The 72,089-nt window shown below is 41.3% G+C and overlaps 1 protein-coding gene across 1 annotated transcript; it reads right to left on the reverse strand.

Annotated features, from left to right (window-relative positions):
- Positions 1-14,225: 14,225 nt before the first annotated feature.
- gpr4 (G protein-coupled receptor 4) lies at positions 14,226-60,113 on the reverse strand. The gene is made up of 2 exons (XM_028824779.2): positions 59,922-60,113; positions 14,226-15,987 (listed from the first exon to the last, which is right to left on the reverse strand). The coding sequence occupies exon 2, from the start codon at positions 15,687-15,689 to the stop codon at positions 14,604-14,606; it is 1,086 nt and encodes a 361-aa protein (XP_028680612.1). The 5' UTR covers positions 15,690-15,987; positions 59,922-60,113; the 3' UTR covers positions 14,226-14,603.
- Positions 60,114-72,089: the final 11,976 nt, after the last annotated feature.

Here is a 72,089-nt window from a genome sequence, read left to right on the forward strand (position 1 = left end):
ATTTTGAGAGTGTTAAGTTCACTTGTTTTCAACTTATGGGGGTCCTTACTGGAAGAGGGTTAGAAGATTTGTGACAAAATGTTCACAATTTTCTGCAAAAATGGTGTGAATTAATTTTTCGATGACAATAAAGTGTTACCGTTCCACGAAGTGCAATGTGCTACTCTATTAATGAAGGAGAAAGGAAAATGAATGATGCTTTGAATGTCAAGGAAGTAAACGTCATCATTTTACACGTCAGACTCATTTATGATTTGCAAAAAATAATAAAAATGTAGACTGCAGATAATTTTCTGTAAGCAAAATGCCATAAATTGAAATGAAGCTGCAGGGTGAAGGAGTTTAAAAAAACATTAAAGAGAGAAATGCAATTGACTCTCTAAAATGTATTCTCATCCACATAAACCAGAGTAGAAATGTGTAACTTGAAATTAAGATTGATATATGCATATTTCCTTTCTAACAAATAAGTGGTTGGTGATAAAGTGGGCGGGTTAACCTCTGTCATTGGAGAAATGATTGACAGCTACCACGCCCCCTTTCACAACACCCAACTATTTGTGTCGGAGGTAAGGAGGGAGGAGAAGGATTTTGGTGGAGATCGGTGGAAGTCGTTTTGTCAGATGGTGAAATACAACCGGCATGCTGTTGGAGGTTGGAGGATGGATGCTGTTATTAAAGACACAGGATGGACAAGGTGGAATTTTACCACCTGGAACAGGGAATGTTATTTGGAGGATGGATTCCGTTTTGGCAGAGGTAAGAGGGAGGATGGAGTTTAGCTAGAAAAAGATGGGGTTTTGTTGGAGGGAGGAGGATGTCGTAAAATGTACACCATAGAAGTTGGTAGCTTCCATGCTTGTCCACCACAATATGCAGAATACAAACAACAAACAAACTTCAGTTGCCTTCAACAGTCTGTCAACACAGAGTTCCTGCTGGTGAGCTCCATCATTACTGATCTCCTCATTTGAGACTCCATGGGATCTGTTCAGTAGGGGTGATGTATGCCCTACCTCAGGGGTCACACCAGAGTCACATGCAATGTTATCCTAAAAATTCCCAAACCAGGGATTTCCAACTCCAATCTTGGAGGGCCACAGTGGCTGCAGGCTTTCATTCTAACTATTTTCTTAATTAGTGACCCGTTTCCACTGCTAATTAAATTCTTTTGCCTTATTTGTATTTGACTTGCTATTTAAGACGCAGACCTCTTAATTGTGACCCAACACATGACCAGATAGCCCGTGTCCATCATACAATATCTGAAAATAATGTAATGTACAGTAATGTTGATCTGCTCAGCTCCATAAATGATTTTGATGGTTCCCTTAGAAGAAAGCCAGTCACCTGTTTTAGAAATGTCTTCTGTGCACGAGAGCACTAGCAAGCCATGGAGGTAAATAACAGATTTAATTAACAACAAGAATCGTCTTCTAATTAAAAAATTGGTTGGAGAGAAATAGGTTGGAGATAGCTGATGATCTGTGGCCTAATTCACATCTCCTTTTTGTTTGGCTGCTATTTAAGAAAAAAATAATCAGAGGACAGTCTTTAAAAAGATGGCAATTAAAATGAAGGGAACAGAAATCAATTAACAGAAGGAACTGGTACCTGATGAAGAAAGCACCAGATAGGAAAACCAGCAGCCACTGTGACCCTCCAGGATCGGAGATGGACACCCCTGCCCTAGACCATCAAGCTATCATGTCCTCTGGAGACCCCAGGGTGTATTGCAACACTGGCTTTAGTGTATGGGTAGGACATCCATAAGAACCCCATGGACCGCCACATTGTGGTACTGTCAGCAGTGCCTCAGTGTTGCCAAATAAATGTGTTGTAACTTAGAGGAATAAGAAGGCATTTTGAACGACTACACTTTGAATAGATTAGGACACATATTTAAAAGCTGCCTCTTGCTCCAGAAGCCATCCATAGGAATATATTAATGATTTTATTAGTTACCATCCATCTTTCAGGTTTACAGGTGACGTCTTCACCACAACTCTATCCCTTTTAGATATCAGTCTTTCTTTCTGTTTCCCAGGACTTAAAACCTCTATCTTTTACAAACCATTTGACTCATACAGTTACCTTCTCTTCAGCTCTTTCCATCCTTGGCATATACCAGAAGTTCTCTGCCTTCCTCACAGTTCCATACATTCCACCATCTCTACAGTTATAATGTAATGAAGCCCTCAGAGTGTGGAGTTTTTTCATTGATAGAGGAAACCCTTCTGATATTGTGGACAAGGCCCTCATTCAAACCAGGAGTAGACGGCCTAACATCCACTCTAAGGGGATCCGCAATAATAAAACTCACATTTTGCTGGTCCTCACATTCCATCCTGACACTCTTAATTTCTCCTACAGGTCCTCAAACAAAGATTCTCAGTCTTTCAAATGGATCCTTCCACTCGGACCATTTTTCCTAACCCTCTCTGCAAACATCTTATCCACAGTTCACTTATCGGCGCCGTGTTCCTCACCAGGCACTTAGAGCTGTATGAGGAGCAGTTGCGTCACTTGCAAATATGCCACCAACAATACCCTTGTATCTGGTAAACTCAGTATTAAACAATGCCAGTCTAAAAATCTTATTTGCTTCATTTCTTGTATGAAGCGTCTACCCATCTGCGTGGATGAAACAGGGAGAAGACTAGCTCATCATCTCAGAGAGCATGTTCAAGCCTTACAAATCCTACTGTAGAACACTTTGCATCCTGTAATCATAGCCATGCTGGTCTCTCTGTTTGTGTTCTTTCTCAGGGCTTCAAAGACATTTTTCAAAGAAAAACAGAAGCTAAGGTCATTCTCAGCCTTTCTCCAGGTCTTAATGGATGACTGTCTTTTTAATCTCACCCTTCCTCTTCTCAAATGGCCGCTTTTTCTCATCTACTCTCACCTTTGTCCCCTTCTATGTATGTTACCTGCTCTCTGCTTTTCAGTTGCACACTGAAGGCTGTACAGCTGGGATGTCGCATCTTTAATCTCCTTTCTTTTTTATCATGTAGACATAACCTTTTTTTCCTCAAGGGCTAAAGAGTTCTATGGTATATACCACTAAAATAAAAATAGTCTTTCTCTGGAAATAACCATTTCTGGGATTTTACCCAAGAAAGGAGGTCAGCTCTCAGCATTTGTGTGGATTTCCATACCAAAGAATATCTAAATTTAAACAAACGCTTAATTTAAGTGGTAATCTATTCACAAATGGCTTCATAATGATTGTACGATAGCCCTTAAATGAAGTGGCTACTTTTAAAACAAAGATCCAGTAGTTAGAGTTGACTTGTTCTCCGCATGGTTTACTGATGTCCCACATTCTCTCAAATTAGAATACCACAAACTAGAGTGAAGATGGAAAACAAGAAAATTACAGGTTTACCAGGCTCCGTGGGATTACGACTAACACAAAAGCACTTTAGAACGTTCATTCTGCTTATTATTTAGAATTTACAGATGAAAACAAAACTCGCTCTCCTTTTTTCAAAACAATAGCTAGCTTAAACTGTAAATATTCCAGCCTGTAATTCCTTTATACATTATCAGCTAAGGGTGACTCAAAGATACACTGTTCGAGGTCCAAATCCTGTGCCAGGCCTTTGCCAGGGTGAATTTTTCCCTCTGTTTCTGTGCTGGATTTCCTTCAGGCTCTCCTGTTTTGCTCCTGCATCCCCAACTTGTGTTGCTAATTTCTAAATTGCCTCTAAGAAAGGTGTGCTCATGAGAGGGTCCTGTGGTGGACTGGCCTCCTTCCCAGAGTCAATTCCTGCCTTGCCAGAGATGCCCCCACCCCCAGATGACCCTAAATTGGATTAAGCAGGCTTGATAATATGTGGGTGTATTAATAAAAAGAATACCTTGGATTGATCTGACAGTAACTGAGACTGAAGAAGAATGGACACTTGACCAAAGGACTTGCATCCCACAGTAATGTAAGAGTATCATTATCAACTGGGAACATCCATCCATCCATTATCCAACCCACTGAATCCGAACACAGGGTCACGGGGGTCTGCTGGAGCCAATTCCAGCCAACACAGGGCAGGAACCAATCCCAGGCAGGGTGCCAACCCACTGCAGGACACACACAAACACACCCACGGGCCAATTTAGAATCGCCAATCCACCTAACCTGCATGTCTTTGGACTGTGGGAGGAAACCCACGCAGACACGGGGAGAACATGCAAACTCCACGCAGGGAGGACCCGGGAAGCGAACCCGGGTCCCCAGGTCTCCAGACTGCGAGGCAGCAGCACTATCCACTGTGCCACCGTGCCGCCCACTCAACTGGGAACAGTTTTTTTAAAATCATGTTTTTTAATAATTTTAAATAAATTACAGAAGTATATTTTTAAACTGGAATTAACACAGCAAGTCTCAACAATCTGCTACTTTGATCTGCTTCTAGCCCAAATGGCACAAAATCTCAATTTTGTGTGCTCAAGAAGATGGTGACTATAGCCATGAAATTAAATGACGCTTGCTTCCCGGAAGGACATCTGGAGCATATTTAGTCAAGACGCTAAAGAGCAGACACACCCCACTGTCTACAAAGGTCTGTACTGTTTAAGCCATGGTGCTTCCAGCACTGAGACAGTTGAACCATTTCTAAAGCTCAATGCAAAAGAATCAGCGCTTTTGAACGCTGATGCAGGAGAAGACTGCTGAGGATTCCTTGGACAGCAAAAAGTTGCAACAAATCAGTACTTGAAGAAATACAACCAGAAGGTTTGAGAAGAAAAGAACAAATATTAAAGAAAGAACAAAGATCACATATTTTGGCCACATAATGAGGAGACAGGATTCTTTGGAGAAGAACCTCATGTTGGGAAAAATTGAAGGCAAAAGGAGAAGAGGACAACAGAGGATATGAGGGATTGATGGCATTACTGAGACTATGCATATAACATTAGAGGAACTCTGGGAAGCCGTTCATTAGAAAATTAGAACATTCAAACAATCAAGACGAGAACAGGCCAACAAAGCTCGCCAGTCTTATCCACTTAATTCTTCTAAAAAATCTCAGAAAAATGCTTGCTTGGACTGTCCACTGTTTTACTGTCTGTATTTTTTATTCACCTTTACTATATCTGATGCACTTCACCTCCTCCTTGACTGTTCTTTTACTACTAAAATACTGAAAGAATCTCTTAGGGTCGTCTTTCACCTTATCTGCTATGTTCCCCTCCAACTGTCTTTTAGCCCCCCATATATCCTTTTAATGGTTCTCCTATGCTCTACAAGTAATTTTACAGTTATTAGTCTTATATGCCTTATACAACTGTTTTTTTTCTTTTGCAGCTTCTTTTTTAACTCTTTACTAACCCACTGTGGAGCTTTTTAAAATGTCCTATTAATTCCAAATGTAGGTATGTACCTGTCTTGGATAACATGTAAAATGTTTTTAAACCTGTCCACTGCTCCTCGACTGTCTCCACACTTAAAAGCTTATCATAGTGTATCCTACTTAGACATTGTCGAATCTGCACAAAATTTGCACTACCAAAGTTCAACTTAACAGTTTTAGTCTTTGAATCCACACTCTTAAAAAACACTGAGAATTGTATACTATTATGATCACTTGACCCTAGTGGTTCAATCACCTCTACACCCTCAATTCTATCCTGATTATTACAAAATACTAAATCCAGACAGGCTTCACCCCGTGTTGTTGCTTTAACCTACTGTGTTAAGAAACAGTCACTGATTACTTCTAAAAACTCCTTCTCTTGTGCTCCGCCATTTGCAAGGTTATCTCAGTTAATATTCGGATAGTTAAAGCCCCCCATGACAATAATATACCCCTGTAAACTTGCCTTTTTGATATTCCTAAAAAGATGTGTGTTGAAATTACTGTCTGCATTGGGTGGTCTATAACACACTCCTAAAATAAGACCTCTTTCCCTAATGCTTTCCAGACGAAGCTAGATGTCCTCACTAAGATGGGGCTCATCGTCCAACTGAAGAGGACTTGCATTTCAATTCTGTTTGACATCAACAGCACGCCCACCTCCTTTTCTGTTCTGTCTATCCTTCCTAATAAATGCGTATCCCTGTATGTTTCACTTATCTCCATCTTTGTTATTTAGCCAGGTTTTCCTTATTGCTATAATATCATAATTATGCTCTGCTACATACAACTCCAACTCACTTACTTTATTTTTGATACTTCTAGCATTAACACAAGCTATTTTTAATGTGTTACTCCTTCTACATTTAAATATTGGCTTAGAATTTACATTACTACATATTTTTATTTCTACACCATTGTTTGTTCCTCCATGCATAGATCTAAACCTGGCCTGTCCTAAACTCCCTGCCCCCAATCACTAGTTTAAATTATCCTCGACCAGCCTACTCATACGGCTCCCAAATACATTGGTGCCCCTGTGGTTCAGGTCACAGGTCAGGTCACAAGGAGATGGACTTGACTGAACAGTTAAACAATAGCAAGAATTCCATTGCTTTACAGCAATCCCTCGCTACTTCGCGGTTCACTTTTCACGGATTCACGACTTCGTGGATTTTATATGTAAGCATATCTAAATATATAACGCGGGTTTTTCGCTGCTTCGCGGGTTTCTGCGGACAATGGGTCTTTTTACTTCTGGTATTTGCTTCCTCGGTTGGTTTGCCCAATTGATTTCATACAAGAGATGCTATTGGCGGATGGCTGAGAAGCTACCCAATCAGAGCACGCAGTTAATTTTCTGTGTGCTGCTGATTGGCTCAGCGACGGAGTGCTGCATTAACCAGGAAGTCTCATCTCACTCATTCAGCATTAACGTGCTCTTGCTACTGCATTCAGGGGATTATCACCTTCATCGTCATCATTTTTACTGCGCAGCATATTCATCACCATCATCACGTCATATATAGCTACGTGTACTTCGCTATACAGTAAGTGTAAACTTATCTACCGATTTCATATTGCTTAGCAGTTGTTCCTGTTATTAATAGAGTAAAGGGTGGGTTGTAAACAATACAGGGAGGGTTTAAAAACGTCCAAATACACATTAAATAATTAAATAAATATGGTGTCCCTACTTTGTGGAAATTCAGTTATCGCGGTCGGCCTTGGAACCTATCTCCCGCAATAAGTGAGGGATTACTGTAATAGAATTAGATTTTATTCCTCGGCAAGTTTCATTACTGACTTTTTCAACTGAGCATTACTGAAAATCAAATACTCACTACAGTGTTCTTAAGACCCACACTGGAAAAAGAACAACACTCTTACATCATGGCTCTTACTAAAATTGTACCAATATTCATTTGAAGACTACATTCCAAATTTTCAATCTGTCACAATGCAGCAACAGCTCTTGACAATGTCTAGCTATCCCTTAATGCTGGTAAGGCTCCACTTTAAGTGCTACCTTTAGTACAACTGACCACGTCATTCTCTTCCACAGTCTTATGCCAGACATTTAAGAGCTTTATGTTATACTAGAAAAACCACTTTAACTACAGGTATGTGCAAAATTCTAATGATTGCAGAGTGCCAGTCATGCTTCATGTCAGACACACTGCTCCACAGGGTTTGGTTTTGATACCAATGTCATTTTTTCGGAGTATGTTGCTATCTGAAGAGATAAAATGGAGTCATCCAGAACAGGGCAACTTGGAGCCAGAAACTTTGTCAATAACATTGTGGTCAAGATAATGTAAGAGTTGGCAGTCCCTCACAGAGCACACTCATGGACACACACTTCCTCATGCTAAGCCAAATTAGTCATTGGTTAGTGCAGAGAAAGCTGAATCAATAACCAAATAAAAAACAATTAGGGTCCAAATGGTGCCAGATTTTAATATTAACGGCCGTGTCCTTGTGTCATTTATACAGACATATTAATATTCAGTCTTAGGCTAAAAATGCTTATATAGCTGCAAAGTTTACACGATATTCATTCTATTACAGTATATTCTTGTAATGATTAATGTTTTGGACTCTTGTGAAGTAATTTTATCAATTTTATTATTGTTTGATCTTTATGGGGTGATGGAAGCTACCTCATGCTTTTGTCATTATCACAGCACCATTTTGTGCTTCATTGTGGGTGCTGGTTGCTGCCATTTCATAACAGCTACGGCTATTTTTGTGGTATCAGCGGTGTGACATCATCTGTCTCTCTTTGTCAGCCTCCAGCTTTTTCCATGCAGCATTTCTACTACGCGTTTTCTGCAAGCGACAGTACAGGACGTCATCCTCAAGCAACTATCTGTGATGTCTGGGTGCCCTGCAGTTGGCATAATCCTCCTAAATCTGGGTCATCAATAGTCATGAACTAAGGATGGACTAGTGCAATGAGCACACATCACAAGTAAAGGTTGGTGCAAAACAAGAGCTCAGTGCATTTTATTTCAAAGTTTGGTGCCATCTTCAATAAATAAATAAGCTGATAAAAACTGTTCCAGTGGAGGTTAAAATTCCAATGAATAAATAATACAAAAATGGTTAAAAACAACGTTTCAAACTCAATTCTCTACCAAAACTTGAACCTCAGTGCATCTGTCTACATCCACGTCCATGTTGTTCATCACCACTGTCTGCTCAGTAGCAGGAGACACACACCAGCAAGCCCTTTCAACTCTCACTAGCTCATGTTCCCACCGCCATTCCTTGGCATTCTTGGGGACCCCATGAGTCCTACTTCCTTGTCTCTGTGTGACCTCTAGGAGCAATTGGACATTCCTGTTCCCCCTACATGTTCGGCAGCAGCAACGCTACTCCCTGGAGTGCCACTGCTACACGCGAGAGTTCTTCTCCAACCACCATGCCTCTTTTCTACTGCACCTGCATAGCCTTGACCCTGACACTCTCTTGTTGCCATCGTCATCTACTACTTGACTTTACCTCCAACATTTCTTTCCGTTCTTTTTTTCTCCTCCCTGATATTCTCTCCCATGCACTCCTGTAGGCACTGGTGCTCCGCCTGACAACCAGAATAATGTCAAAGGAGAACAGCTGCGCTGACCACGAATGCACCCAACCACCTTGCCTCTCCACTGAACACACCACGGCCGCACAACAGGGCGCTCCCGCACCCGCCTCGTTATATACTAAAAAAATTTCAGACCCCTAATGTACTTCACCACACTATTTAAGAGCAATCACTCCATGTCCACGCTTCTGGATATTTTGCAATTTAAACATTAAACTAAACAAAGAAAGGATTTCAGGTAGTCAGGATTTTTGCTTAGTTTATTCCACTTTTAATTCTTGACGAACATATTTAGTTTTTGTAGTTCTGACCCTAAACTGTAACCTCACCATCTTTTAATTTTGTACTCTTGAAAGCATTTCTTCTCTGTCCCATGTTTTCGTCTTTTCCTTTGGAACATCTGTCATTCCTATTCAAGATTCATAGTTGACTGCTACTCAAAGCGCTACCACACACAAAGATCCCAAACCCATGATGTCTTTACTTTGAGGCAGTATCTCTACCATTGCTTCACCCTCTGATACAGGTCCATAGAGGGCTAGGTCCTTGTAAAGGATCAAAAATCAAAAATAATACCATATTCATAATCACAGACCATGAAATAGTCTAAAACAATATCCCACTCCCTTATGTTTGAAATTTGTAATTTTTAGCTTTCTGGGGTGGTTCTTAGAAAACTAGGACCACGAATAAAAAAATCATATATCAAACATCTATTTGAAAAAGTTTGGGAACCCCTCTCAGCCTGCATAATAATTTACTTTCAACCAAAAAGATAACAGTGGTATGTCTTTCATTTCCTAGGAACATCTGAGTACTGGGGTGTTTTCCGAACAAAGATTTTTAGTGAAGCGGTATTTAGTTGTATGAAATTAAATCAAATGTGAAAAACTGGCTGTGCATAAATTTGGGTCCCCTTGTCATTGTGCTGATTTGAATGCGTGTAACTGCTCAATACTGATTACGTGCAACACCGAATTAGTTAGATGAGCTTGTTAAGCCTTGAACTTCATAGACAGGTGTGTCCAATCATGAGATATAAAGGTATTTAAGGTGGTCAATTGCAAGTTGTGCTTCCCTTTGACTCTCCTCTGAAGAGTGACAGCATGGGATCCTCAAAGCAACTCTCAAAAGATCTGAAAACAAAGATTGTTCAGTCTCCTGGTTTAGGGGAAGGTTACAAAAAGCTATCTTGGAGGTTTAAACTGTCAGTTTCAACTGTAAGGAATGTAATCAGGAAATGGAAGGCCACAGGCACAGTTGCTGTTAAACCCAGCAGGTCTGGCAGGCCAAGAAAAATACAGGAGCGGCATATGAACAGGACTGTGAGAATGGTTACAGACAACCGACAGATCACCTCCAAAGACCTGCAAGAACATCTTGCTGCAGATGGAGTATCTGTACATCGTTCTACAATTCAGCGCAATTTGCACAAAGAACATCTGTATGGCAGGGTGATGAGAAAGAAGCCCTTTCTGCACTCACGCCACAAACAGAGTCGCTTGTTGTATGCAAATGCTCATTTAGACAAGCCAGATTCATTTTGGAAGAAAGTGCTTTGGACTGATGAGACAAAAATGTAGTTATTTGGTCATAACAAAAAGCGCTTTGCATGGTGGAAGAAGAACACCGCATTCCAAGAAAAACACCTGCTACCTACTGTCAAATTTGGTGGAGGTTCCATTATGCTGTGGGGCTGTGTGTCTAGTTCAGGGACTGGGGCCCTTGTTAAAGTTGAGCGTCAGATAAATTCAACCCAATATCAACAAATTCTTCAGGATAATGTTCAAGCATTAGTTACAAAGTTGAAGTTACGCAGGGGTTGGATATTCCATGACAATGACCCAAAACACAGTTCGAAATCTACAAAGGCATTCATGCAGAGGGAGAAATACAATGTTCTGGAATGGTCATCACCGTCCCCTGACTTGAATATCATCGAAAATCTATGGGATGATTTGAAGCAGCCATCAAATTTAACTGAACTGGAGAGATTGTGCATGGAAGAATGGTTCAAAATACCTCCATCCTTCTTTTTGGCCGTTCTCACCATTATGCCGTAAGGAACTTTTGGAACTGACCTCGCCTTTTGGCGGTTTCATTCCTTATTTCCGTTAACAGACGTTTTATTTCACGGCAGAGACGCACAAGGGCCCCCCCGGACCCCCTTTCTTCTTCCGCACAGCCGCTGTCCATGTACCTACCACGTGGCTGGCTCCCTACCTATATACATTAACGACATCCACGCTCATGTGCCCCCTCACTCGCTTCCTTCCTTTCCTCAGCTGTTCATCATGCTCACTGCTCCCTTCTTTTTTACTCCACCGCTTCAAGCCTGTTATTGTTCGCCTTGTTTCCCGTCTTCCTGCTGGTGACTCCTACCTTTTTGTTTACTCCACCGCTTCAAGGCTGACATTGTTGGGTTTCCATCCATCCATCCATTTTCCAACCCGCTGAATCAAAACACAGGGTCACGGGGGTCACACACAAACACACCAAGCACACACTAGGGCCAATTTAGAATCACCAATCCACCTAACCTGCATGTCTTTGGACTGTGGGAGGAAACCGGAGCCCCCGGAGGAAACCCATGCAGACACGGGGAGAACATGCAAACTCCACGCAGGGAGGACCCGGGAAGCGAACACGGGTCTCCTAACTGCGAGGCAGCAGCACTACCACTGCGCCACCGTGCCGCCCTTTGTTGGGTTTCCTTACTTCCTAAATAAGTCACAGGGCCAGACTCTAAAAAATGTCAGCATTGACTTGACACAAGATTGCTTCTCACATGGTCAACTCTACATTGCATGCTCAAGAGTAAGCTCAGCAGACAGCTTGGTCATTTTATAGCCGAGGGCAGAACTGCAAACGTCGTTTACAAAGAGATCCTTGCAACCTAAAAATGTGCATTTCTCATACACAACATTTACAATCATAAATTAAACTCTTTACAATCATCAAATTCACTCTCAATACTAAAATAAGCCTACGACAATTACATTGATAATCATGTTACGTTATTTTTAAAATGTTTCTTTTTCTTTTTCATAACTTCTTTAACACACTACTTCTCCACTGTGAAGCACAGGTATTTTGCTAGTTTAATAATATCTGTGATCAGCAACCTCAAAATAGCATAAAATGACACTCCACATGTCTATATTACCAACTCCCACTTTCTCAAAGTTTCGTGACTAACATTGAGCCCTCGTATCCCATTAGGGGGTGAACCCCTTGGGTCACTTGATGTGGCATGCACAACTTCATGCCTTTACTGATTACTGATCTCCATTTTGTTGAAGCTTTGTGAAAAGAATTGACTTTGACCCCCTCATATCCCGCCTGGGGGTGAAGGCTCTTAACCTGCAATTGCACCATCCTGGCTATGATACTAACCTGCATCCAGCCCTGCAAGCAGGTCCTCCAACTTGCAAAGGAAAATATGGGGATTGGTAGCAGGACTGGTAATCCAACCACTGTAAAAAACATCAGACTAGTGTGGTGCTGAGGTGTCAACTGGCCCTAATTTGGTATCCTGAAGTGGTTCGTTGTGTGGTGGGTACAGCAACCTGCTGTATCAGTGCATTTTCCCAACCTTTCTCTTTGGTTTAAAAATGAGGGGATTGCAGGGATACAGGGACAAAAATAGGGGCAAAACAATAAAAAAACTTTGATGTCTTGCATAATTAGACATCAAGACTAATCGAACAGTATACCATAAGTGGGAGTTTTCCCATAACGGTGAGTCAGGAGGTACTGGACAAAAAAAAAAAAACTAGAGTGATTTCAAAACATTCATAAACAATTTTTATGAATGCAATAAAATTAAGAACATACAATTTTTAAAATGTTACAGTACCATTCAACCCATCTAGCTCATTGGCAATCGTCAAGTTTTTCCAATACCTCAGCCTCAGTTTTCCACAGTCTTTTACATGAAGACATGCTGCCTGTTGTCTGTCTTGCACGCACTTCCCCTTCATTTCTACCGATTTCCTCATATTTGTGCTACGCTGCTTAAATATCATGATATTTTAATGATATTGTCTCCATTTTCTTGTGATCATTCGTTGATATCATGGTAGAGAAAAAACAAAATCAAATACTGGAACAATTCAGTCGTCACGTGATTGAACCAGTCCAGAATGAGACAACTTGATGGCAACATCCTTGTCTACTGTATGTGCAGATGCGGTCAAGAAACAATTGGATGTCACTTTTTTTATAATCAGGAGTGTTGAATGAAGGTTTAGAGATGTTATGCTGGATCGATAAAATACTTTTTTGACAGGAAATTTGGAATTCCAGGGGGGGTTTTGGTCTTGGGCGGCACGGTGGCGCAGTGGTAGCGCTGCTGCCTCGCAGTTTGGAGACCTAGAGACCTGGGTTCGCTTCCCGGGTCCTCCCTGCGTAGAGTTTGCATGTTCTCCCTGTGTCTGTGTGGGTTTCCTCCGGGGGCTCCGGTTTCCTCCCACAGTCCAAAGACATGCAGGTTAGGTGGATTGGCGATTCTAAATTGGCCCGTGGGTGTGTTTGTGTGTGTCCTGCGGTGGGTTGGCACCGTGCCCGGGATTGGTTCCTGCCTTGTGCCCTGTGTTGGCTGGGATTGGCTCCAGTGGACCCCCGTGACCCTGTGTTCGGATTCAGCGGGTTGGAAAATGGATGGATGGATGGTTTTGGTCTTCATATCATGGGAGGGCCATTATAGCCGTAGAATTAAGTCCACACAAATCCTCTATGGCGAGGAAACACTAAAGGAGTTTAATCTTTTCAAGCTAAGTACACACAAGCTAACGCCCCTTTAATACATGGAACCTGAGATATTATTGGAGTTTGCTTATACTGTAAAATTCTATCAAAATGACTCATTACTTTTCTAGGCTAACAGCATTCACAGATAAGAGGATCCTGCAGTTGTGTAAATGGTTCATGGCCACTAATGCATAGTTTTTAGAATTTTTTTTGCATAAACATGCTTTGAAGACCTAAACAAAGTTGTGGTCAAGGAGCTGAAGCATATCAGAGCCAAACATGACTTTCCACTATCTACAAGGTGAATCCGATCACTCTGAAATATGAAACAAAGGGGAGATGGCCAGTTGGGTGACCCTATCATTGGGGAAGCATGGCGCCTAAAGGTGTTTTCAGGCCAATGTAACAGTGGAGGGCAGGAGTAAGAAGTGGAAGAACAAGGCAGAGGACCACTGAGAGTTTGCCTGCGACATGAGATTAAAAAGACTATTACATTTGGGAAGGAAGCATGACTCTGCTGGTTATGTACTTTAGAATTTATTAGTTTTCCTCTAGTGTGCTTTCATAAATACAGTATATTAAAACTTACTGTACAAATGCTTCACATAATTAACAGAGACAAACAGGGAAGAGAAATTCCGGCCTTCTTCAAATCCAGTCTGTTTATAGATCCCAGGTACTGGTGCCACCTCAAAGTACAGCACAGCTGAGAGCCCACAGGGTGAGTGACTTCCCTTCGAATTCCTCTGCAGCTTCCCCTCAAATCGGCCTCTTGTGGTGGTGCAGTAGTACCCGTGCTCTGGCCAGCTCTTGGCAGCAACCTTTCTCGAGATGGGGAGGTCCTCTGCTGCTGGCCAGCTCTGTCTGCTTTTGTGCTAGCTCCTGTATGCACGTGCTCCTTACTTTTTAATACTGAGCATGTGTAGCTGCATGTTGTCATTCCTTAAAATTGTAAGCTCAGTGTTGTACGTGCTAAACTTGGTGAAGTTCAGTTTCCTGGCAGAAAGTGGTGTCTCCAAGGTGAGGGAGCCACTGGCAAGAGTCTCCTGGGCTCGGGTCTTGGTAAAGAAGCGGATCACAGTGGATAGCGCTTTTGTCACATCACTTCGTGCCCCCTCATTGACAAAACAGTACAGGATTGGGTCAGCCACACAGTTCAGGCTGGTGAGGGCCAGTGAGACATGATATGAGGTGAAGATATTTTCCTCATAGCTGCAGTCAAATGGCTTGCTCATGTAGACGGCACTGCGAGAAAGAAGGATGACATGGTACGGAGCAAAGCAGAAGAGCACTATGACTATGAGGCTGAGAGCCAGCCTCTTGATTTTGGCTTTCTCCTGCTTTTCAATGGAGACGTTGTCTTTGACAGCACGCAAAATGCCCTGATAGCAAAACAGCATAAGGACCCATGGGAAGATGAAGCCAACAAAGATGCGGTAGAGGTTCATCCAGGCCACCCACTTTTCCATAGGGTATTTCTCAAAGCAGAAAGTGTGGTTATAGCGGTCATTAAACAACTCATCATGGAACAGGGGGGCTGAATTGGCCCCAATCTCAATGGTCCACACCACTAGGCTCACTATTATGGCGGTCTTCACACGCCGAACCTTGGCAAACTTCAAAGGGTGTGCAACTGCCAAATAGCGGTCCATGGAAATGCAGCACAAGAAAGCAATGCTGATGTAGATGTTGGTGTAGAAGATGAACCCAAAGAATTTGCATGATTCCTTGCCATAATTCCATTTGTCGTGGTGCAAGAAATAGCCTATCCAAAGGGGCAAAGTGGCAATGTAGAGAAGGTCGGCGACAGACAGGTTCATCAGATAGATTCCCAGCTCATTCTTCAGCTTCACCTGCAAGTAGGCAGCCCACAGAGCCAGACAGTTTGCTGGCAAACCAAAGATGATGACAATGATATACAATGTGGGCTGGAAAAGGTGGTCAATCTTGGAGTCTACTTCACAGCTCATTTCAGGGGTGGACATGGTATACTCACTCTCATATTTTCTCAGCTCGGGACACCAGTCCCACTTGGGCAGTACTGATCTGAAAGACAGTCATAACAGCAGGAGCGACAGGAATTTTCTGTGGTGCAGTTTTAGAAGGTTTTTGCAGTGCACAAAGAAATACATAGTCCCTTAATGGCCACTGCCCAGAGACAGCTGCCGTATTCAGCACAGGCAAACTGAGCTTTGTCTTGGCTGTCATAAGGAACCAGAGATTGTCTTTATCTTCATTGTGGCTTTGCCAGACTTGCAGGCTTCATTTTGCTATGCATCCCTCCTGGAATCAGAGAAAAAGAAACATGATCTCAGTCACAATGCTAGAAAAAGGTACATCTCATCTATGCTGACTATCTTCTATGCAAAAACTGTCCTTCTTGTTGTGCAGAAAATTTTAAAGTGCTACTAGGAGAAAACACAACAAATGAAAGCATCTCTGTTAAGGAAGGGAAAGCTCAAAGGCACGTTCTCAGGAAATTTACTTTTGTCCATTTCAATGGCAAATTGACATTAGGAAATTGACTGCATTACTTATTTATTCACTTGATGGAGTAAAGGGACTCGGTTCCACATAATTATTAACTCTGTGCGTGTTTGTGATTAAAAGAGAGAGGGAGAGAGCGAGTGAGTGAGCATACACCGGTGGGTGCCTCTTGAATGAAGCCGTATTTTTGTGCAAGGAAGTGTGAGCGGGCACAGAGTTCACCTTGCTACACTTTGTGTTGGCAGGACTATACCTGAGGCACAGAGTGAGCGAGTCTACATCAGCATCTAGTTATCTGTCTAATTTATTATGTTTATTAATATAAGGGTTGGACAGCACGGTGGCGCAGTGGGTAGCACTGCTGCCTTGCAGTTCAGAGACCCGGGTTCGCTTCCTGGGTCCTCCCTGCATGGAGTTTGCATGTTCTCCCCGTGTCTGCGTGGGTTTCCTCCAGGTACTCCAGTTTCCTCCCATGTTCCAAAGACATGCAGGTTAGGTGCATTGGCGATCCTAAATTGTCCCTAGTGTGTTGCTTGGTTTGTGTGTGTGTGTGTGTGTGTGCCCTGCGGTGGGCTGGTGCCCTGCCCGGGGTTTGTTTCCTGCCTTGCACTCTTTGTTGGCTGGGATTGGATCCAGCAGACCCCCGTGACCCTGTAGTTAGGATATAGTGGGTTGGATAATGGATGGATGGATATACGGGTTTGCTCTGCCATAAATGTCACTAGACTGCCTTGGGAAAATGGAAAGGTGTTATCAACTGTTGTGATGTGAAATTTTGCATACAAGTTGATAAATATTTTGTATGTCTTTATTTGTAATTTAGGCAAAGCAATGTAATATTAGTGTTACATTAGTGAGAAGCATTCATGTTTACCCCCCCTTTTAGGAATGGGTCTCTTTGAATTTTATGACAGGGTTTGGGGGAAGTGCGTCAAACCAGTTTGGCAAGTATTTCTCTGCTAAAGTCTCTCTGTCAACCCCCACACAAAGCCAGGCTGTCTAACTGCCAAGCTTTACCTTAACAAATGTTTTTGGGGGGTGGCAGGTGTGAGGGTGTTCTATTCCCCCATTGGTCTGAAGTATGGCTGTTTGGAACTGGCTTGTATCAGAAGCCTTTAAGTACCATGACGCCCTATTGGCTGTAGGGGTTGGACAGAAAAACCTATACATTTGCTTGCTTTACTCAGCTCTCTCTCTCTCTTACCAAACTGATGGCAGACCATCTCACACACCATGAACTGAAAAGGACAACACAATGAAGAGCACAGCTCGGCAGCCATATCGAGACAGGCATGCGGCCACAAAATGAAGCCTTAATTAGAGACATTTTAAGTAACTACAAGTCTGTGTGCCACCTGAAACTACACATCACCATTTATCAGGTTGTATGGTTGCCAATATTCAAATGTATTTTGCATATTGTTATTATTTATGAATATTATCAATAATACATTATTTTATGTGTAACTTAACTGCTGCTTGTCTTTTACTACACCTAATTGCCTGAGGTTATAGATGTAGAAGGGAAGGTGGGGAGAAGTTATATGGTACAATACCTTATAAACAGTGGTAAGTCTGTGAGATTTGAGGCATTCTGACAAAGGCTACACATTAATAATACAAAAGGGGAAAGTAGAGTAAAATATTACTCTTCCAAGACAAAACACCAACAATCAACAAAAACAGAGAGACAGAGATATGCATGCTGATATCTTGTCAGTAACCCAAACAAATTACCAGGGCCAGATAATATTTATCTTCGAATTCTCAAAGAGGTTAGCGAGTGCACATATAAACCCTTGAGGCATAGTTTTAGGAAGTCACTGAGCATTGGGGAAATTTGGAAGGACTGGAAAATGGCAAATACTACCTCATTATATAAAAAGAATAACCGGGAGAGATCTAAGCAACTATAGGCCAGTAAGCTTAATGTGCATCACAGGAAATTTAATAGAAGGAATTTTTAAGGATAAGATTCAGAAACACCTGGCAAGAACAGTAGTTATTAGGAACAGTCAGTATGGGTTCAGACGAAGGGGGTCATGTTTTACTAACATGCTGGAATTCTATGAGGAAGCAACAGAAGGATTCGATCAAATTGGAGCATACAATATTATTTATCTGGACTTTCAGAAAGCATTTGATAAGGTGCCTGCCACATGAGTGGTATGGCATCAAACTAAAAGAAATGGGAGTTCAGGGTGTTGTTTGTAGATGGGTGCAGAATTGGCTCAGACACAGGAAGCAGAGGGTGATGGTGCGAGGAACCTCCTCAGAATTGGCTGATGTTAAGAGTGGTGCTCCACAGGGGTCAGTGCTAGGGCTGCTATCATTTTTAAGATATAAAAATGATTTAGATAGGAATATAAGTAACAAGCTGCTTAAGTTTGCAGATGATACCAAGATATTGGCAGATTATCTAGAATACACTGAATCATTACAGAAAGGCTTGGGCAGCATACAGGCCTTGGGCAGACTTGTGCCAGAGGAAGTTTAATGTCAGAAAATGTAAAGTATTACACGTAGGAAGTAAAAATGTTTGGTTTGAATACATAATGGGAGGTCTGAAAATCAAAAGTACACTTTATAAGAAGGATTTAGGAGTCGTAATGGACTCTACACTATCAACTGCCAGAGAGTGTTCAGAAACCATTAAGAAGGTTAACAGGATGTTAGGTCATGTAGCGCCCTGATGTGTAGAGTACAAACCCATAGAGGTTATGCTCGAGCTTTGTAACACACTAGTGAGGCCTCATCTGGAGTACTGGGGGCAGTCTTGGTTTCCAGGCTACAAAAAAGACACAGCAGCACCAGAAAAACCCCAGAGAAGAATGAATAGGCTCATTCCAGGGCTACAGGGGATGAATTATGAAGAAAGATTAAAAGAGCTGAGCCTATACAGTTTAAGCAAAAGATAAAGAGGAGATATGACTGAAGAATTTAAAATAATTAAGGGTATTAGTACAGTGGATCGAGACTGTGACTGTACAAGAACTTCATCAAGAACACAGGGACACAGTTGGAAACTTGTTGAGGTTAAATTTCACACAAATATTGGCAGCTTTTCTTTACATAGAACCATAGACACATGGGATAAGCTACCAAGTAGTGTTGTAGACAGCAAGACTTTAGGAACTTTCAAAACTTGACTTGATGTTATTTTAGAAGAATTAAGTGTATAAGAGCTTTGTTGGGCTGAATGGCCTGTTCTCATCTAGTTTGTTCTAATGTTCTAATAATGCCAATGTCGCTGCACAGAGAGCTACAAAGGGGCAGTATGTCCTGACACTGCAAATTGTGCCCAGGAACTAGTGGGTTCAAAGGCATCAGAGACAGAGAAAGACCTTAGAAGAGAGGCTAAAACTTGTCAGGAGCTAAACAAGGGTACCCATGTTTTCCTGCCTGGGACAAGAAGGACCATAATGTTAAATACTGAGATCAGACAGCCTACAAATTTCCCTAAGCCATCTGAAGGGTAGGTTGCAGCCCAAAGGTATAATAGTCTAAAGACCACCACAAGGGACTACAACCTCATGATTTTGAGACTTTAGAAACTCATTCTGACCTCTGAAGTGAATATGATTGAGTATACAAGATGATACCTCTTATGGGGTTGTTGAAGCTCAGTTAAGAAAGAAGATTGGGGTAACGGCATACTGGAAGTGAGAAAGAAAGCCTAGAGAATTAGGAAGGTGAGGAGAGAATGAAGAATGCTTCTTTGTGGTACCAAGAGAAAGAACAAAACATTACATTCGCACACAACACAATCAAACAAATAATAATAACACAACAGATATAATATGCTTCATAATCTGTTCAAAGAAAAATGGAAAAATCAACACTCAGCTCTCACCCAAAAATGTGCAGAGCGCAATTCAAATAGAGGGCCCCTTCTAACATAGCTGTTCATATGCAATAGAACAGTCAATAGTGTAAAAGAGCTAATCACATGCCCAGTGTGCTTATTTTAAAATTATACTGATGAATTCTTAACACATTTTTGAAAAAAAATTTGAACAGATCCTCCTAAAGAGAATTGGATGTTTTTCTTTGGTAATAAAATGTAGAACATCAGTTACAGTTAGTTACAGAAGGTGGATTAGGGTTTTCCAGTTGAGAAAAAGATGTCAATGCGCTGATGGTGTAGTATACGATATTACAACCACTTTTTCATTACACGCTTAAATCCCACCTGGAAGTTCAGCGAATATCACTGTTGATGCATTAGGAGTGATTATAAATCCAAACCTATTCAGAAATATGCAAATATTTTTCCTGAAAATGAAGTTATTGCATGTTATTTCTATCGATGCTGACACTAGATGACAATGGTCACAGGTTGGATCTTACCTTGAATAAATTTTTAAATATTTAAAGGTACACATAATTAGGAAAACGTTTAGTTGAATTATGGCAAACTTGGCACTTGTTGAACTAGATTGTATTCTATGAATGGCAGAGTTTCATTGACTTTAATTAAAATATCCCTTTTTCCATCATCTACATTTATTTATTTGGCTGATGCCTTTATCCAAGGCAACTTATAAGTTTATGACAAAAATGGTTATGTACAGTATCTTTTGCTTTTCCAATTGGAGCACAGACAGGCAGGCCAGCTCCAGGTCATACAGTGTCAGTAGTGGGATTTGAACACACAACGTCAGGGTTTGAAGTGCAGAGCCTTAAACACGACACCACACTTCACTATGATCATTAAAGAGTTGCAATAGTTTTATATATTGTAAAGATGCTGACTGAATCTTCATTGAGACTATCTAGGATCAAATCAGAGACAGATAACGGGTGGGAGGTATGGGAAGTTGGGTGGATTGCTTTTAACGAAGTTTCTAATTTGTAAGTAAAAAAGTATGTGGATTTAAGGCAAAATTTGGAGTGCTTTTGTTCAAAAGAAGCAAATACATTATCAGTGTAGAGATCTCAAAGTGTCTTATTCCTCAGCATTTTTAATAGGTTAAATATTGAGTAAGTTAAAGAAGGCTAAAAAGGTTGATTGTAATGAATAAGAGCGCCAGATAAGAGCTTCTGTGCCTTAAAATGTCCTAGATTGGTTCCATATTTTTAGTAATTGATGAAACATGAAACACTGGGTTACTGGTAAATTGATGATAATCAGAGTTGAGCACGGCACAGCAAGCCAGTGTTGATTTGTGGATCTCTGCCAATTTTTTCAAAATTTTATTATATGACATTTTGCAGGCCAGCAAAAAAACTGAAAGTTAGGTGGTACCACGGTGACATGTGTTTTGTATCTTCTTAAAGAAGTAGAAGAAGGCATTGCATTTATAAGGGGTTTTCAAGACACTCAAATCACTTTACATAGAGAGGGGAAAGCCAAATCAACCACCACCAATATGTAGCAGCCACCTGGAAAATTGGATGGCAGGCACTTTGTTCTAGTACACTCGCCACAAATCAGTTATTAGGTGGTGAAGGGATAAGAAATGCTTACCTTTGGAAGGGTATTCATTTAGACTACAGTAATTCCTTCAACTAACAATAAATGATCTACCCTCCATTCTATTATTACTTTGGACAAAAACAAGGCAACTAACAACATATTAAGAGATACTATCAGTTATATACGGTTGTTTTTTTTCCCAATTGGTGCACAGGCACTCAGTCATTATTTTATATGTAACTTAACTTCTGCTTGTCTTTTTACTACATCTAATTGCCTGAGGTTATAGATATAGAAGGGAAGGTGGGGATAAGTTATATACAATAATACCTTATAAACAGTGGAAAGTCTGTGAGATTAGGCATTCTAAGGCTACAAATTAATAATACAATAGGGGAAAGTAGAGCAATATGCTATTACTCTACCAAGACAAAACAGCAAGTTAACGCGTTATTATTGCATTAACGCATTAACGCCGACAATTATTTTATCATGCGTTAATGTTTTTATTATTATTATTATCATCAAAGCCTCAGTCTCACTAAAGATCAACAGAGATCAGTGATCTTCTTATTACAGCGCTTTTCGATACGCTTTTGCTAGAAGGAAAGTTAGCTTTGTTGATTTGACCTCGATTCCCTACGCATGCATGAATAGTGAAGAGCAAACAGCCTCTAAAATGGCATGTGGAGATATACCAAAGTGAATGCTCAGAGCAAAATAATCTGTGGATCCGTGGACTTTTTTCGTATTATTGCTGAATCAGACTGATTTGTCGGACTTCGATTTTGATGCAAGTGATCTGGAGATGTGGATCGAAAACGAAAGTGAGGTACCGGCAACAGCCGATCGTGGTGTGAACACATTCATGTAGCTGATGCACCTATGGCAACATTTGCCTGGGAGGACAGACGCTTACGATGACAGGAGGTACAAACCTTATTGCGTCTCACTGAAACTGCCACCCCTGTGCACCTGTCTCACAAAGGCAGCCAGCCTACTGTGCATTCTTGCTGTCCGTAGAGCTGCCCCCTGCACAGCCGCTGCTGCCGAAAACTGCAAACAGGTGCTGACAGCAGGCACAACAGGCAGCAGCAGACGTTTTATGTTGATTTATGTGTGAAATCATTGCTTTGTGCGCTTTCAGAAAACTGAGTATTTTTGGAAAAAATATTAGCCCTCAAAGAGTTGCTACTGAACATAGACTGTTTATGCTGCTCCCTGATAAAAGAAAATGTTTCTGCTGGTATCTGTGCAGATAAAAAAGAAAACAGATTTAGAAATGTTAACTTGCTATTGCTCGGAAGGTGCCTGTTATAATGTTGTGATTGTGGCTCTGGACTCTGATGGTATCTTGTTTTTCTGTAACAAACTAGATAAAACGTTAGTGCCCTGGCAGTGGCAAATAGCTTTGGTTTATATTTAATTTGATTACAAATACTTGTATAATATATACTTTTGTATACCTAACACTGTATGATTCTGTTTTGATGTGTTATGTATGTTGCTGTGAAAAATAGACTTTTAACAAAATACTTTGGATTCTTCCTTTTCTAGAAAAAAAAAAGAATATCATTCACCTTTTGAACACATGTACATAAGCTTGAACGCTTCACTGATTTTGGATATAAGAATTTTTTTTTAATCTAACCTTGTCATTATGTTTTACCCTATAATGTAATTATCTTGATTTTAATAAAGAAGACAATTAGAGTGAGCAATAAGAAAGAATTTATTTCAAACAAATAAGGGTTAGACAGTAGGTGTTCCTACAGATTTACTACGGAGAAGACTAAATCAGAAAAACCTAATGTGTCCTCTGAGCAGGCTGCTTTTTAAGTAGGAAATGACCAGTTAGCAATCAGTCATTGAAAAACAAAACAAAATTCCAAATAGAACCAGATTCTTTCCACCAGACAGAGATAACAGTATGAGGAAAACCTTGACACTTCTAAATGGGAAAGTAATGAAATTGCTTAAAATAGGACATTTTTTTCAGTTGTTCAAGGTATTAGGTATCAACTGCAAAGCTAAATATAACCTGGCCATTCAAAATGCTCTTTTATCTTGATTGAGGGTGAAGTCAGGCCTTCAAGATTTTAAAGATAATATGTGCATTCATTTTTCATATTTTCAATTTCTTTGTTTTTTTAACAGAAGAAAACTACTTCATGGACTGGAGTTGGGGAATACTGTGAATATCACCAAGAAAAAACAGACCTAGGCATCTATGGTGGGACACTGTTTTAAGCACTGAAGACAGGAATGAGTGGACGAAAAATAACAAGTACAATTAAAATAATTCATGTGTTTCAAATATTCATTTTCTTCAGCAGCTGTATAAATATGTAGACAGAGGGACAAACAATTCTCATATTGGACACTATAACTAGATTAGTGTGAAACTCCATCTTGGTGTAGTGAGGTTGAAATGAGCATCATCTATCTTCAAAAAGCTCTTACAGAGATTTTTTTAATTCCATTTAAATAATAAAATTAATGTTATGTATATGTTTGCTATTTTCTTTTGTCGTTAATAAGAAAGGAAAACAGTTCTGTGGTGAATGTGTAAAGGTTTTAGTGCACAACACTCAGGCTGGGAAACCTTAGTAGCCAAACCACATGTACTTCAGAAGAGTTCATCCACCTGAAGCTAAGCCTGTTTGTGCACAGCCAGTACTTGGATGGGAGACCATCTAGGAAAAGCATGAGTTGTTGCTCAAAGAGGTGTTGGTGAGGCCAGCAGGGGGAACTTACCCTGTGCTCTGAATGCGGAACCCAATGCCCCAGTGCAGTCACCAGGGACACTGTGCTGTAAACATGGTGCTGTCCTTCGGATGATAAGTGAAACTGAGGTCCTGACACTCTGTGGTCATAAAAGATCCCTGAGCCTCCTTCATAAAGAGCAGGGTGTACCCCAATGTCCAGGGAAAATTGTCCATCAATGAGTGCAACAACAGAAGAGACAGACATACACATATAGCCCAGTGCAGGTACTTGGCCCCATGTGTCTGAGAAACTTCTGTCTACTATGATATCATTCTGTCATTCTGACTATTGCATCATTATATGGCATATTAACAACAAATAGAGATTAGATAAGCCTTGTGGCCTGTGGATATACTACATGTTAAAACGCTGTAGCTCTATTCTGACATGTCATTCTTGCATTTCCTATTAGACAGTAATGTTAATTTACATTAGTTGTTCGTTTAGACATGCTGGCATAAGGTGAATGTTGTGCAGCATTGTCCGTACATTGTGGGTAGGCATATTCGATGATTTGGTTGTTTTGAGTGCATCTCCTATGGCTATTTATCAATTCTCTTAATGGTTGTCCTGTTTATCTCCTTTGTGTGGACACACCTTTTATTTCAAATGCAAATTTTACAACTTGTATTTTCACAAATGTAGATGCCAGTTCTTTCAACTTTACACTGAATACTATCGTCGTTGCTGTGAACAATTGTGATGACATATTGTTCATTTTTACCACTAATCCATTGATGTCTTTGAATGTCAATGTATCATCTGATTTTACCTAATCTTCCGTCCTTTTTAAAGGTTATGTGTACTTGTAACACATACAATGCCCTCTTCTGCACACGCAACACACATTTATATGTTTAATAGGGGTCTTTTGGGGACGTTTTAGCTGCAGACTGTTTATTGTAATCAGGAGCTTGCTTTCTGTCAGACAAGGTTAACAACAACACCATTGCTTTTTGCAGTTCAAAATCACTGCCCCAACTTTGAGTGCTGCATTCATGAGCCATGAGCCAAAAATGTGTCACTCGATGAGCCCTCTAATTGTTCCCACCCACATTTAAACAAAATTCACTCATAGCTGTCGCCAGATTTTACACCTGGCTCTTCAAGACTACCATATATGTATCATTAGAACATTAGAATAATCTAGACAAAAACTTTCCTTTCATAATTTTAAGCATTTTTAAACAAACTTTTTTCATGTCACCTCTTAATCTTCTTTTGCTTAAACTGTAAAGGCTCATGCCTTTTAATCTTTCCTCATAATTCATCCCCTGTATCCCCTGAATCAGCCTAGTCGCTCTTCTCTGGACCTTTTCTTGCGCTGCTATGTCCTTGTTGTAGACTGGAGACCAAACTGCACACAGTACTGCAGATGAGGCCTCACCAGTGAGTTATAAAGCTTGAGCAGAGCCTCCTATCATTGTATCATTGTGACACTAACATTACTTGGTATCGATGAAGGTAAAAACAAGTTTTTATGAAGTTAAAATATAAAAATCAAAGTTTTGTGCTCAAATGTACAGTAATCCCTCGCTATATCGCGCTTCGCCTTTCGCGGCTTCACTCCATCGCGGATTTTATATGTAAGCATATTTAAATATATATCGCGGATTTTTCGCTGCTTCACGGGTTTCTGCGGACAATGGGTCTTTTAATTTCTGGTACATGCTTCCTCAGTTGGTTTGCCCAGTTGATTTCATACAAGGGACGCTATTGGCAGATGGCTGAGAAGCTACCCAACTTACTTTTCTCTTTCTCTTGCGCGGACTTTCTCTGATCCTGACGTAGGGGGATTGAGCAGGGGGGCTGTTCGCACACCTAGACGATACGGACGCTCGTCTAAAAATGCTGAAAGATTATCTTCACGTTGCTACCTTCTGTGCAGCTGCTTCCTGAAACAACATGCACGGTGCTCGCATACTTAAAAGCTCGAAGGGCACGTATTGATTTTTGCTTGAAAAACAAACTCTGTCTCTCTCTCTCTCTCTCTTTCTCTGCTCCTGACGGAGGGGGTGTGAGCTGCCGCCTTCAACAGCTTTGTGCCGCGGTGCTTCGCATACTTAAAAGCAAACAGCCCTATTGATTTGTTTGCTTTCCTCTGTCTTTCTGACAGACTCTGCTCCTGACGCACACTCCTTTGAAGAGGAAAATATGTTTGCATTCTTTTAATTGTGAGACGGAACTGTGATCTCTGTCTTGTCATGGAGCACAGTTTAAACTTTTGAAAAAGAGACAAATGTTTGTTTGCAGTGTTTGAATAACGTTCCTGTCTCTCTACAACCTCCTGTGTTTCTGCGCAAATCTGTGACCCAAGCATGACAATATAAAAATAACCATATAAACATATGGTTTCTACTTCGCGGATTTTCTTATTTCGCGGGTGGCTCTGGAACGCAACCCCCGCGATGGAGGAGGGATTACTGTACTGATATTTGAGTGTTTTCTTATTGACCTGGTATATTAAATTCAATCATTCTTAATTTATTGTTACATAGCCCAGGCTCATTATGTTGCTCAGATTGCCTAAATTAAAGCAGCTTCTAGGTTACCAATTAATTCAGACATAATTAACAATTGCTGTAATACACACAACATATATATTTTAGTCGAGACATTGCCTAGCAGCTTTAATTAAGTAAGGGGCCATGCATGCCAGTATATGGTACCCTAGTGTAACTGTGTTGCTTTGTCTTCATTCTTCTGCCCCATTTCACTGTTACTGCTTTAATTAGATAAAGCAAATGACAGACCCCATAAGCACCAGATTAATCAGTTAAGCACCTTGCTGGCTATGCCAATTTCTGTTTCTGTGTTTTTCATTTAAACATTTTATTAGCTCAGTGACTTTTTTGTGTCTGTCTGATGAACTCGGTTCTGTTTCTAGTCATTTTAAAAGCAGCAGAGCATTACAGTTGTATGCATTTGCGATACATGAAGCCTTTTCAGTATGTCAGTCTCTCAGCATGTAAAAGAAGACTATTATCAAAAGAACACAGCATGTTTCTTTGCTGTGAATTAAAACATTACATATATTAATTTGTGTAGAATAATGCTTTTATCAGATAAATGATATTGGTATTAGTGTAAATAAAGTGTAATTGAAGTTAACATAACATTCTCAAGCCCAATAATTAATCCAATTCAGTATTGCAGGGGGCCAGAACTGTGCGTAAGGCAGTAATCAGTCCATCACAGAGCCCACTTACACACACCCACACTCACACAGGGGCCAATTTAGAATCATCAGTTAACCTAAAATGTCCATCTTTGGGGATATGGAATGAAAACCAGAACGCTTAAAGAAAAAAAAAAGATATGTAGACAAAAAGAAAACAAGGCAGACAGCAGCCAGGTGGGTCTCAAACCCAGCACACTGGATCTGTGATGTTGTAACCAATTGGAACTGAAATGCTGAGAGCGGGCTGATCATTGCCACTCACCATCCTGAACTGTAAGGCTCTAACATAAGGACAGGCCAATGTTACCCCACAAGGTGCCCCACCGTATGCCCCCCTTTCGATATAATCAACTACAAACAGTCAAATGAAAATGTACAGTATATATAAAAAGGACAGTTAAAGGGCAATTTTAGAAAAGCTACAAAAAAAATACATTACACGTTTAAAAAAGAAAGAAATCAAGATGAAAAAAGCAACAATCTTTTTTCCTTCCCAACACACAATAACCCCAATAACTGTGCATAAAAATACAGTATATCAAACAGGAATATATTAGAGGAAGTAAAAGTCATTACAAGGTTTTCATAGGTGGACTTGCAGAAGGATCATTACTGAGCCTTGGGGGTGCGAGAGCAGAGGGCCGGCCTGCCCGCCTAACCCTGTCTTCCCCTGCTAGTCCTGATCTAACCTGCTTGGGGATGAGACCAAAGATGAGAGGCGTTGTGATGAGTTTAGGAGATTTTCGGCACACAAAAGTGTATTGTGAATAAGGTCTGCTGGAATCTAGCACCATTTTTCCTGGAGCATCAACGCTTCAGTAGCCATGGTTTCCATTTCTGCAATGGTTTTCGGGAATGTAATTCTCAGAGACAATGAGAATTGAGTATATTTAGTTACCAGACCACCTTTTTTTAACTTACTTATAAATAACTGATGATTTTAATTCAATTATTATAAAAAAAGTAGGTGATTGTGTTTCCTCCCATAACGACCAACATATTTTGGAGAAAAAAACAACAAAAGCCAGCTAATCATTTGTAACATGGTGCAGATCGAGCTGACACATTTCTGCATGGTACTTGTGTTGTAACCATTTATATCATTCTTTAAAATTAAATTATTTTTTTAGGAGAAATTAAGATTTTTTTCATTAAGGGAACAGACGAGCATGGTAGTAAATGGTGGGGACAAGACTCAGCAGGCAGGATTAACAAAAAACAGCATTTTCAATGAAGAACCTAACCAAAACTAGGAATTACTTTTAAAGATCAAAAATGGATATTATTCTTAAACTAGCGACTTGGCGCGCGCTACGCTGCGCGTTGGATGACCACAGTTGAAGGACTCCCTGTTTAAACGCGCCTGGCAGTCGTGAACTGGGTCCTTCATCGCACCGCATTTGATTTTTGCATGGGAAACAAAATTTCAAAACAAAACCCATGATTCACGAAGTGTGGGACGCAGACTAATCAGAATCGTATACATTGTGTAAATGGTTGTAAGGAAGAGGAGTGGAGACGCGTCGTTGCGGTAATGTCTGTGAGTGGTGAGTGTTAGTTTGTTGCGAGCGAGAACGGTGAGAGCGTTCACTCGGAGTTTCTTGGGAGACCATACGTTTCTGTATATTACGGTTGTTTTGCAATCGTAAGGACCTGTTGTCGGGTGTCTCATTGGCACGCTTTTGCCTCTTTCTTTCGCGATCACGGCGTAATGTGTCCTCTCTCTCTGTAGGAGTTTGTCTATTACGGTTGTTTTGCAATCGTAAAGACCTCTCGTCGGGTGTCTCATTGGCACGCTTTTGCCTCTTTCTTTCGTGATCACGGCGTAATCTGTCTTCTCTCTCTGTAGGGGTTTCAGTTGCCTTTCGTTGTGCGGCAGAGACGCGTCGTTGAGCTAATCTGTGTGAATGCTGAGTGTCCGTTTCTTGCGAGCGACTGGCACGCCTTTGCCTCTTTGCTTCGTGATCACGCTGTAATGTGTCCTCTCTCGCAGGAGCAGGTTCAGTTGCCTTTCGTTTTGGCATTGTTCGATAAGGTCTCCTCCGTACAAGTGCACATGGGTAGCTGAAGACGGAAAGGCATAGTGGGCTGGAAGGGAGAAAATAGAAAATCGCGGCTTGAAACACACGAATTGGTGACCAGGGGAACCATCCGACTCAGACGCGGGGCTCGAAATACTCAAGTGCACATGTAGCAAAGTGTAAATGTTATTTATAATTTTATTTTTTTTTGTTATGAACTTCCCCAAAAGAGTTGATCCCTGTAAATAGTTAATAGTATATCAACAACATAATCTGTTGTAGTACGGGCGTTAATTAGCGTCACACCTTATAACCTGCATACACCACGTTTTTGGCTCTAACGCCAGAAGCGCGGTGGACGCTGTAAGGGTAGGTTGTGGTTTCTGTTTCTTTCGTGATTTTTTTATTTCATTTACTTTGTGTTAATAATTTATAATCGATTTCATTTATTATTTAATAGGCAGAGGGGAGAAGACGTTAATGTGACGCTCTGTCTATTTCTTTACTTTTCTTTTGAAAAGATTTTCGGGAACAGGAAAAATAAAAGCAAAGGGGAAAGAACGGAGGGGGGTAAGCAGGAATTCTGAGAGGGGACGGACTGGGGCTTTTCTACGGGGCGGCTATACAGCCAAAAGGAACGCGGACCCGGACACGGACACGGACACCACGCTGGGCTTGTATTATATAGATTGAATTGCTAAGGAAATATTTCTTTCACAAGGACCCTATTTTTAAATCAAGTTTTGATGATTGACTGAAGCATGCATGGCACTTCTATAAGATGCAACCGTAAAAAATGAAACATAAGAAATCTGACAAATAAGAGAAGGCCATTCAGTCCATCAAGCCCATTTGTTTAGCTAATGGCTAAACTGTCTGTGACGTCAAATGTCGAGTAGCTTGCACTAAGTGATGATACTGGATCATAGCAACAACCATCAAAATAAAGATGCCAATGACCACGTCAGTAGTTGACACTCGATAAGAAACTCAATGTATACAAGATGATAAAAATCATACTTTGTAAATAACTGTGAAGAATTCCAAGAAATCTAAACAAAAATAGAATCAAGTAATTCAAGATCCCATGAATTCCAGATTCTCTGAAACATCTGCTCTGTATTAGTCTACAACTCATTTATTCCCTTGGAATCACAATTATTTACGTATTATTTGAGAATGATATTTCTAGGACTGTGTCTTAAATTTATCTCAGACGTGCAAACAAATTGTAGCAAGAGGCTTTATACAACAGACAATAAAATAGAAGAGTATTGCAAAAATAGCACATATGGAAGTGCCGTTGCAAGGTGAAGATGAATACAAATGTATTTTATCTTTTCCGATATGCATCATCCATTCTAGCACTGGTTTCTCCCTTGCACTGCTGTGATAAACCCCAACTCTCTGTAACAGGGAGTAAGAATGAAGAGGCCCTAACAATGGGTGGATGGATGGATGAATGGACAATGTAACCTTGTGAGCCGCCCCGCTATGACAATAAATTATTTATATGTTCAGATACCACTTTCTACCTGCAGAATGCTGTTCTGCTGCAATGCCGGTTGGCTAAAGATTCACTCTTAAATATAAAGGCACCAAAGCAGTTCTTCAGAGCGATGCCATAGGGGAACTATTTTTGGTTCCCAAAAGAACCAACCACACGAAGGTTCCAGAAAAAACCTTTATTTATTTACATTTATAAAAGACTTCATAAATAATCACGAATTGATGCTAATAAATTTATAAAACACAAATGGGCTCTTGGTTTTAAAAGCTTACAATGGCACAGGGGTCTCCAACCTTTTTTCCCCTGAGAGCTACTTTTACAAAATGAAAATGGCTGAGAGCTACTCATGTATTCTAACGTTTCTTCTCATACAGTAGCTTATTTCAACCCAAAAAAAAACTGAATAAGCTTGTTTTGCCTGAACATTTACAAAATGTTGGTGTCCACAGTTCACATTTTGCATTAAAACATCACAAAAATATTTAGTTCATCTGCAAGTGCATTTTGTATGTCTGTATGCATTTTCCAGTGTGTCTCACACTATTGAATTAAAATATGAATGCTGTCAAAACAAAACAATGCAATTACAAATACACAGATACTACTTAATCATTTGTCATTTTGTTCCATTTCCATTTCAACTTTGTTTGATATTTAAAATAAAGTGCTACTTAGGTCTTGATGAGTTTGAGCCTGGATATTCTCTTAAGTGTATGCCACATTGAAAAGATATATTGCAATTCAGATTGTGGACCGTGATATGATTTTTTGGAAAGATCGCCCACCCCTAATTTGACTAATCAAGTTTTCAAATTTATGTAGGATTCATTAACGATTTGGCAAGCTATTTGGAAAGAGGTTGCGAGCTACCGGTAGCTCGTGAGCAACATGTTGGAGACCCTTGTAATACAGTGATCACTCGCTATATCACGCTTCGTCTTTCGCGACTTCACTCCATCGCGGATTTTAAATGTAAGCATATGTGAATATATATCGTGGATTTTTCACTGCTTCGCGGATGTCTGCGGTCTACAGTACGTGTGCTTCCTCAGTTGATTTGCCCATTTGAATTCAAACAAGGGACGCATTTGAATTCAAACAAGGGACGCTATTGGCGGATGGCTGAGAAGCTACCCAATCAGAGCACGCGGTTAAGTTCCTGTGTGCTGCTGATTGGCTCAGCGACGGAGTGCTGCATTAACCAGGAAGTCTAATCTCACTCATTCAGCATTAACGTGCCCCTGCTACTGCTTCACAATCGCTAACAGAAGATGCAAATGATTGCAGAAAAGGTAAAAGTTTTGGATATGTTGAAGGATGGAAACAGCTACATCCCTGCAGAACACCATTACAGCATCAATGAGTCCACGATTCTTTTTATTTAAAAAGGAGGAAAAGCATATAAGATCTACAGGGCGCAAAACGAGTTGCAAGTGGATGTCATAAGGCAGTAGTCTGGATGGAATCTGCTTTAGGGATTTGGATTGAAGAGTGATGGAAGAAGAACAACGGCGGTGCTAAACAGTCGCCTGAAGAGGCTCCTTTAGAAGAGCTGTAACGCTATCCTTTGTTGTGCAGTAAAATTAAACTCATCGTTATCGGACAAGTCGTCGTGTCATTGTTGGTGAGTAACCATAATTAATTATTTATGTACAGTACTTATTACATGTACATAGTTTAGTGTCACTGTACACACATTTTACTGTATACAATTTTTCTTGCATTGTACGTATTTATTGCTGGTGGCTTGTCTGTCGTAATGGCTGTAACATATGTGGTATCGAAGACGCTTGATATCTTTAAAATAATATTTAGGTTTTACTGTATGTAAACTGTGTTTACATACATAATTTCAACGAATCTTACCTAATATCTAAGAGAATACAAAGGGTTTATGCTGTATAATTGTGCGTGAAATGTTTATAATAGTGTGGGAGAGTTTATAAGGGCTTAAAATATATAAAAATAACCATATAAACATATGGTTTCTACTAAGCGGATTTTCTTATTCCGCGGGTGGCTCTGGAACGCAACCCCCGCGATGGAGGAGGGATTACTGTAACACATTTGAGTGAAGATTTTCTTGATCTGTTCAAACCCTGCTAGGCAATAATTAGAATAATAATTAATTACATTTATATAGTGCTTTTCTCGCTACCCAAACAGCTTTACATAGACAGAGGGGAACCACTTCAACCACCACTAATGTGTAGCATCAACCTGGATGATGCGATGGCAGCCATTACTGCAGCAGTACATTCACTAAACATTAGCTATTAACTGATGAAGTGGTGAGAGAGATAGTTTGAACCTTGGGATGATTAGCGGGGGCATGATGGGCAGTTTATCCAGGATACTGGGATAAGCACTACTGATTAAGGGGCCAGAATAGACAAGGCCATGATGGGCAGTTTATCCAGGATACTGGGATAAGCACTACTGATTAAGGGGCCAGAATAGACAAGGCCATGATGGGCAATTTAGCCAGGAAGCAGGATAGACCCTACTCTTTTCCAACAGATGCACTGGGATCTCTAATGACCAAAGAGAGTTGGTTTTATGTCTCATCTGTAGGATGGTGCCACGAGTTACAGCATAGTGTCCTTGTCACAGCACTGGTACATTCGGATCCACAGACAGACCACAAGGTAAGCAACCCCTGCTGGCCTCACCAACACCTCTTCCCATAGTAACCCAAGCTTTTCCTGGATGGTCTCCCATCCAAGTAATGTCCAAGCCCAAATATGCTTAGCTTCAGGTGGATGACCTGTTCTGAAGCACAGGTGGTATGGCTGCTGACATACGTAGCCTACTATAAATTAAACTTTTTTTCTGTTTTGCCTACACATTAGGAACTGTGTCAATGCCCAAAGAACCACATTAACCAGAACTAAATGGTTCTTTGTCTTGCAGTGGTACTACAAGGAACCACACAACCCAGTAAAATGCCACTAAAGAGCCGTTACTTTTAAAAGTGTATTTATAGGCTAGAATTTTGTTCTGTTTATTGCTGTCTGATGGCCTTAGCTACTGTAAATGCAGTTGGCTAAATATTGGCACACTTTTCAGGGTAATTAGTAATATTTCACCACATTTTAAGTCTAATTTGTTACAATAAAGTTTGCATAGGTGTACGTTTTTATTTAGATTGATAAACTAAATTATTACATTTCGTTTATCAAACTTATGTTTTTATATTCTTTATTTTGCATATTTTATTGTGTTCTCTGCAGTATTTTGCATGTTCAAGTTCATCCTTATTTATTTTCATTTGTAAATGTGCAAAGCACTCTGTCCTTATTAAAGGCAGAGTAATTAGGTTCAATTAAATTCCAATTTATTATTGTAATTTGAAATGCTGGGACCAATACCAAATATTCATTTCCTAATTTAATTAGAGACACCGCTTAGAGTCGCACTTTTATAAAACAGGTGACACAAGGTCAAGTGTGCCCAGTCTTTATGGGCTCTAGCTAAATATCAAACTTGGATGAGTCACTGGACAGCATGTCCGTCTATTTTGTTTGCTTTAAATTCAGTTTATTTTTATATAGCTCCCTTCTCTGTCTGCAAGCTAAGAGCATAGTAACAGCTTACAGGTAAAATACAAAGACTAATTACGTAATACACACATGCTAAATTGGCTCCAGTGTGTGTGTGTTAGGCCCGCGATGAATTGGTGTCCTCTCCAGAGTTACTACTACTGGATTAAATGGGTTAGGAAATTAAATGGGCGGCAAAGCCGTCGCTCTAAGGATGTGCACTGGTATCTGGAAGGCTGTCGGTTCAAATCCCCTTACTGCCAGAAGGGATCGTACTCTTTTGGGTCCTTGAGCAAAGCTCTTAACCTGAAAATTGTTCCAGACACTTTGAAAATTCTAATGGTCCCTCTGGGGCAGAACAACGTAATTTTAACTTCAGGACAGCAGGATAGACCCTGCTCTTTTTCAACAGATGCCCATAATATATATGGGTGGGATTGACAGCACGCATGTAAACATCATTGCCCCAAGTGTGGATGCGTACACATATATATAATATAAATATAGAATAGTTTCTTCTAATATGGGAATGAGCTTGTTATATTCATCTAAAATTCCTTGTAAAAGTATAAGCGATTATTTTATTTGTTTTATTAGTTTGCTGCACATCACAGGTACTATGCAGTGATGATGGTGTCAGAACGCATTCCAAAAAAGTGACACAAGCATCAGCATATAATGTCACATATAGAAAGAACATAAGATTTCCATACCTGAACTGCTTAGCATGGCAATAGTTAAACCATTGCTCAAAAACTTTAACTATTAGAAAAAGAATACAAAAATCAAATAATTCAAAGTATAGTTTTGATTTTATGTCTGATTTCCCTTTCATTAGGCAAACTACAAGCTTGTCTAGCATCAATGACATATACAGGTATGCCAATACATTCTAAAATATAATTACTCCAACAATTGTCTGAATGCACCAACCGGTTAGATCGAGGCAGATGCCTACCACACCTCCAAAGTGGTTTGTTTCTGGCCATGCATCCCACCCACAATTGGTTGACAACTGCAATTACACAGCAGCCAACCACAGCTTCAGCCCATCTGCCTCATTATTTAAACAGGTCCTTTGCCATTACTCATTGCTCCGTCACGGAGTCTCACCTCTTGTCACCAGCTTTGCTTAGTTTGTACACTAATTTTGCACTTTGTTTAATATTTTTCTTAACCACGATTTTTGACTCATCCTTTTGATTTGTGCTTTTTCCTCCTTTTTCCAAGAATTTGATCTCTGGTCTGTCAATGTGCTTGCCTGCTGCCTCGAATCTGTCCATTAGCTGATCAGTTTACTAACCTCTGCAGGACCTATGTGTCCTCATTGTCTGCCTGCCAGATTCATGTTTCAAAATCTACCCATAAAGTGAACTGTGAAGGTTAAAGCTTTCACTCTCTTTTTTTTAGCAGGACAGCAAAGATGGAGGTTGTGACCATGGAAGTGAAAGTAGATGATGTCAACAGTGACTTGATCTCTCTACACTTTTTGGTTCAATGAAAGAACGTACTGAAAGGTTTGTAGCTTGAACTGCCAGATTTACACAGTCTAACTTTTCCTTTTCCCCTTTTCACTTTTTTGTTTTATTTTAATTCTTGTGTCAGCTATCATTCAGAAAAAGCTGTGTTTACAGTATGTTATGTTTTAGCCAGGATCTGATCGCCGGCTTAAATGTTGGTCTTTTATTTGGTCTACTGTGGTGTTTAAATTATTTTACTTGTATTTTTGTTTCTTTGCTGCTTCCCTTGTGTTTTGTAGTGTGGAACTTCAAGAGGTGGGTCCTCTGTGACATCACTGCTGTAGGATTCAGGACTCACCCCAAGCAGCCTAGCCTCAAATCCAAATGACAGGCTTTCCAGCCTGCACAGACCCAAAATAGGACTTAAGTCTTTTAAATTTCAAAACATTCAAAAATGTCCTTTAGGGGAGAAGTTGACTGAAAGCCTCTAGCTTAAAGGACAAAAACAAAACAAATCTTTTTTTTTTAAATAAAGAATTTATTGAAATAAATCAAAGGAAGCACATAAAGTATTGGAATAGTGAAACGAGCAAAAGTAAGACAAACAAGGATTGCCTTAAAAAGGCAACCCAAAGCAAACACAGCCAGTCTGAAGTACAAAGACACAATCTAGAAAACAGAAACAAAAACTCACAATGCCGGAAAATCCAAATATTGCTTACAATATTGATTCTTACATTACAGCACTCAATGACCCTCTGCTGGATCCAGTCCCTCAAACAGAATAAATAATCATATTCGTTAACCTTAAACCGTAACACTTCACATGCACCCATTTTTTCAAAGTTTTGTGAAAAGGAGTAACTTTAACCCCTCGTATCCCATTAGTGGGTGCACCACTGGGGTAAGCACAACGTCAAGTCCTTCTGATTATTTTTGCTGAAGACACCTACAGTATTGGTTTACCCTTTATCATAAGGGTGTAATTACCTTCACAAAATATGTTCCAAAAATGGTCTAAAATGAGGGGTTTTCACATCTGGAAGGGCAAAAGTAGGAAGGGACCCTGAAAAGCTTGAACTCTTGCATAATTAGACATCAAGATGAGTAAAATGTTAGGCCAAAAGTAGGGGGCACCCTGAAAAGCTGAACATATTGCATAAGATGAGATAAATGTTTATCATATGTGGAAGCATCCTTGTACATTTGAGTCAGGAGGCACCAGACATAAAAGAAGAAGTAATTCCAAAGCATCCTTCTTAGGAACACATAAAGTTGAATGATGTCTTATAATTCCAGAGCAAATTGGGAGAGAGTGATTGCTAAAAGGGTTTTATTTAAAAATATGTTGTTAGAAAAGGCAGGCAGTGTGGTGTAGTGCTTAAGGCTTTGGACTTCATAAGCTGAGGTTGTATGTTCAAATCCCACTACTGACACTGTGTGACCCTGAGCAAGTCACTTGACCGGCCTGTTCTCCAATTGGAAAATCAAAAAGAAATGTAACCAATTGTATTATAAATGTTGTAAGTCACCTTGGATAAAGGCATCAGCCAACTAAGTAACTGCAATATTTACAAACTTAGGTACTGTAAGCATTACATAAATACGTTTTGTTGCCAGAAAGCCACCTCATCTTCTCCTTGCTAACCTAATTTTTACCTTCTTTGTTAACCTCCATGGCACAGTATAACATGAAATACACTCCTTCTCCATGATCCCCTGCAATTGTCTGCTTTGCAATCAAGTATCAGGATCCTGTTACTTCTCCTCTTATTTAATCAGAGGTCAGGATTGCGGATAAACGCTTGCCTGCAAAGCCAAAGCAGTAAAAGTTCAGGCTGGCAAAGACTCAGGAGTGAGTTGCACTTTTTATTCTGCATCTTTTAAGTGTTTCAATAAAATGTTTGGGAACTCTGCTGCAGAATTCTGATAAGTGTTGTGATATTTGATATTGGGGCTCCATCACACGGTCTAATCTTATCAGCTCAATATTGACTTCACTAAAATGTTTTTGTCGGTACTCCTCTACAAATGACATTTTAAGCCAGGAATCTGAAATTTAGTTAAGGGTTTAATGGGCTTACAAAGCTGCAGCTACATGCTTTTTGAAAACGACCTTAAAAGGGAGAAAAAAAAGGTAAGATGTATGATAAGAACGGAATGAAAACTGCATAATTAGGTGAATATTTATGATTATTAGCTAACCAGGATCACTTTTAACAGTTTAACTCTTCATTTTCCCTGAAATGTGTAAAGATTCTGGAAAGAAATATACATAACAAGCTAGTTAAATCTGCAGATGATACCAAACCAAGTGGGATAGCAGATAATCTAGGATTAGGTGAATCATTATAGGGGGACTTGGACAGCATTCAGGCTTGGGCATATCTGAGGCAGATGAAATTTAATGTCAGTAAATGTAAAGTATTACACGTAGGAAGTAAAAATGTTAGGTTTGAATACACAGTGGGAGGTCTGAAAATCAAAAGTACACCTTATGATAAGGACCTAGGAGTTATAATGAATTTATCGCTCTCCACATCCAGACAGTGCGTAGAAACCACTAACATCCTTAGCGTTACATTTACCTCCGGAAAAACAAGCCAAAAATGCTGAAGTTTTTTCAACAAGAAAAAATGTAATTATGTGTAATAGTACTAGGATATTGTACCGTTTTAGCCATTATGAATGTAGACAGAAGTCAAGCAAAATGACACCTTTTATTGGCTAACTAAAAAGATTACAATATGCAAGCTTTCAAGGCAACTCAGGCTAGCCAATAAAAGATATCATAATGTGTAATAGAAGCATGCAAATACCAAAACATCAACATAAATACAGTGGGAAAGGTATGTGTAGTGTCCACTGGTGCGCCGATTCAGATTTAGTACACATACTTTGTGTTATATGTTTTGAAACAGACATCAATATACAGCCTAATGTTGCAATCAAGACAACAGAAACATGTTTCATTACGCTTTTTTTTTTATAATGTTTTATCTGTTGTTGAGAGGATAGAATGTCAGTGCCTCATCTGCATGATCAACGCACCCTTTGTGTTATGATACGCTACCACAGCACAAGGATTAGTGACTTCCACATTTCCATCAACACAAACATTGTCAGTTTCCGTATTGTGAATAATGCTCAGGGTACTAATGTCTTACTCTTGCATTTGACCTTCTTGCCACACTGAAGCTTCACATGACCAAATTCACTTACAGTGCCGTATGCATCAATTTCAGTACCTACAGTCATATGAAAAGTTTGGGAACCCCTAACAGCCTGCGTAATAATTTACTCTACTTTCAACAAAAAAGATAACAGTGGTATGTTTTTCATTTCCTAGGAACATCTGAGTACTGGGGTGTTTTCTGAACAAAGATTTTTAGTGAAGCAGTATTTAGTTGTATGAAATTAAATCAAATGTGAAAAACTGGCTGTGCAAAAATTTGGGTACCCTTGTAATTTTGCTGATTTGAATGCATGTCACTGCTCAATACTGATTACTTGCAACACCAAATTGGTTGGATTAGCTTGTTAAGCCTTGAACTTCATAGACAGGTGTGTCCAATCATGAGAAAAGGTATTTAAGGTGGTCAATTGCAAGTTGTGCTTCCCTTTGACTCTCCTCTGAAGAGTGACAGCATGGGATCCTCAAAGCAACTCCCAAAAGATCTGAAAACGAAGATTGTTCAGTATCATAGCATAGGGGAAGGCTACAAAAACCTATCTCAGAGGTTTAAACTGTCAGTTTCAACTGTAAGGAATGTAATCAGGAAATGGAAGGCCACAGGCACAGTTGCTGTTAAACCCAGCAGGTCTGGCAGGCCAAGAAAAATACAGGAACTACATATATGCAGGATTGTGAGAATGGTTACAGACAACCCAGAGATCACCTCCAGAGACCTTCAAGAACATATTGCTGCAGATGGTGTATCTGTATATCATTCTACAATTCAGCACAATTTGCACAAAGAACATCTGTATAGCAGGTTGATGAGAAAGAAGCCCTTTCTGCACTCACACCACAAACAGTCGCTTGTTGTATGCAAATGCTCATTTAGACAAGCCAGATTCATTTTGGAACAAAGTGCTTTGGACTGATGAGACAAAAATTGAGTTATTTGGTCATAACAAAAAGCGCTTTGCATGGCGGACGAAGTACACCGCATTCTAAGAAAAACACTAGCTACCTACTGTCAAATTTGGTGGAGGTTCCATTATGCTGTGGGGCTGTGTGGCTAGTTCAGGGACTGGGGCCCTTGTTAAAGTCGAGGGTTGAATGAATTCAACCCAATATCAATAAATTCTTCAGGATAATGTTCAAGCATCAGTCACAAAGTTGAAGTTACGCAGGGGGTGGATATTCCAACAAGACAATGACCCAAAACACAGTTCGAAATCTACAAAGGCATTCATGCAGAGGGAGAAGTACAATGTTCTGGAATGGCCTTCACCAACCCCTGACTTGAATATCATCGAAAATCTATGGGATGATTTGAAGCAGGCTGTCCATGCTCGACAGCCATCAAATTGAACTGAACTGAAGAGATTTTGTATGGAAAATTGGTCAAAAATATCTCCATCCAGAATCCAGACACTCATCAAAGTCTATAGGAGGCGTCTAGAGGCTGTTATATTTGCAAAAGAAGGCTCAATTAAGTTTTGATGTAATATCTCTGTTGGGGTGCCCAGATTTATACACCTGTCTAATTTTGTTATGATGCATGTTAATCCAATAAACTTAATGTCACTGCTGAAATACTACTGTTTCCATAAGGCATGTCATATATTAAAAGGAAGTTGCTACTTTGAAAGCTCAGCAAATGATAAACAAAAAAGCAAAGAATTAAGAGGGGTTCCCAAACTTTTTCATATGACTGTATGTCAATGTCTGATGACCAATTCACATCATCATCAATAACGCTTGATTCGAATAATGGTTCAGTTTTAGTTTGTTATAAAATTGGCTTTGCAGCTGTCCATTTAGAAGCCATTGTGTGTTTTCAATGTTCCGCCCCACTCATGAATATTGATAGGTTATTATTTAGCGCACAAATGCATAGAACTATTCAGGATGTTATTTTATCCACTAGATATTAAGAGATTACTGCCCTGAGTGCTGAACAATACAGTTTAAGTAGAGCACACTCAGGCATAACCATATTTACATAGAACACCAAGCCCAAGAGACGCTCAGAGTTAATCCTAAGGAGGTTAAAGAGGCTAATATGTCCTCTTACATATCCTAATATGTAGCGACAGACTGCTGTCACTGTCCTGCTCCACTGACAGACTGAGGAGATCGTTCCTCCCCCACACTATGCGACTGTTCAATTCCACCCGGGTTTGGGTGGTAAACGTTAACATTATACAAAGTTATTGTCTGTTTTACCAGCATTTTTATCACTCTTTAATTTAATATTTTTTTTTATCAGTATGCTGCTGCTGGAGTAGATGAATTTCCCCCTGGGATTAATAAAGTATCTATCTATCTATCTATCTATCTATCTATCTATCTATCTATCTATCTATCTATCTATCTATCTATCTATCTATCTATCTATCTATCTATCTATCTATCTATCTATCTATCTATCTATCTATCTATCTATCTATCTATCTATCTATCTATCTATCTATCTAATAAGATGTTAGGTCATTTATCCAAAATGTGTGGAGTACAATTCCAAGAAGGTTATGCAAAAGCATTATAACACACTGGTGAGGCCTCATCTGGAGTACTGTGTGCAGTTTTGGTCTCCAGGTTACAAAAAGGACATAGCAGCGCTAGAAAAGGTCCAGAGAAGAGCAACTAGGCTGATTCTAGGGCTACAGGGTATGTGGAAAGATTAAAGAAGTTGATACTTTGCTTTTTAAGCAAACAGACATTAAGAGATGACAAGACTGAAGTGTTTCAAATTATGAAATTAAATTAGCCCAGTGGGCTGTTACTTTAAAATGAGTTCAACAAGAACACAGGTAGACTCTTTTTAGGGTACATTTCGTACAAATGTTATAAGTTTTTCTTCCTACAGAGAACCATATATATATGGTGGAAATTACCAAGTAGTGTGGTAGACAGTAGGACTTTAGGGACATCAAAACTCGACTTGATGTTATTTTGGAGTATTTATAGATAAGATTGGCGAGCTTTGTTGAGCAGAACAACCAGTGCTAAGACTATTAAATTTCCTTTTCTAGTCATTTTAAAATGGTGCTACTTAAATATCAGGCAAGTCTCTGGTTCTTCATTCTTTTAACTTCCTAAGCTATCTTTTTGTTAAAAGCAGAGCAAAACCTTTTACACACAGTTGCCATTGTATCACTGAACTTGACATATGATGCCCTGGAAGTGTGATGTCATTTTTGACATCAGTCTTTGACAGCTGCAAGGATTTGTTCTTTTGTATAAATTTGTTTTTACAGATGCTGAAATGTTGCCTAAGAATATGAAGTAAATGTACCACTGTTTGCAATATAAAGTACTTTGTGATGTGCTCTGTAAAGGGTACTATATAAACAAAATTTTGATTGATTGAATGTCTTAGATGTCAATGTCAATCAATAATAAGGGACAATTGAATTTGTTCATAAATCATCAGTCCTTTAGTTTATTTCTGGACCTCGCCTAATCCAGTTTGGGATTTCTGTGGGCAAACAACCCATACTGGTTGTATTAAGCCAACTGGAAATGAAGGTGCACACTCCCTGAGGTTCAATTTAGAGTTATCGATTAGCATTGAGTTTTACTGGGTTGAAATGCTCAAGTACCTTGAGAAAACCCCACCAGGACACAGACAGCTCAGGCTAGGATTTCAGATGTTCAGCAACTGTGTTGAGCCTTGCACCACTGTGCCTCATGTCTGATTCATGATTGACTTTATATATGATAAGTGATTGAACTACTTGTCCATGAATGAGTGTCTGTTGGTGTTAAAGTGAGCTTCTAGGCTGGAACACAAGGAGCTGTCAAGGGTGGGCTGAATGTAGGGTTCCCATCCTAGGATACGCGTTGTAATTATACCCCCACACTTTGACAATGGACCTGGAAATGAGCAAATAATAAGCACCATGGGCTATCAAAAAAATCTCCACTTGATCAGAGATGGTGCACAGATGGACCGAGAAGGTGGAGTAATGGCAGACACTGAAGAGACAGCAAAAACATTCAAGATGATTTGGACAAGCTTCAGAACTGAGTGAACACTTAGAAAAAGTAGTATAATGCAGAAAACTACAGATTGTTACATGAGGGCAAAAAGGAACATCAATTAAAAATACAAGTTGGAAAACAATGTCCTATGGGAAGCAACCTCTGAAAAGGGTTTAGGGGTCGACACATTTTCATCATCTATGCAGAGTATGGAAGCAATTAAGAAGCCGAACAAAATGATAGTTTTTAACATAAAAACTGTTGAATATATACAGTATTAAGGGATGTTATGTTTATACTATATAATGCACTGGTGAGATCACACCTGGAGTGCAATGTGCAGCTCTGGTCACCAAACTACAAGAGGGACATAGCAGCACTTGAAGCTGTGAAGAGGAGCACAACCAAGTGCATCCCAGGACTTAAGGACAGATGCAGAGAATTAAACCTGTTTAGTCTCAAGCAAAGGAGACTGTGTGTGGACCTAATCCAGGTCATTAAGATTCTTGATACATAAGATTAGCAGAATTCTTTCAACTTAATCGAGGTAACCAGTGGAAAAAATAATGAGAAGCGCATTTATAAATGACGCCAGGACTCTTTCTTTACTGAAAGAGTTGTGGGAATATGAAACAAACCACCAAATTATGTAACTGAAGCAGAAATTTGTCAAGCTTTAAGAAGAATCTAGATGAGGTATTGAGAAAGCTTAGCTATTAGCTAAACGAATGAGCCTGATGGACTGAATGATCTCCCTCTTGTTTTGTCAAATTTCATACGCTTTTATGTTTAGTACAAACTAATTAAATAATAGAAGCAACCTGGGTGGGACCCTGCCAAGTCAGATTGTAGAAACTGTTGTGTGCGGCCGGGGCCCTTGCCCGGCTGGGATGCCTCCACGCTGGGAGGACCAGGGGAGCAAATGTGGCCAGAGCGTTACTTCCCCCGGGAGGCTAGATGGCAGCCCCCCAGGGTTGCAGAGGTGCCTTGGACTCCTGCAGGGGTCCATGGGAGTTGGAGTTTGGAGCAGCCCTGTTGGGATCCGTGGCGACGCCAGGGGGTGCTGCAGAAGGATTTGCTGAGCCCTTTTGGTCAGTTCTTCCGCCACACCCGGAAGTGATGCCAGAAGCTAGGTCATCAAGCACCTGGAGCACTTCCGGGTGTAGTATAAAAGGAGCCTGCAGCCACTACTCGAGGAGTAGAGTCGGGAAGAGGAAGACGAAGCTTGACCCGAGGAGTGGAGGAGGAGGAAGAAAAAAGAGAGAAGGAAGAGATTTGTGTTTGTGCATTGTGCTTGTGAGACTGTGCTGGGCTTGTGGGGAACGGGGAAAACGTTTGTGCCTTGAACTTGTATCCCATACTTGTCTGTGTCGGATTCAGGTGGTGGTGCCAGCCTGGTGGTCCACAAAACATTCATCTTTGATAGCACAAGTAGAATACTAAAAGCTAATATAAACTTCTGTGTCGAGCCTAGAACATAGCAATGCACGCAGGATAAGCCGTTGAAAAGTAGCTTATACTTCTGTGTCGCGCCACACCACAGGCCTGAATGCTAGTTGGCAGTGTTTATAGTATGAAGAAAAGCAAACGATCCATTAAAATGCAGGCATTTTTGCACTCCAGGATCACCGCTCATCTTGCCACACATTTTCTACCATAGACGAACATATTTGTCCCTCACATTTTTCCACTTTTTCATATATCTATTGACTTCAAAACCAGAAGACAAATGGAAATGCGTTTCAGGAAATGCACAGTTACCAAACTGGACAATTTAGAGTTGTAGGGGTTTGCGTAGGGTTTGCATCAATGCGTAATCACATTTTTGAGGAGGTGGATGCACCACATGCAACACAGACTATGGTGTACTTACGAGGTAGGCTCGATGCAGAAGTATAAATCAGGCTTAAGAGATGGTCTTACATATTTAGGAGTAACAGCTGAACTTGTAGTTTGACCTCCAGGAAGGCAGCACACAAAAACAACCAACCCAACAGTCAAATTCAAAACAAAGGATCCCAAAGCTCGGTATAATATCAGTTCCTTCAGTCAATTCTGAATTATCCAGCAGAAGAAACGCTACGGGGGCGCCTTTAAAACAACAGCAACACACTTGCATAATGCCTCCCTGCGAACGTAACTACCAAGTCAGAAGTTTTCCTTTCTTTTTAGTTTTCTTCCTTTTTAGTCATTCTGGTGTGTGTTTAGACTATAGTGTGTGTATACAGTATATATATATATATATATATATATATATATATATATATATATATATATATATTTGTTTTTTAAATAAGCTCTTTAAATAAATAAAAACATAACTAGATGTTTTTATTTATTTAAAGAGCTTATTTAAAAAAAACAAATTTCCCCCTGGGGACAAATAAAGTTCTGTCTATCTATCTATCTGTTTATTTATCCACCAATTATATTCAGCCAGATTATACCAAAAATATCTACTAACTGCTAAAAGGAGCAAAACGTGCATTGTATCCCCTCATTGAGTGAGAGCCACACTTGAACCAACTTCTGTCTTCATCTCCACAGACTGGTTGACCAAAGAAAGCCTTTGCAGGTCACAGACAAAGGGGGTGTTAAAGTCAGATGCGCTAACTAATTTTCATATACTTTGGTTAGTTCCACAGGAAGCTCAATACTAGTAACAGAGTACTCACCAGTGATCCATCTTTGAAAACAAACCACACCATTATCTAAATAATGGTGACAGGCTCTGGCTGGCCTATTACAATCATTACATTTTTTGGAGCCCTTTTTTCATTTACTGATTAGAAGTGCAGTTTGGACTGAACTTTAGCCTTTTAACCTTCCAAAGCTTTTGAAAGATTTCAGAGTTCAACAAATATAGAAAGTCAGATCCATTCCTTTCTTGTCTTTTCAGTGTCTTGTTTAATACTTTCAGAAGCTTTGGTGTGCTGTGTCCCACTGGCCATTCTCATGTTTACTGCATCTGAGCCTCAAGTTCTCCTGTGTACAATAGGCAAGTCCTTCACACCAGTATGCAGTCATGTTAAAAAGTAATCAAGTCCCACAAAATGTGTTTTTTTTTCAACATTTGTAAACTATCAAGGTTTGATCTTCATTTGCACAGTATCTGTTGATAAAGGTGACAGGACAAGCATCATTCTTCATTTACATTTCGGAATCTATTGTATAATTTAAATAAGAATAAATGTACATTTATGAAAAAAGTAAGTACATCCTTACATTTATCACTACCTGGAATACCTAAAATAAGAATCAGGTGCATATGATGAGAACATTTTAGCACTGTCCTATTTATATCTCAGATATATGCTTTGGTTTCCTCTTTGCTGCTAAAGTGTGTGTCCTCAACTTGCTTAGACTGAAAGAGTTCTCTGTGGCCTTCAGAAGGAAAGTTCTAGATGTCTATGACTATGGGAAGGGATTTAAAAAGATCTCCAAACAATTGTAAATCAAATATTCCACTGTCTGGAAGATCAACTACAAGTACAGAAGATTTCAAACAACTGCCAACTTGTTCACTCCAGGCAGCCCCAGAAAATTCAGCCCAAGAGCAGAAGTTAAGATGCTGAGAAACGTCTTAAAGAAACCCAGAATTCCATCATGGGACCTACAAAGTGCAAAGGTCTACCATTAGAAAGATGCTGCACACATTAGATCTACATGTGTGCTAGGAGGAAACCTTTGCTGTCCAGAAAGGACATCAAGGCAAGACTAAAGTTATACCGATGCAAAGGCTAGGAATTCTTGAACAAAGTGGTTCAGATAGACAAGGCAAAGATAGAGTTATTTCTCCTCAGTTCCAGAACACATGTTTGGAGAAAACCAAAAACAGCTTCTGACCAGAAGAACCTGATGCCACCTCTAAAGCATGGTGGTGGAAATGTAATGGTTTGGGGCTGGTTTGTTGCATCAGGGCCTATGCAGTTAGCCATCACAGAATCCTTTAGGAATTCTTCACTGTACCAGAGACCATCTGGCTGAAGACTGAAGTGCAACCTGTGGACCTCACAGCATGACAGTGGACCTAAACATACCAGTATATCCAACAAGCAACGTCTGAACAGAAAGAAATGGAGGGTTCTGAAATGGCCAAGTCAAAGCCTAGGTCTGAATCCCATCGAGATGCTGTGTGGATTTGAAATGGACTGTGCAAGACAATTCTTAAACATTGCACATCTGAAAGTGTTCTGCATGAAGTAGTAAGAAAAATGTTCTCCCAGTCAATGCCTGAGTCGGGTAGACAGACTTATTAAATGCCAACTTGATGGGGCAGCACCACCTATTACAGCCAAGGGGGGGTTACTTTTTCACAGATGGAAATGGCATATCTGTTCATTTTTCGTTAAGTACATTATCGCAATGTCAATTTTTTTTTATTACCCTCACCTTAATCCCAAGATACTGTTTAAATGAAGTTCAAATCTTGGTATGCCCACGTGGTAAAAAAGAAAACACATACTTTTTCACAACTGTCTATCTTGGAAGCCCCATGCTCCATGTCAGTCTTGCTTATTTCTCAGCAGATAATCTTCTTTCCCTTATATGTCCGTGAAGACTCAGTAGCACCATGTCCCACAATCCTGTATCTCACATATCTAAAATAGGGCTTATTTAATTTCCTTTGGGGGTTTCAAGGGGCCCACGTCTCAAAGTGACTCTTCGATCTGCCAGTTTTCCAAGGTCATGATGCCTTTGATGTAGTTCCAATTATCCACAGAGCCGGAGGTACACGCACATGACGGGATGCCTGCCAGAGCCTAATGGCTGCTAATGGTGAAAAATGTTCTCTCAGAGGATGCCTGCCTGTAACTGATCTGACTTTAGAGCTAAAACAGAAAAGTAAGAGGAAGAGGCAGACCTGTGGCTTTCACTTTCCTTTTACTATAGGTGTTATGCAGAACAAGACCAGCAGGCATGGAGACATGAGACTTACGGGAAGTCCTGCACAGTGGTGTTCTGGTTTGCTCCTCCACGAAGCAATACAAATTGATAAGACAACAAAGGGGCCACCCATAATGCCCACAAATGGAATGGGACATAAGGCATCCAAAAACTTCAATTCTGTTAGTGCTTCCACCTCATGAATTCAGTGTCCCGGGTTCAACTCTGGCAACCAGTTGTTATGTGTGCATAGTCTGCTTGTCTTCCCTCAGCCTGTGTGAGTTTCTCACATACTTTTTTTTTGCTGATCACTTCAAGGTCAGTCGTAGAGTTGACATCTTGCCGTCTCTAGTGGCCACTGCCTTGCCAATTTGCTTTTAAGCTCTGGCAATCCTTGTAGGGGTCAGGCGCTTCTGCACGGTTGGAGTGAAAGGAGAAGTCAATGTTACGTTTGCCTGAGGTTTGCTTCTTCTGGTCTCTGGTAAGTCACAGCAGGTCCAGACGCAGACTGCCTAGAGCTAACTCCCTTCTTCACTTGGTTGAGTGATATTGCACCCTGCAGGAATTGTGACCCAGTGACAAATGGACCAGATTTTCTGTCACAGTTATCAAATTAGAATATTAGAAAATTACTGAATCTGCTGGGGCCACAACTGTTAGAAACAATGTATGTAAATAATTGTACTAACTCTCTGGCCTTCAGATGGATTCCATTATAGAAAGATGCTATATAAAATAAAGATTGGTAGTTTGTGGCCTGCCATGCATGTAACATGCAGTCTCTGGATGGGGTGCTGTCCTCTGTCTGAGAGACACTCCATAAGGGACTACAAAATAACAGCCACTCCTCACCACATGCATTTGCATCCGTTGTGACTGTCAATTATCCCTCAGAAGTCCTGGACTGAAGCATGACTTAGCAGTAGACACTCACCCCTGATCTTCTACCTCCAGCAACACCTTTCTGATGGATCTCGTGGAATTCATTCAGAAAATGAGCTTGGCTCATGAAAGGCACTATATCGAAAAAGCCCAGTGAATGCATGAAGTCTCCCGAATCTCCAGCAGACGCAGTAATTGCCAAAGTGTCGAGTCTCTTTGTCACCCCATCCCGTTACCTTGGCGACCTGTGGCTGTCACTGCCAAGAGAAGGATGATGTGCGCGTGCAAGCAGCCTGCTGCGTGGTGCGGGGGCAGGGAAGTGTTAGAAAGCAGCCTCTGGTGAATTATATTTCAATTAAATGTGTGTCCAATTCAGTCAGGGTCTTCACCTGCCCTTGTGACTGGACCCAAGTGGTCCAGGCCAGGATCCCTACTGGGGCTACGGTGTATACCGTAAAAAAAAGTACAGAAAATCCCAATTTTTAAAATGCTACAGTACCAGCATTAGTAGTTTTGGTAGTTTTCAAGCACCTCACACTCAGTTGTTCATTGACGCAATCACCAATGCTGAAAACACAAGTCTTCAATGAAATGTATGTATCACATCTAGCTCGATTCACCAAGGTGGACCCTGGCTCCCTTTTGGAGAGTGCTGGAGACTCCTATGAGGTGACCCCACTCCTTGAATTGTCATGAGGAGTCAGTGTGGACCAGTGCTGCGAATTGAAGAGTTATTTGTTATTTTTCTTTGGTACCGTTGTGGTACAGGTTGGGAGTTCTGAAAGCTGGTAATGATACCAGACTCATAATTGAGGTACCGATCTAATACTAATCCCTGCTGTAAAGGACAAGGCACCTAGGTGGGCCAGGATGGGCCAAGGTTTCTTACCTGGATGGGAGGCCAGCCCACAGGAAGCTCAGGAAGAAGGACAGTGGGTTCTCTACCCTTGCCAGAAGTTGAGGAACAATACTTGGCTGGGAGGTCAGTGTGATAGAAGAAACAGAGGATACAACTGGTCACGGCTACATGCTCCCCCAATACGTTGGGTGGTAGGATCCCTGGGCGGCGCTATCTGTATGGACACACACAAGACATGCTGGGATCTGTAATCCCATGAGGCAGCCTTGTTGGGTTCCAGAAGTGCCACCAATGGGTGCTGTGAGGGTTCTGTGATCTCTAGTTTTGGAAGTGCGTCCATTGCGCCATGTCCTAGCACTGGAAGTACTCCCGAGGCTAAGATAAAGGAAATTGTTAAACCTCATCCAGGTGAGTCACAGTTGGGAGAGGAGTTGGACAACACTCGCTTGGGAGGAGTGGAAGAACAAGAGATAGAGAGAGAGAGAAAGAAGAGAAGAAAATATTGGTAAAGAACCAACATATAAGAACCATATTTTAAGGTACTTTTGTTAATAAACCTGTTTTACTTGTACCCAGGACTTGTGTAGTGTGATTGTGTTTGGAATTTGGTGTGCTACGACGCCCCCTACTGGTCACCCTGCATATGTAGTGAGGGTCTTGTACTCCTTTTGGTGAAGACCATATGACTTCTTTGATGCCTGAGGAGACCCCAAACAACAGAAGGTTAAGCTCTGCTTAAGAAGATTCATCAGTGGTTTGGGGTTATCCTGGGGTTGGATGACAGAAGGGACTGCTTTTATTTAAAATCTCCCATCTTTTAATTAACTAGAGGTTGCCCTCCACTCTGCTGGGGGTGGTGGTGGGCGCCGATTTATCACAAATCTTACCCTTGCACTTGTGCTACTTAAAATCAGCCACAGCCAGGGGCCTGTGATAGCAGGAAATGCACTAAGACTTCCTACATGCAGAAGGCAAACTGAGGGCAGCAGATAAGCAGCAGGTTAAAGCTGACCTGAGATCAAGCCAAGGAGTGCCGGAAATGTGCATCTCCACTCAGACGTTCCACCCAGTGAGCTGCCGGTAAGAGACACGCCATCTCATGCGCCATCTCCCTCTAATTTCAGCCCCCTGACGTCAAATTCAGGTTCAAATGAGACTAACTGGCAGGATACGGAACACTACCCAAGTGCTAAGCACATAGAAGATGACAGCTGATATTAATGCTTCCAATAAAAGTACATTAAACTAAATAAGGAGAACAAACAGAAACATGTATTACACTGGCCAGCAGAATGTAAGAATGCATTTACTACATATTAATTAATCAACCAATAGCCACACAGTTCTCCAGAATTCACTAACGGTACGTCTCTCTTCACTTCCGAAGTCCTAAGCTCAACTATGCTGCCCCTCAGCTTGTGCCAGGCTGTCTATTTCTCCTCTGCCTCCCATAGATGTCTTTCTGGGCATCTGTTGGCTCATGAGAGGTGTGCCCACTTCTTAAACACATCAGCTGTGTTTGTTGAGTGTGTTGAGCGCCCACTCACTTTCACTTCTTATTCTCATTCCCTTCTGTTCCTTAGCATTGTGCTTTCAAGTCTGTGTTCTAACTGTAGATGAGAGCTGCTTGCTGATGGCCTGTGGTACAAAATCTGTACTGCATTTAATCTACTCGATTGGCCAACTCCATCGACTACAATTGCCTCCAGAATTATGTTGGACCGACAGGTTGGGCTCCCATCTCTCTAGAAATATTTAATTGCTTTTCTCTGCCAGTGGAGGTGGTTTCTTACTGCCTTCTCCCAAGTATGTTCCTCACAGTTCTGCTTCTCCTCAATATCTCTGTGTTGCCCCTAGGTCACCTGAATCAGTAAAACAACCTCAAGTTCCATATGTTCAGCACAATGATAAAACGCAGCTCCCTATAAAGTCGTCACTCTGCTCAGACAAGCTTATTGCTTACGTCACTGAAGTCTGTGAAGTCTGCGAACTGTCTGGAGGTGAGCGCCAGTCAAACAGAGATGCTTCTGCTGAGCTAAATGTACAGCATATTTAAAATGAGATCAAAATGCATGCAGCTCTGCTAAAACCTGATAAAGGCATGGCAGAGCTTTAGTAAGAATGTAACAGAAGTTAAATAATGTTCTCAAAGCAATAAATGCCTGTCACATTGCTGATAAAATCAACTCAAGAGCTCCTGCCTCACAGCTCCAGGATTCCAGTCCCATACTGGACGTTAACTGCTTGATTATGGCATGATCCCCAAAGTTTAAATTGGTTTGCCCTTTGTGTGCTCTGTGTATATTATTTCACTTCTGTTACATTCTTGTTAAAGCTCTTCCCTGCCATTATTGGGTTTTCATATCCTAAAGGCTTGTGTGTTAGGTTAGCTGGTACTACATGAGACTGTGTCTGGGGTTGGTTCCTGCCTTGAATATACTGCTGCCAGGATAGGCTCTAACTCCCTAAACACTAAACTGGAAAAAAATGGATTTGGGAATGGGAATATACTGTTTGTATACCAACTTTATCCTGTACTTACACAGATAAATAGATACATGTACATAAGTAGTTTATATATCCACTTTTAGTGGTATGCAAGCGCAAAACCTGAAGGTAAACACATGTACAAATATTCACTTCACAATTCAAAACACACACATATATAGGATGTACGGCCAACTATATAGATAGATAGATAGATAGATAGATAGATAGATAGATAGATAGATAGATAGATAGATAGATAGATAGATAGATAGATAGATAGATAGATAGATAGAGAGTGTGGCGGGCAGCTGGGAGCTGTGCCCAGCCGGGTCGCCTAGAAAGATTGGGAGAGGGACTACGCCTCCCTCCGACCATGGGAGGGCCTTTGTATGGGGGCCACGGGAACTGAGCTTGGAAGCTCAACCCTATAGGGGCCGTGGTCACCGCCAGGGGGCACCCGAAAAACTGTGATGCCCTGGATGTCAGCACGAGGTATTACCAGGAACACCCGGAGTGCTTGCAAGTGCTCATGTGACACTTCTGCCACACCAGGAAGTTCCGCAGGAAGCTCATCGGGAGGCACCTGGAACACATCCAGGTGGGAATAAAAGGAGCCGCCTCCCTCCAGTCATTAGCTAGAGTCGGGTGGAAGAGTACGAAGCTCGGAAGAGAGGAGTGGAGGCGGTGAAGGTTGGATATTGGAGAAGCCTGGACTTGAGGATGTGTGGTGCAGGGGCACTGTGTTGTGTGCGGGACTTGGATAATTGTAAATAGTATTGTAAATAAACGTGGGGTGAGTTTCAACTATTGGTGTCTGCCTGTCTGTGCCAGGGCTGGTCTTTCCACAATAGATAATGTGATGGATGGCCGGTAGCTCATCCCGGCCAACACACCCAGGATGCTAGTGGGCGTCTTCCCTGCAACCTAGAGGTGCCCTGGATTTCCGCAGGGAATCATGGGAGATGGAGTTTGGCTTCACAACCCTGCTGGATGCCGTGGGTGCCACTGTGTGACACTGCAGGGAGAGAAGGGGATTTGTGTTTCCCGTATAGCCCGGAAGTACTCCCAAGTCACGGGGACGGAAGAACAGAAGTACTTCTGGGCTGAAGAAAAATACAAGTCTCCACTCTTCTTACGTGGCTATGACTTTGATAATTTATGCCATTGTGCACTGTTTTGTTAACAGACTGAAAGTAAATGGGGAGGGTAGTGTTGTAACCCCAAAAATTTGGTAAGTTGTTAAACCCTTCACTTCCTCGGACAAGGAATACAATACACACACACACACACACGCTTGGTGCATGCTGCAAGAAATACACATACACATATCATACATATTTTCAGTTATATGCATATGCTTAATGTACACAGATTTATATTTAAGCGTTCATTTAAACACTGCCACACACATGCACATAGGGGGCAGTTTAAGGCCTCTGGTGACAGCAATTCCCTGCTGCCCAAGGGGTTGCCGCTGTGTGATAATGCCTTCTCTTTCTCTTCCTCTGCAGACCAGGAGATTGATGGCTTTTCCATCACTGATGTTCATCAACCTGAACCTTCCTCTTCCTGGTGGAAACAGTCTTAACCAGAAGAACCACGATCATTGGAAGTCATATCCAGACACCCGTCTGAAAAGACGCAGCAATGTTTTAACCAGAGTTTAATTTCTCATTTTTCCCCCCAAAACTTCTCACTGTCTTCACTTTGTTATTACATTGCACACAAAATATATCTAACCAAATTTTGACACATTTACCTCCCCCCCCAACTTCAAAATGTGTGAACACATATGTCTGTATACTAACAGTTTCAGAGACCTTCAGTAAACAAGATTCTAAATTTGGACCAAATTACTGGTTAACACAATGTAAGGAAAGTATAATTTTAGGAACTCAGTCCTAGTGGAATTATTATGCATAAACTCTGGTTAAAGCCTGTCTGGGGTGTCCTGTTTGCGGTAAAACTTGGCTGTCGGGTTCCCGTCACTAATTAGAACACACATTTCAGAGACGTCTACAGGTGAGCATAGACCTGCCCAGCATCTCACTGAGGTTCATAAAGGAGGGGTGGGCTCTGAGGGGGGTTGTTCTGGGGCTGCCATCACTAACCCAGTCCATACATGGGAAGAGCACATTCCCGTCCTACAGAGGCTATAGGAAGCACTGCAAGGACACATTCCTGTGTGGGGGGAGGTGCAGGAGGCCTGACGTTAGCCAGCCTGCTGGTGTCTTATCACCTCTACCCAACCTGAGGCTGCATAAACAGCAGATTCCAGTGCACTCATTCTTTTCTGCTCCCGCCCGCATGCTCGCTCTGCATTTTCTGTACTGAACCCCTCCTGCCAGTCACTCGCAAACTTCATTTTTCTCCTCATGCACTCTGAACTTCTTAGAAAGACTTGGTAGTGCCGATGCTTACATCTCCACCTTTCTGCATTTCTTTCGCGTTCGTTCTTCCCGACTATATTCCACCCGATTTTTCTGGTCTGTCATCTCATATCTTTATCAGCTACTCTGCTCTGCTGTTTCAGTCTTCTAAGTCTGCTTCTTCACGATTTACTGGGGTTTGAATGATCTTATGCCTTTGAAATGATTTCCAACTTGCTTTGTACTGCTCCTTGACATGTAAACAGCACTGTATAAATAACAACTGATTTACTGAGAACAAAAGGCACTATAAAATGTGTGCTGCTTTCACAATTCGGACTGAGAAAAATAGAAGAGCAGGGCATATGCAGTACTCCAGCTCCGCCACCGAGGACCACTTGCAGCAGATAAAGAAATGTTAAAAATAAACGGCTGGTGTGTGCCACTCTGATTTGCTTGGATGTGCTGGAGTGAGCGAGTTTTTTCTTCTGGAATTAGATGCCATGGCAACAACATGGCAACAGAGGATTTTTTCACAAACCAGAGCCATCAGTAGTTCCTGGGTCTCTTTTAGCCCCCTCAATGACTTCTTCTGGCATTCTACAGATATCACCCTGGGCTACTTCACAGTGGACAGCTTTGCGCCCCAAAAACACCCCAGAGTCTTGGCCTCACAATCCTGTCTCACATCAAACACCCAAACTACTTCACGTGTGGCATTCTGATGCAAATTCAGTTCATTTTCATTGTTACTAATTAAAGAAATGACCTAACAGACCGACAATCAGAACTTGCCTTGCACGCTATACAAATGCAGCTCATTCACACGAGCCTTCCTCTTTCTTTTTGCGCTTCTACTTTATTTCTCTCCAGTTTCTTTCAAATCCCCCAGAGCTGTTAAGGTGTACTTTTGCAGTCTCTGTGGCTTCAGTCTGAAGACTCCTTCCGTCTATGCCAAGAACTTCTTGTTCTAACTTAAGTGCCCTACGCGAGCTCTCTGACTGAAGCTCCCACTATCACCAGTGTTTCTTAAATGTCTTGGGTCACCCTTACTCTTATGCTTTCTAAATGCATCACCATCTGTGGAATCCTACTCAGCCCACTGACAGTGTGGGAATAAAACTAACAAAAGTGCAGCCCATTTACTTTCACCTTACGGGCGCATACAGAGACTGCAAGGCTGGGTTTAATAAGCAAGAGAGGGAGAGAAGGGGAATCCACACACCGAGCTGCTCTCAAGTCAAAACGACAAGTTATTAAAGTCTAGACGCTGTTTGCTGAGGGCTGCATCGTCACAAATTGTTATCTTTGAAGCCCATCATTAGGGGATGACGGCGGGAGAAGCTCACCCTGCCATTTCAGAGCACGTGTGAACTTATTGGCACTCCTGGCCACCCTCACCGTGGCTCTCAACTTGTACCTTTACTGGAGCAGACAGGCAGAGAGGGGGGTCAAAGTGATTACCACCAATCAGAGAGGCAGATCTAACACCACACACACACACGCACACCCCTCCGTCAACTGTGTAATAATGAGAAGAGTGAACTTTGGGATGGCCTTGGTAAGGAAAGGTGTCATGTTTAAGTAACAAAAATTGATCTGCGTGCCTGTGGCACTTAGCCTGGGCCAAGGAGAAAAACTCAACTCTGTTCCTGCTGTGCTGCCTGCAGGGGGTGATGAGCTGATCACTTGGTCAGATGGGTTTCAAAACAAAATAATTACAGGTAATGATGTCCACACTTCCCACTAACACTAGGACCAGCCAGGCCAACCATAGCAGGGTGTCACATCTGGCAAATCACAGGGAAACCAGCTTAATGGCCTGCCGGGAAACCAGAATGGACTGGCAGTCCTCCACTGTGGCCCAGCATGCATGTGCAGCTGTAAATCTGACATCGCCGGCCAGGCTGTTCAGGTCAGTGGCTTAAACACATTTTCTTTCACCCCAAGGCTAAATGTCTTCCACGTCTACTTGGATCGTATTCATTACCGTCTAAGCAGACAGGACTCAAGCTCTTATCACGTCTCATCACTCTCACCAAATTAGATCACTACTGCTCTATATTTTATTGCCTGACTTTGCTTTGCTCCTACCGGACTTGAAGTGACTGCAGGGTGTGGCTTCGTGAGTTTTGGACATGACTGCTCTGGGTGCTCAACTTGTATTTCTAACAGAGAGAGAGAAAATCAACCACATTCAGAAAGCCAAAAAAGCCTCTGAAAAATTTAGCATACTTTATATGGAGTGAAGCAGTACTAAAATGTACAAGTGCTGCCATCTGTCAAAATGCATGTTTATAACAAACACAAACATCACCCTTCATATGCGGCAGTGAACTGGTGTAAAAAAATACAAAAACAACTTTCTTTCTGACAGCCATCAAGGCCTTTCCAAACCCCAGAGTACCATGTCGAAGCGACAAAATAATGACATACTCAGTGTCTGACAGGATCAGACTCCACAGAGGAATAGATTTGCAGAATACCAAGATCTGACAGGGTCTGACTGGTAAAGCCTTAGAATGTGGAGACGTCACAGGGTCAGACTTAGCTAAACAGCAGGTTTAAATTTGAGAGTTCCAGGCTCTGCTATAGAGAAGTAAACCTGCAAAATGTCAAAGTATAACAGGGTCAGACACCACATCTTTAAAGTTGCAAGATACCCTGATTGGGTAATGTAAAACGGCAACGCAATAAACCTTCAGTGTGCAATCCATTGCAAGGATCAGACAACACGCCTGTTAAATGGCAACAGATCTGAAAGATTCTGTAACAAAGCCAGTAATTATGCAGGATACTAGCATTTCACAGGGTCTGACACCACGCCATAATGCTGGAGGATACTGAAATCTGACAGGATCACACTCTACCAATAAAAATCTACATAACACTAACAGCTGATAGCATCGAACTGCAAGGGGATTGAAGTAGGACGATGATATAATATGTTATGACAGAACACAGGAAGGTTAAGCTGGGGAGCACAGAAAACTGGCAGGATCAGACTCTAGGAATACAAAGCTGATAGCATCACTTCACAAGGGGACTACGTCAAGAGAACGATGTGATATGATAGAACACAAGGAGTTAAAGCTGTAGATCAATGAATGACATCTGACATGATAAGAGTTCAAGGATGTAAAGCTGTAGAACAATGAGATCTGACACGATCAGACTCTAAGTATACTGTAAAAAGCTACTCACTATTAAGAGCTGATAGCATTAAATGAAAGGGGATTAAAGCAACAGGGTGATATGATATGATAGAACACAGGGAGGTAAGACTGTGAACACTGAAATCTGGCAGGATCAGACACAAGGAATAAAAAAGCTACACAATACTGGGCTGATAGCATCACATTGCAAGGAGATTAAAGCAAGAGGACGATATGATATGATAGACAACAGGACAACAGAACAATAATATCTGGCTGCATCAAACTCTAGAAATAAAAAGTTACACACTACTAAGTGCTAACATCACATAAATAGCAAGAGGTTAAAGCAAGAGGATAATATGATATGACAGAACACAGAGAGGTAAAGCTGCTCAGCAATGAGATCTGGCAAGATAAACATCCAGGGAGGTAAAGCTTACAAACCACTGAAATCTGACAGTATCAGACTGTAGGAAGAAAAAAAACTACATATTAAGAGTTAATAGCATCACATCACAAGAGGCTTAAAGCAAGAGGAAGATACAATATGATATAACACCTGGAGAGGGGGTAAAGCTGCTAAACAGTGAGAACTGGCAGGATCAGCATCCATGAAGGTAAAGCTGAAGAATACTGAAATCTGACAGAGTCCGATTTTGCGAAAAATGCTACACATTACTAAGCGCTAAACACAACACATCTCAAAGGGATTAAAACAAGAGGAAGATATGATACAACAGAACAGTAAAGTTGCAGAACACTATTATCTGACATTATCAGACTCTAGGAATAAAAAGCTGAACACCATTAAGTGCTGATAGCATCACCTGGCAAGAGAATTATAGCAAGAAAATGATATGAAATGATATGATATGGTACGATAATAGAAGAGGAGGTAGAGCTGCGGAACAATTAGATCTGGCAAGTTCAGACTCTAGTAATAAAAGGCTACACACTACTAAAAGCTGATAGCATTAAATGGGAATAGGTTAAAGCAAGAGGATTATATGGATACAAGAATACAATAAAATAAAAGCTATGGAACAATGAGATCTGGCAGGTTCAGAGTCCAGGAAGGTAAAACAGCAGGGAAGTGAATTCAGACAGGTTGTGAAGCATGAAGGCGGCAAGGAATGGCAATACTGTTTGTCAGGATCCAGCTTTGAGGTCACAAATATATAATGCACAGGTGCAAGCTCCACAGATGTGAACTGTCTTTGCTGTGAAATCAGGCATAGTCAATCACTGAAGAAGTGAGACCACAGATTACTGAAATTTGACAGGATGACTCTCTATGGAATTGAAGATTGGGAAATATGATAGGATCAACCTCTAAGGAGGTAAAGTTGCAAGATACTGGTATCAGAGCCGATCACATTCCAAGAAGGTGAAGCTGCTGGGCACTAAGAAAATCAGGTAGGATAAGGCTCTACAGAACTGTAAGATGTAGCATGCCTAAAATCACTTTATATCAGACTCAGAGAGACACAGTAACCTTGTCAGTTACTGAAAGCAAACAGGATCAGATGTAGCTAAAAAAAAACGAAAAAAAAAAAACAAAAAACGCAGGACCCCCTTAGGTGTTGAGGTGATGTGCTTCGCTCTCATCAGTCTTTGTGACCAGGCCGGGATGTGGCTAGATGCTGGATTCTGACTTTATGCTTTCTGAGGGCTTAAGGGCTTGCAAAGAGGCTGGTAAGATGGACTTATTCCAGTTCTATAAAATGGCTAGAGGAAATGAAACAGACATAGGAAATGGAACATTAAACGCATATTCTTCGGAATCTACTTTTTTTTATTAGAAAGTCGCCTCGTCCTTCACTGCGCGACCTTTTTTCAGAATCCAGTGCCCGGCACCCACGCGTCCCTCTTTTTTTGAAATTTCGTTTCCGGTGCCCACGCGATTCTTTTTGACAATTCAGTGCCCAGCGCCCACGCTACCCCCAGAATTAACTTCTAACTAAATGCAGCTTCAAAACAGCATCCTCGATGATAAGGAGACGTAGCGCTGGCAGGACACTTACCTCCCCAGCTGGCTTGTCTTTACTTTGCTCCACTTTAGCTGTTTCAGCGCCCTCCTGTTTCTCGCTCCTCTCCCCTTACTCGCTCCCTTGTGTCGCCTCTAAGCCCCACGGGTCCCCGCAGTCACCTGAGTGTCAGAGGAACTGAGGGCTGTGCTGATATGGACTCGTAGACCCCTCCTCCTCCACCGCCTTCTCCTCCTCCTCCTCCTCCTCGCTGCCCGCCCGTCCGTCGGTCCGCCAGTCAGCCAGCCAGCCTCCTCTCCTCTCAGTCTTCCGCGTGCGCGCGCTTGCGCGATTCCATCCGCTTGAGAACACTGACTTGACTGATGTTGGTTCGCGCGCTCAGTCACTCGATACTCAGTCTGCACGCAAGCATACGACAACAAGGGACTGAGGAGTTTTGGCCTGCCGCACTTTTCTTCGTACAGTGCCTTTCACAAGGAGCACCTGGTTGAAGCAGGTGCTCGGTACTGGAAGGAGACATACCGTCTTTTTTATACTGCTGCACGCCTTCGGAACCAACAGACCACGACTGGCCTCCGTTATTTTCTAAGAAAATGCTTTCCTAACAGCGAGCATAAATACATTTTAGGTCCAATTGGCACTTCTAAATTGTGGGTTAGTAAGTTTTTCAGCTGTCTTTTTTTTAAAGTGCCATACTGCAGTGTCGCAATAATTGTCACGTGAACGTCAGTAAATGGCAAAACGCCACACTGATTTTCCATCTTATCTCTTCAATGAGGACTTATTAGCACCTCTGAAGCTGTCGCAATAATCATCTGGTGAACATCTGGAAATAGCATAAGGCCATACACAGGGATTCATTACCACTTGTGCCAGCTTTTGAAGTGGCAGTTACACCCTTGCCCATTTTGACCTTACTTACTCAGTTGATGCGACAGGAAGAATAAGGGGCAGATGATGTGACTGTTTGCCAACTATTTTAGGGTTATTTTATCATTTTTATGTCATTATTTTTCATTGAGATTTTTAACCTAACAGTTTGTGCCAAGACCGGATCTAGGAGGGTGCTGGGGAGCGAAGCACCCTCAGAAACTTGATTTCCCACCCCCACTAAGGTTGTAGTTAAACACATCTGCACTCCAGACAGTTTTCCAGGATATCTGATTGCCTAAAGGCAATCCAAAAATAAGAGTCACAGGGTTTCCTATATAGAATACATATATCAGCATGCTCAAAACTCTAAGGGGGACAACTCTCTCCAACATTTGTTTCCACACTCCCATAGGAGTCTGTTGAAATTGTAATGGGTCATTTTCATCTTTACATACACTAAGAGGAGCCCCCTGGACAGACCAGAAACACAATGCAGTAAAATGACTGGGATCCCCCAAGAGGAAATGAGAAAGAGGGGCACTGGTCTGATTTCTTCTTTTTGGTTTTACTTTCACCAGTGTAAGTGCAGCAGAAAGTGAATAGGTTTTCTTTTTTTTTTCTTGTTATTTTATGCTTTAATGCACAATTATTTTTGTATAATTAAATCAGAAGTCAAGTTAAATTTATTGGCATGTGTGAGTAGTACAATGAAATTCATCTTCACATGTCTACTTTAGAACAGCTAACACAAATACAATCCATAAATAAACTAATAAAAATATATGATACCTGGTATGCAGTATATAAATATAGTTCTAAACAATATGTGCAGTATTTGCAAGTATTATAAAATGGCATGGGAGGTGACACTGAACTGATGTTCCAACCAGGACAGATGGTGTTCCTATTCCCAGATGGGACTATTAAAGGGATGGATCAGGGTATAAAGCCTTTTACAGTTGTACCTGGCTGCAGCTACTGGAAGGTACGAAGGGCCACACTACGCAGGAATCACATAACCTCCACTGTCCACTGGAAGGGTTGAAGCTCCACAGTAGACAGGAAACACATGACCTCCTCTGTCCACTGAAAATTGTGGATGTCCACACTAGACAGGAAGCATGTGACCTCCTCTAACCACTGGAAGGGGTGGAGCTCCATGCTAGACAGGAAACGTGTGACCTCGTCTTACCACTGGAACTTCCACTGTCCACTATAAAATTCGGAGTTCCATGCTAGGCAGAAAACACGTGACATCCTTTGTCCACTGGAAGGTGTGTAGGTTCACTCTAGACAGAGAACGCATGACCTGCTCATTCATAATCCTGATGTTCTGTTGATGCCCCTCCTTACACTATGCTTAAGATTAGGGATGTGTGTGTGTGTGTGTGGGGGGGGTTATCTGACTCAAAATGACATAAACAAGCTCGCATGGAAGTCATGTGTTTCCTGCCTAGCATGGATCTCTACAACTTACATTAGCTGCAGCCACCTTTCAAGACAGTATGCTCCCATGATACACTGGATAGCAGCATTTCTGAGTCAGTACTCTCATGCATGCACCGGCAGGGGATACTGGGAGTTGTAGTCTCATTGGGCAGCCCTGCTGTGTTCCATGGGTGTTGCATGGGAAGCCATAAGGAAGAACTGTTCAGAATTTTAGGGGCCTCTGCCTGAGACAGAAGTGCTTCCTACAGTATATTCAATATCCTGGCACCAGAAGTACCCACGAGTCTGACATAAAAGGGGCCTCCTTGGTAGTCGGGAGCAGGAGGACAACACTTGACTAGGAGGGAAGACAGAGGGAAGAAAAGAGAATTGTGTTTTGGTGAAAACCCTTAAAGGTATAAAAGTTGAATAAAAGGTTATTAAATTTGTAACTTTGTGCAGTTATGTAGAGGGTTTGGGGTCCTGAAATGCCCCCTAGTGGTCACAATATAAACAGGGTTATGTTACAATATCTGGTATTAACATGAATTTGACATTCTTGTTATATATATGACCTAGGCGTTTGCATTTGAGGAAGCTGCTTTTTTAGCTGTTGCTGAGACTGTCAAGGCTTTTCTAAAATAATTCTAAATACAGCTGCTGAAAACTGCTCTACCATGAAGTATGACTCGCTTACAAAATATTCCACAGTTGTGGAGATGTAGTGAAATTCAAAGCAGTTCACACAAAAATGAACACAAAGGTTGATAACACACATAGCAAAGAACAACTTATTGTCTATGATGTTTCTGTTGAAGGCTTATGTATCTTAGTTACATTTTTATAGGATTTTATGTGTTATCATATACGTTATGACTTACAGTCAGAATGTGATATGCCTCTGTGCATTTCTGTCTAACTGCTTATCTAACGATCTGAGATCATTCTGTTGTCACACCAGAAATAGAGCAGAGCATTAAGAGTATTCCATTAACATTTTAGCCTATAAGAGGTAAAACAGAGTCTTCCATTATCTAAGTAACTATGTGAAACATACTGATCTTTTCAAATTAAGCAAACATTAACATTGACTTTCAAAGATTGCCCCTTACATTAAGGTTTATTCTATTACAGGCTAACGCAAGAAATCAGACCCTTGATGATTCTGCCCGGCTTTGTCTCTGAATGGTTGCTTAGTCTCAGTGCAAATGTCACTTCAGACAGAAGGCAGGTAGCAGCAAAGGCACGTGATGGGTCACACTGAAGTCAACACAGAGCAGGGAGCAGAGCAAAGTACGGCGAGGTCAATGACGGGATCTCAAAGTCCTCCCCTCTCAGACACTTCAGCAGCCCTGCATCGCTGGGTTATAGCAGATGTGTCCTGCTGCTTGCTGCCTGTAAGCTGCTAGAAGCTGTCTCGATGGCTTTAAGCAATTTACCGGTTGTCCCCCAGACTGTCAACAGTATTTGTCTGTTAGGTGCCTGTCGATGGAGCAGAGCTGCTAGAAACTTTATCTGAACTCTCAGAATGTCATTTCAGGTATTAACAAACATAAACTGACTCAGGTAAACCTGCCCAGCAAGATTAGCAGCAGAACATCAGTCATTAACAGGGACAGGACAAACTTGTTAAAAACAAATTAAAAATATCCATCCATCTCTCCAACAGCCCAGCTATCCCCTTATACATCTGTCCTTCCATCCATGCATCTGAATGCAGTGCCTGTAAGTAAGTACTCTCCCCTCGGAAGTTCTCACATGTAATTGTCATAACACATTGAATTGCAATGAATTTAATTTAGCTTTTTTGACAGTCATTGGCAGAAAACGACTCTTTACAGAAAACAGATTTCTACAAAGTGATTTAAACTTATTAGAAAAAATAGTAAACACAAAATAATTAATTGTGTAATTACTCATCCCCTTCAAGTCAGAATTTATCAGGTACACCTTTAGCAGGTATATTTAGCAGGTAGCACAGACACTTGGAACAAACTACCGAAGAGTGTGGTAGGCAGTAGGACTTTAGGGGCTTTCAAAACATGACCTGATGTTATTTTGGAAGAGTTAAGTGGAAAGGAGTGGAAGGCTTTCTTGGGCTGAATCGCCTGTTCTCATCTGAGTCTGTGTGCTCAGGTCTCTATTAGCTTTGCTCAACTGGACTCTGCCATTTTTCCCCATCATTCTGTTATGTTACGTTGCATGGGGACCAGCCATACATTGTTAATTGGACTGAGATCTGGACTCTGACTCAGCCACTCCAGAATATTCAGATTGTTGTTTTGAAGCCATTCGTGTATAGCTTTGGCTTTATTTTTGAGGTTGTTGTCTACTAAGGTGCAGGTTTCTTGCAGACTGCTGTCATCCACGTACACTAGGGAGACAGCTTTAGGGCTCTAGTGATGGTAGTTACCCACCAAACCAGAGGTTGGTGCTGTTTGCTAATGCCTTCTCTCTTCCTCCCTCTGCAGAATTAAAGCCTGACACCCATTCCACCTCTGACATCAGTTCCGTCAGCCAGTCCCCTTCCTGCCTAAGTGCCATATGACCAGCAGCATGGGTTGCTTCTATTTTGAACTCTGAAAAGACATTTCCACAGCTTTTTGTGTGCTTTTGTTTTCTACAAACTTTGAATTATTTAGGGTGTTCATGGTAGTGCTGCAACCATTTCACATCATTGTGTTTCCTTTTACATTGCATAAGGTTTTCATCCTGGATTTCCCCATATTTTGCTGCATATATTTTACCCTCACAAAGCTTTCAGTGCCTGCAGCAGAGAAACATCCCCACAGCATGATGTTACCACCACCATGCTTCACAGTAAGGGACAGCATATCTTTCATAACGTGTAGCGTTGGGCTTGTGTCAAACATGATCTTTAGTCTAATAGCCATTAAGCTCATCTTTAGTCTCATCAGACCATAGAACCTTCTCACTTCAGAATCTTCTAAGTGCCTTCTGCTGAGATGTCATATGCACGTTTCTTAACAGTGTCTTTATCCTTACCATTTTCCCCTTCGTTTATCACAGGTGAAGTACCAGACAACAGTTGTTGTCTGTAGAGTCCATCCAGTGTTACCAAATATACAGTAGCTTGTAACTCCTTCAGAGTTCTGAGAGGTCTTGTGGCACTTCAGTTTTTGTGGATGGCCTGCTCCAAGGCAGATTTGCAGCTGTGCCGTACTCTTTACATTTCTTCATGAATCATTTAACGAGACTCCAGGGGAGGTGGAGTGGTGGCTCTGAGGCTAGAGATCTGCACTGGCAATCAGAAGGTTGCCGGTTCGAATCCCGTAAATGCCAATAGAGACTCTGCTCTGTTCGGCCCTTGAGCAAGGCCCTCTATCTATCTATCTATCTTAACCTGCAATTGCTGAGCGCTTTGAGTAGTGAGAAAAGCGCTATATAAATGCAAATAATTATTATTATTATATTCAGTGTCCTGCGCATTTTCTTGTTTCCATCTCCTGAGCTGTGCTTTTCAGTCATCTTTTCTTTGAGTTGCTTGGTCTGTTCTTCTGACTTCATTGTGTTGTTTAGGCCGCCAAACTGACTCACCACAAACTGGACCTTCCAGATAAGGTGCATTTATAGTACCGTCTCAGGCAGATGACCTCCACAGAGCTGATTATGTGACTTCTAAAACCAACTGGCTGCACCAGTGATGATTTAGGTGTGTCATATTAATGCTTAAGTCATCAATTATTTTGTATTTTATATTTATAATTCATGTAGACCACTTCTCAGAGATCTGTTTTCACTTTAACATTAAAGAGTCTTTTTCTGTTGATCAGTGTTAAAAATGACAAATTAAATCCACCGAGATTCAATGTTGTATAAAAATAAAATGTGAAAATTTCCAAGGGGGTGAATACTTTTTATAGGCACTTTATATATATATATATATATATATATATATTGTAGAGACTGGCTCGGACACAGACAGGCAGACACGTTCATGTCACCCAACACACGTTTATTTACAGTATATACATTGTCCATACTGTGCTCACAAGCCCCAAAGACCCCAAAGTCCTGGCCACAACACAATGTCTTCTTCAGGCCGCCTCCTTGTCCTCCTCCTGACTCTTGTCCTTGACTGGAGGGAGGCCGCCCCTTTTATACACACCCGGATGTGCTCAAGGTGCTCCCCGGCAATCTTCCACAGACACTCCCCAGTGTGGCGGAAGTGTCGGCTGTGTACCCGGAAGCACTCCGGGTGTCCCCTCTTCTCTTCCCCCCAGCACTTCCTGGTGTGGCGGAAGCGCTGGGGTCCAGGGTCCCCAAGGCATCAGGGCACCCCCTGGTGGTGGCCACGGGCCCCTACAGGGTAGAGTTTCCAAGCTCTGTACCCGTGGCCCCCAATACAACCAGGGAGGACGCCCCCTCGTGTCCTGGAGGAGGCACAAGTCCTCCTCCACTCCTCCTGGGCGTCCCGGCCGGGCATGGACGCCCGCCGGGCACCACAATATATATATATTTCTACTAGAAGGGAGTCGTGCAGATCTTGTCAGAAACAAACACAAACAGGTCTATAGTACTTTACAGAATTATTGAGTCCATTAACCATTCCTCCAATTTTATGGAATAACACGAGCCCTAAAATAAAATTTTGTTCTGTCTTCTACTTCATCCTCTTCATCTTTTCCCACCTCTATGCAGGGTTGATGTGCCTGATCAACCTTCTCCAAACAGTTCGGTCCTCCTCCTCCTCCTCCTCCTCCTCAGTCAAACCCTTTTCCTACGTATCTTCTTTTACTTTTTTATTCTGTCCTTCTTTGTAACTGCACACATTCATTTCAACATTTTCATTTCTGCCACATCTGAATTCTCCTGCACTCCTGGATTTACTTCCCATGTCTCAGCTCCATATGTCATTGCTGGTCTTATTATGGTTTTAAAAACCTTACCTTCAGCTTAATTTCATGACCACACAATACTCTCAATACCTTTTTCCATTTTTGCCATCCACACTGCACACATCCATCTCAACATAACCATTTCTGCCACATTTAACTTCTCTCCTGCTCTCCCTTTACTGCCCATGTCTCAGCTCCATACGTCATTGCATGTCTTACCACTGTCTTTAAAACCTGACCTTTGACCTTCGCCTTAATTCTTTGATCACACAATACTTCCTGATACCTTCTTACAATTGTTCTGCCCACATTAAACTCTATGGGTTATCTCTGCATCTATCTTGGGCTACCACTGATCCCACTCTTTTCAACAGGCTAACTTATAAATCCTGATCATCGTCAAACCTCATATATTCTGTCTTCTTCTTATTTATGTTCAGCCTTCTCCATTCTTCCAACTTGCCCTCCATTTTCTCTTTTCTGGTGCTGCACAATACAATGTCATCAGCACAAAGCCTGCACCGGGGCTATTGGGCTTCTATCCTCTGACTCAACAACATCCATAACCAGATCAAAGAGGTAAGGACTTAAAAAAGATCCCTGAAGAACACTGTTTTAAACATGAGTCCTCTCTCCCTCATACATATCCTGGACAATCCTCCCATACTTCTCTGGTACTCCTTTCTTCCTCATGTACCTCCAGGCCTCTTGACGTGGCACTCTATCATAAGCCTGTGCAAGCCTTTCTGATTTTCTTGCTGCTTCTCAACCAGCTGTCCATTGTTCCTCTCTCTGCCTTGCATAAAACCAAACTGCTCCTCCCCTATGTTGGTCTCTTCCCTAAACCTTCTCTCTATAACTCTTTCCCAAATTTGCATTGTATGTGACATCAGCTTTATCCCTCTATAGTTTCCATAGTTCTTAATTTTTTTTTTAAGTAGGTTTTCTTTTAAGAAAACCTTTCCTTTTCCTTTTAAGTAGGTACCATCACACTGCTCTTCCTCTCGCCTGGTGTTCTCTCTTGTTCACAGATCTTCTGCATTAGATATTCCACAGCACATCTACTCTCTCTTTTCCTAAACTCTTCCACACTTCTGTTGGTATTTCAGGTAATCATGTTGTCTTTCCACTTTTCAGTCTTTTCATTACCTCCTTTACTTCTTCCCTACTTATTCCTGGTACTTGCCCTTCATTTGGGACTCCATTCCCAGATACAGCCCTTGGGTTTTCTTCATTCAGCAGCTTTTCAAACTACCTCTTCCAACTATTCTTGATCCTATCATGCTCACACAAGACCACATCTTGATCATCTTTCATCTGCTTTTTCTGACTAAAATCCTTTGCAGCCTTGTACTAAACTAATTCTCACTTCTTCATGTGTCTCCGTTTTTTCACACATCTCCTCCAAAGCCTGCGTCTTGGCTCTTGTCACTGCCCTCTTTTCCTCCTTGTTTGTTGGCCTATACATTTCTTTGATTCGTTGTCTTCCTCCCTCCCTGACTGGTACCATGTCTTCTTTGCCTAATTCTTAGCCCTTATCTCATCCTGCACCTCTCTCTTCTGTGATATTTGTTTATTTGAAACCTCTGCACTGAACCACTGATTAGTTTTTAAAAGTATCCTTGCTTTATATTAGAGGGCTACTTAAGATAAGCTACCAGTGAAAGAACAACTCGGAAAGGAGTGCAGAGTTCCTTTTCAGTTGCATTAGCTTTAGGTGGAGGTGACGAATGAAGAGGTTCGGATTTGACATAAGTTTGACATGAGTGGCAGCAGAGTCTGATGAGCTATGGAATTCCATGGATGGCAGGGCTAAATATGGTCACCGGGAAGTTCCACGCTTTAGGATCTGCTGTGTCTCTCTGTCTTATTTAGTTGGCTCCATTTTAGCTACTTTTACACCTTCAAATTGTATTGCTTTGAATTAGGCATTTACTTGTCAAACTGTTTATTCACTACTGTATGGATTCCATTCCCTTATCATTGCACTCCACTTGTATATTAGTGTTTAGAGTTAGGCAGACTTTATTATCCTAGAGGAAAATATGTTTACACATGTCATTGTTTTTACTTTGATTCTTTCTATAGATTGCTTTGTTTAGCATAAACAGCACGGGGCGATAAGCATCTTTCTATATTTTGTATGGTGTTTGGCAGCTTTTAATTCTTAAGTGCCTTCCTTGAGGCCAGCACTTTGATTTTTTTATTTTTGGTGCGGTGGCATGGTCTGTCCGTGTAACATTTACTCTTTTTCCCCCTGTGTCCCAGAGACTTTGGTTTTCATCACATGTCAGGCAGATCAGGGTGTCAAATTTGCTCCTGTCTGACTGATAGTACCCCATTATGGGGTGTACCTCAGGCTGCAGGGATTGGCTTACATACTGTATTTTGTGACTCTGATTCTGAGTAAAGCACCATTAAAAAGGATGGATATATCAATGATTTTAAATTAAGCATTTTGAGGCAGGTAGCACAGTAGATAGCCCTAACAACAATGACCACGTAAACCTATAAATTGGAGCTTTGGCGCTTGCAAAAGATGTGTCACTTTAACTAGGGGGGTGAGCAATGTCCATGTCTTGCTCCTAATACTGTCCATGTCAAATCTGATGAAGCCAGTTTGACAATGTTAGGTTATGTTCATTATTTTATTGGATTTGAAGTGTATGATTTGATAATCGGAGCAGATTTCTATTGCCCATGGCCAGCAGAAGGAGCCATCCATGCAGTCCACCATAGGGCACTTTCACATGATGAGCCTGAATAGTTTATTTTTAAATTGTACACTTTTTACTCTCAAATTCAGTGCCTCATACACATCTACACACATACACACACCCACAGACTCACGCATACACACGCACACACACGCACACACACGCACACACACACACATGCACACACACATACAGTATCTTCTTCTATAATACGCTACCGTGGGTGTTCGTTTGTCTGTCCAGGATTTTAAATCACCTGTAGCTCGCAAACCGTTTCACCTATTGACTTGAAATTTGGTTCACATATACTACGTGACGTCTACTATCCACTTACGGGGTGATGACTTTATTACTCTTTTTATTTTTATTTTATTTTATTGTAGAATCAACTCTTGGTAGCGCGCAGCAGTGCGGCCATGCAGCGCATGCGTACAGGCGCCGTTATCATTCTCTACCACCTTTGCTAATCATTCTTGAGGCAGATTGAACACTTAAGTGCCAGATTAAGTGAAAGATTAAAGAAAATGTACTAAGTAATTGCAACACAAAAACTAACTTAATCAGTTTTAACGATAAAAGATGCTGACGAAAGAAGAGAAGCAGCGGACTGCTAGGGTGGAGTAAAGAAGAGCTGCTCAGGAAGCAGCAAGCACATCAACCTCTGAGCAAATGAATGCTAGTCATACAGAGAAAGAGGATGAATACTATGATTGCTCAAGTCAAGTGTATTCACTGCACGTTATCGTGCAGTGCGCCGTTACTGGTATATATATATATATATTGTGATAGATGGCCAGGAACCCTGCCCTGCCAGGACACCTGGAGGAAGGACAGACCGGGAGAGTCGGCCAGAGGTTCTTCCCTGGGCACCCGGACGGTCCTTAAACCCTGGAGGACAGCGCTTCTGGTACACCAGGAAGTGCTGACAGACCAGGGATGGTGTATGCCCGGAGTGCTTCCAGGTGCAAGGGCAGCACTTCCGCCACACTGGGGAGTGCTGCTGGAAGGTCGTCATCATGCACCTGGAGCACATGCGGGGCAAGATAAAAGGGGCAGCCTCACTCCAATCAGGGAGCCAGAGTCGGGTGGAAGAGGACAGAGCTTGCGAGACAGGAGCAGAGGCGGCCGAAGGAACTAGGACTGAGCACTTTGTAAATATTGTAAATAATGTGTGGAATAAACATGTCTGTGATTTTGGACATTCTGGTGTCATGTCTGTCTGTGGCCAGGCTATGTTTGACAATATATATATATTTATATGTCAGGGGTTTTATTAGACTTTAGTATTTTGAGGGCTTGAAACACGTCTGATACTACTATTTTAGGATTTATGAACTCAGAGTTTGTTTTTAGGTCTGCACAGGGCATTCCATTTGTTTCTTCCTTTGTAAATCTCCTTCTTCTTCTTCTTCTTCTTCTTCTTCTTCTTCTTCTTCTTCTTCTTCTTCTTCTTTCGGCTGCTCCCGTTAGGGGTTGCCACAGTGGATCATCTTCTTCCATATCTTTCTGTCCTCTGCATCTTACTCTGTTACACCCATCACCTGCATGTCCTCTCTCACCACATCCATTAACCTTTTCTTAGGTCTTCCTCTTTTCCTCTTCCCTCACAGTTCTATGCTTAGCATCCTTCTCCCAATATACCCAGCATCTCTCCTCTGCACATGTCCAAACCAACGCAATCTCGCCTCTCTGATTTTGTCCAACTTGAGCTGACCCTCTAATATACTCATTTCTAATCCTATCCATCCTCGTCACACCCAGTGCAAATTTTAGCATCTTTAACTCTGCTACCTCCCGCTCTGTCTCCTGCTTTCTGGTCAGTGCCACCCTCTCCAACCCATATAACATAGCTGGTCTCACTACCGTCCTGTAGACCTTCCCTTTCACTAATGCTGATACCCATCTGTCACAAATCACTCCTGACACTCTTCTCCACCCATTCCACCCTGCCTGCACTCTCTTTTTCACCTCTCTTCCACAATCCCCATTACTCTGTACTGTTGATCCCAAGTATTTAAACTCATCCACCTTCGCCAACTCTACTCCCTGCATCCTCACCATTCCACTGACCTCCCTCTCATTTACACACATGTATTCTGTATTGTTCCTACTGACCTTCATTCCTCTCCCCTCTAGAGCATATCTCCACCTCTCCAGGGTCTCCTCAACCTGATTGGGTGAAATATTTGTTCAGTTTGTTTGCTGTTTTCTTCTCATTTTCAAGGATTACTCCTTTTCTGTCTCTGAGGTTTCTTAAATTCTCTTTCATCATCATACTTAAATAACTGCTTGCTGTTTGTTTTGACATTATCTATTGTTGTTGAATT

The sequence above is a fragment of the Erpetoichthys calabaricus genome, chromosome 18 (assembly GCF_900747795.2).
Source record: "Erpetoichthys calabaricus chromosome 18, fErpCal1.3, whole genome shotgun sequence".
In the NCBI taxonomy this organism is placed as follows: domain Eukaryota; kingdom Metazoa; phylum Chordata; class Cladistia; order Polypteriformes; family Polypteridae; genus Erpetoichthys; species Erpetoichthys calabaricus.

Coding starts and splice junctions, on each gene's coding strand:
- gpr4 (XM_028824779.2), bottom strand. CDS start 15,689: ATGTCCACCCCTGAAATGAGCTGTGAAGTAGACTCCAAGATTGACCAC.